This window comes from Oryctolagus cuniculus, chromosome Y (genome assembly GCF_051225735.1).
Source record: "Oryctolagus cuniculus isolate XC-2025 breed Fujian yellow rabbit chromosome Y, ASM5122573v1, whole genome shotgun sequence".
Classification (NCBI taxonomy): Eukaryota; Metazoa; Chordata; class Mammalia; order Lagomorpha; family Leporidae; genus Oryctolagus; species Oryctolagus cuniculus.
Window position 1 is genome coordinate 5,870,765 of NC_142889.1, and position 53,571 is coordinate 5,924,335.

The following is a 53,571-nucleotide window of genomic DNA, read 5'->3' on the forward strand; positions in this document are numbered from 1 at the left end:
ATAAATGCAGAGAAAGCACTTGATAAAATTCAACACCCTTTCATTTGAAAACTCCAGGCAAATTAAGTATAGAAGGAACATTCCTCAAAAAAAAAAAAGATAATTGAAAATGAATTTTGGCCGGCCCCATGGCTCAATAGGCTAATCCTCCGCCTGCGGCACCAGCACACTGGGTTCTAGTCCCGGTTGGGGCGCCAGATTCTGTCCCTGTTGCCCCTCTTCTAGTCCAGCTCTCTGCTGCAGCCCAAGAGGGCAGTGGAGGATGGCCCAAGTGCTTGGGCCCTGCACCCACATGGGAGACCAAGAGAGGCACCTGTCTCCTGGCTTCGGATCAGTGCGGTGTGCCGGCTGCAGTGGCCATTGGAGGGTGAACCAACGGCAAAGGAAGACCTTTCTCTCTGTCTCTCTCTCTCACTGTCCACTCTGCCTGTCAAAAAAAGGGAAAGGAAAATGAATCTTGCTGAAGAATGGGATGGGAGAGGGAGCAGGAGATGGGATGGTTGGGGTGGGAGGGTGGTTTTGGGGGGGGGGAAGCCACTATAATCCAAACGTTGTACTTTTGAAATTTATAATTATTACATAAAAGTTAAACCACAATGAGGTTTCACCTCACCCCAGTTAGAGTGGCCCTCATACCGAAATCAACAAACAACTAATGCTGGAGAGGGTGTGTGGAAAAGGGCACCCTAACCCATTGTTGGTGGGAATGTAAACTGGTAAAGCCACTGTGGAAAACAGTATGGAAAATCTGAGTATAGACCTACAATATGACCCAGCCATCCTATTCCTAAGAATTTACCCAAGGGAAATGAAATCAGGAAACAGAAGTGATATCTGCACACACCTCCATGTTTATTGCAGCTCAATTCACAATAGGTAAGACATAGAAGCAACCATAATGAAGTATAAGATGGGATAGGGAGAGGGATGTGGGGTTTGAGTATGGGTGTGAGGGAAAGAACCACTATATTCCTAAACTTTTACCTATGAAAAATGCATTCATTAAATAAAAACTTTAAGAAAATAAAAAAAAAACTTGGAAGGAAAGATCCCCTTCAGACCAGCTACTGCTGAAATGGAAGGGTCGCTATCAAGTGCTACTGAGCAAACCTACTTCAGTGAAATTACAGGTCATCTCAAGCTGGTACATTTGTCAAAGAATAAATTTCTACCTCTTGAGTCTTAGCAGGTGAACTCAAAAGGTATGTCTGCCTACTCCTCTGAGCCAGTCAAAGGTCTTAAATACCTCCTAAAAAAATAAGTAAAGCTCTTGCTTTTGTCACACCAAGACTGTTGCACTTTAAGGCAGACATGTTGTACCTACTTCTTCTTTTGATTCTTCTGGGAGCGGTTATTGGCAGGAAAACTCCTAAGTGAGTTCTACTATATTACTTGAAGATCCTGGTGAGCCACACAAAGCTGATTTTTTTTAACTTTTATTTAATAAATATAAATTTCAAAAGCACAACTTTTGGGTCAATGCCGCGGCTCAATAGGCTAATCCTCTGCCTAGCGGCGCTGGCACACCGGGTTCTAGTCCCAGTTGGGGCGCCGGATTCTGTCCCGAAATCCAGTCATTTGCAACAAAATGGAGGAATCTGGAACACATCATGCTGAGTGAAATAAGCCAGTCCCAAAGGGACAAATACCATATGTTCTCCCTGATCGGTGACAACTGACTGAACACCAAAAAGGAAACCTCCTGAAGTGAAATGGACACTATGAGAAATGGTGTCTTGATCAGCATAGCCCTGACTGCTAATGGACAACTTAATACATTATCCCTCTTAGTATTTTTTTGTCTGTTCTACTTAATATTACTGGTTTAATTCTGTAATTATCACACAGTTATTCTTAAGTGTTGAAAATTAACTGAAATGTGATCCCTGTTAAACATAAAAGTGGGAATAAGAGAGGGAAGAGATGTATAATTTGGGGCATGCTCGGGCTGACTTGCCCCAATTGGTAGAGTTGGAAACATACTAGGGGATTCCAATTCAATCCCATCAAGGTGGCATGTGCCAATGCCATCTCACTACTCCAAGTGATCAATTTCAGTTCACAATTGATCATAATGAAAGGACTAAGAGTCAAAGGGAGCACATAAACAAGTCTAGTATCTGCTAACACCAACCGATAGAATAAATAAAGGGGAGAGTGATCCAACATGGGAAGTGAGATACTCAGCAGATTCATAGAATGGCGGATGTCCTAAATAGCACTCTGGCCTCAGAATCAGCCCTAAAGGCACTCGGATCTGGCTGAAAAGCCCATGAGAGTATTTCAGGCATGGAAAGCCAAGACACTCTGGCAAAAAGATCTCTGTGAGTGAGATCCCAGTGGAAAGAACAGGTCTTCAAAGAGGGAGGTGCCTTTCTCTGAAGGGAGGAGAGAACCTCCACTTTGACTATGACCGTGTCTAAACAAGATAAGAGTCGGAGAACTCAAGGGGCTTCCATAGCCTTGGAAACTCATGACTGGTGCATAGGGAGATTACTGATGCCATAAACAGGAGTGTCAATTTGTAAAGTCAACAACAGGAGTCACTGTGCACTTACTCCTCATGTAGGATCTCTGTCCTTAATGTGCTGTACACTGAGGCTTAATGCTATAACGAGTACTCAAACAATATGTTTCACTTTGTGTTTTTATGGGGGTGCAAACGATTGAAATCTTTACTTAATGTACACTAAACTGATCTTCTGTAAAAAAAAAAAAAAGAAATTATCAATTCCCAGCTTGACTCTCCCTGGGATTAAACATGACAATAGGTCTGATCTGATTTCATCATCATTTAAAAAAATCATCTATTATTTTTCACTTTATGTTTCTGTGTGGGAGCAAACTGTTGAAATCCTTACTTAAGGTACACTAAGCTGATCTTCTGTATATTAAGATAATCGAAAATGAATCTTGATGTGAATGGAAGGGGAGAGGGAGTGGGAAAGGGGAGGGTTGTGGGTGGGAGGGACGGTATGGGGGGGGAAGCCATTGTAACCCATGAGTCGTACTTTGGAAATTTATATTCATTAAATAAAAGATAAAAAAAAATATCAACAACAGGAGTCACTGTGCACTTACTCCCCATGTAGAACCTCTATCTTTAATGGGTTGCACTATGAGGATTAATGGTAAAACTAGTCTTCAAACAACACTTTATACTATGTGTCTGCAAACTGTTGAAACCTTTATTCAGTATAGAGTTGATCTCCTGTATATAAAGTAAATTTAAAAAGAATCTTAATGAAGAATGGGATGGGAGAGGGAGTAGTAGATGGGATGGTTTGTGAGTGAGAGGATGGTTATGGGGAAGAACCGCTGTAATCGAAAAGTTGTATTTTTGAAATTTATATTTTCTATATAAAATTTTCTATTTAAAAAATCCCTATGCTCAGGCTAAATGGTTTTATAGTCTGCATAAGGAGCCTATCTCCACATACTATCTGGGAGTCTATGAAATGTATTATTTCCATCTTAAAGTGCACTCTAGTTGCTACTTGCTTTCTTTTAGCTTTCTGAGAGTAATGATGATAATGTGGGAGACGCAGCCATTGGCAGTGTCTGAGATCATGAAATGAACTCTTTAGAAGAGATTTCCACTCCCAGGATAGGCAGGGCCTGCATCCATGATCAACAGGAGTAGATACAGAAGATATGATGAGTCTATGCTCTTTAGCATCCCCATAAGATTAAGGCTCATGAATCTCTGAGAGGGAAATTATATGGGAGTGGGCAGGGAGAAAAGATTAGGCTCACAAGCCACACCCCTTACCCCTCATGTACTCTCCCCTATAGCCACCCACTTGTCAACCAGACTATGTAACCACTCCCCTATTGGAAGTGAAGAAGAGCCCTGGTGAGCATGTGCCCAGCCCTCTCCTGCCGGCCCCATGTTCCATGTTTCTCTTTTCTGCCCTCTCGCTTGCACTCTCTCGCCTGCATGCCCTCTCACTTGCAGACTCTGGTCTGACCCCTGGAAACAACTGATATGGAAATCTCTATTTACCCTTTCTGGCCCACTCCCCCTTTATAAAGACCTCATGTTCCTGTGTATTCTTCTCACTTTACGGATACATCCTAAACCTCACCACGCTGCATGTCTTGCTTGAGCCAGTGCTTGGAATTCATCTCTAAGTAAATGGCAAGAACCTGAAACGTTAAATTTTGGTTAACAGCCCATAACACTTCTGTGGTCTGCTTAATAGAGACCAAGAGGAAGAGGGGTGATCTAGACAGCAGGATCAATGTAGGGTTAGGTGGCAGGCCAATTAATAACTGCTTTACACAGTGATCTCCCATCAAGGAAACCCAACAAGGGCCAGTCAATGTGGAAAGCCCAGGATTTGGACAGTAGGCAGTCCAAACAAAAACCAGCATCTAAAGAGGCCTTTTGGCTCTACCAGGAGCTGGGCCACTGAAAACGGAACTGCCCCTAGGATTGAAGGAATCCGGGATTGCTGCAGACCCTGTTGGCCCTCCCTAAGCTGACAAAGCCCTTCTCTCTGCCCAGCCTTCAAAGTAACCACTGCCATCAGGGAAGGCAGCCTGAGGTTAGTAACATTACATGCAAAACTGACAATTTCCTTTTAGAGATCCTGCTTATTCTATACTGACCTATTCAGGACAGCTCTGTTCCCAGGCCAGCTAGAAAATCAGAATCAACAGAGTGCCTTCCCTGAAAAGGGTCACACTTCCTTTATGATGTGACTTCCAGGACTGCAGGTGAACACCTTTAGCCAACTCTACACCTTCCTCCCAGTCCTCCGGGAAGATCTCTAGATGACACCACTCCAAAGCTCATTTGATTACCTCTAACAACAGGTCATCATCAATCTCTAGCTCTGAAGAGTGTTCATCTGCTTCACTCCAGACCAGACTGACTTCTTCACTCTCACTTTATATCCCAAACTTCGACCAAAAACAGGAGAGTCATCGGTACTAGACTCCACCAGTCTACCTCTGATCTCATCACAGGTTGCTGACTCTGGAGTGATGTATGAAACCTCACACCCACACAGATACCCTTTTTAACTTTCTGTTTGTACTCCATTTTGTAATGCATTGTCACCTCTTGCTAGTGTCTGCGTAGTCCTGGCTCTAATCTTCACCAACCCATACTGGCTGCACTTGTGGTGAAAACTTTCTTAACACTTGTATCTCTTTTGGGCAGGATGCTTTTCTGCTGTCTCCCATGGGAAGTGGGCATGGTTAGCTCCTCTTACCAGGTCTGTCACAGTCATCCCTATAGCCCTGCTATTCACACCATGCCTATTTAATTTGTTCCAAAGTTTCTTACAGAATCACATCAAAGCCATCTCTCAAGATCAGGTTAAGACCATGATGCTAGTCCACCACCTTCTCTCAAAACCCAAAGAGAATTCCAGGAGAGGTGCTAGAGGAAAAACCCCATGGCTCTTCTCAGCAGTAAGTAGCCAGATAGAATCAATGTTCCTCTTCCCTTTTTTACCTTGAGGGTCTGGGATAAAGGACAATAAGGCTCACAAGAATGTCACCCTTCCCTAGTCCCCTTCACGGGAAATCTACTTTCAGTCTCTCTCTCTCTCTGCCCACCCAGAAAATGCCTGGCAAAACTAGATATGCCAAAGGCCTCCAATGCTTCTGGAGAGCCCCTCAGCAACCAGACCAGATAAAAGCTTGGCCCTACATGCACGCTATACATCGTCTCTTCAGAAACCTTCATCACCTCTTTGCTTCAATAAAGCAAGCTGTCTCTGTTGAAGTCAATCTCATTTCTGGGCACACAAAAGCCAGAATCCCAAGTTTTTAAACCTATTAGGTGGCACAGCAAGTTAAACCAGGATCCCATTTAAGTGCAGGGTTGAATCCTCTTTTCATGCTCCTGACCCGTCTCCCCGCCAATACATCCAGGAAAGCAGTGGAAACTGGTCAAAGTCCTCGGGCCCCTGCCACCCACATAGGAGAGCTGGATGCATGCAGTTCCTGGCTCCTTCTGGCTCATCTCTTGCAGTTGTGTCTCATGTGCTGGCATTTAATTTTTTAAGGTTTTCTATTCTTTACCAAATAAGTGCTCCCTTCATGCATATCAGCCTCAATGTCATTGCTGTTCACATGTGAAAAACTTGCCAGCAACAAGTTAGGTGCTTTCTCCTTTCTACAGGAATATAGATCAACTCTGTGAGGTAGTGCCTGAGTATCCCAGAGATAGTTCTCATCCCAGAGGCTGTAAGCCCATGAAGGCTGGGGGCAGAGCAGTGCTTCCAGTGCTCCCCAACCCGTGAGTCTTCAGGAGAGAGGCTGAGAGGAAGGCCTCCTATCCCTGCTCACTTGGGTTTTCTGAACTCTAGTCAGGAATAAGCCGTCCAAGATAGCTACATTGTCATCATCCCATGATGAAGCTTGGCTCATCTTCTTCTTTCTCATCTTTTGTTCCAGAAGCCTCCTCACACAACTAGACTGCGGCTTCTGGGCCCGACTAGCTCATTCTTTTAGATTTTTTCTGCTAAATTTTCATCTTCTTTGCCAATAATTTCTTACTCTTTTAACTTCTGGAGCTTTGTCCAATGCTTTGTTATCTGCTCCGTGGCAGCAATGATATCCTCTTCCATGCTCGCCTGAAACTGCATCTAGTAGTCTTTGCTTCTCAGCCATGGCATCCATGTAGTCGTGTTATTGGTACTCTCTCTAGCATAGATACCTGTACACATAGAACTCTCCACTTCTGGCCTCAGCACTTGGACCCATTACATCTCAGACAAATTCTGGGGAAGGTCGAGGCAATCATTCACTGTTTTTTCTGGAAAGGGGACTGTTCTATTCAGGTTCTGCATGAACTGTTCCAGCCTGAGCTTCTGCTCTTCTGTCACATTCCTGGTGACATCTGGGGCTCTTTCTTGGGCCTTGGTGATCACAGCAAGTAGGCAATTTAGCTCTTCATGACAGCTTTTCCACATGACCCTGAATAAATAAATCTCAAACAAAAATAAAGAACAATTCAAGGCATTTAGTACACCAGGCATGCCATGTAACTGTCCCTTCTGTCTGGTTACAGAGAACTCTCGACCTCCCCAAAAAGGGATTCCACTGCCATGGGAAGTCACCTTCTTTTCCCCAGTCCCTGCCAATCACTAGCCCTGTCTTTGTAGATTTACCTGTTCTGGACATTTCCTATCAAAGGGATCACACAGTAAGGGACCTTTTGTGTCTGACATCTTTCACTGAACATCATGTTTTCAAATATGCCCACACAGTAGTGTGTCGGTGTATACTATTTCACTGCAGGGATGGAACACATTGCGCTTACATATTCATACCTGCATGCTTTGGTTGTTCTGTATCTTAGATATTACAAATAAAGCTTTTCATGTCTTAACACTCAATTCTAGAAAACCCTCCATGAAGCTGAAGATTGAAGTAGTATTCCTTTTGGTCTTCATTGCTGTTGAACTCGCAGAAGTCAAATGAGGACAAGACACCAAGCAGCAGCAGTTGTATCCTGGCAACTGAAATTGGTTGATGATCATGGTCTTCTCACAACAAGCCACATTCTGTGGGTCCTGAGTTATGTCCTGGGAGCTGCCACATAGCTGGGTAATGAGAAGGACCCAGGAGGCAGGAGCCAGCCCTTGTCTCCTAGGCTGGTTTCCTGGGATTTGGATTACCCTGTTACTGGCATGCTGTTATGTGTGTCCAGGGTACACCAAGTGTCACTGTGGTAGAGATGAGCTGGGAGAAGGAACTTGGAGAGATGATGGTTTTGGTTATGTTGAGGCAAAACATCTGCGCTCTGGAGCATCTTTAAAGGGGAACTGGGCCCAGCCATACATTTCTCACACTCGGGTGGCTAATGTCCCCCAGAAGTTATTCAGGGACTCAGCATGACTGGCTGAGCTGAATGGAGCTCACAGCCAATTCAAGAAGCCCTGGGCAACTGCATGATATGGGCCAGAGGACTGTGCTGCTCCCAGCTAAGGGTGGGGCCTGGGTCCACCTTTCTTGACCCTCAGTTTCCTCATCTGCCATATTAGGGCATCAGTTGTCTCAGGTTTCTCTCCTACCGCAGGATCCAGAAGATCTTTGGTGATTCTTCCAGTGCCTGGTGGTTTCAGGCATCCTTTGCTCATGACTTCATCACTCCAGTCTCTGACTTACTTCATGTGGGTTCTCCTCTGTGTCCATGTCTCCTTTCTCTTAGGACACTATCATGGGTCTTAAGGACCACCCAAACCCTGGATGACCTCATATAAAGATTATCCAGTCAATTAAGTCTTCAAAGAAGCTGTTTGCAAATAAGTTGCCTTGCATATACACTAAGGATTAGGACATCGAAATCTCCTTTGTGGAATATATCAGTCACTTCAGTTGTCAAAGAGAATATTCCTAAGAGATCTTTAGAGAGATTTCCAGATCCTTCATCTTCAACATCTAGTTGGGAGAACTGTCTTAGATGTAAGCATGCATCACGGCTGGATCTTCCTCAGATTCCCCTTACCTACCCACCAGCATGATAGGGAACTCCCAAGACCTTCCTTCTGATCAACTAATGTTGTCCCTTAATGCACCTGAGGGTGAGGTGTCCAGTGTCAGCTCTGGGCCCACCAGTTTTAAGTGACATTTCTGGGGACACTTGTCCTATGATAGCCAGAAGAAGCATGAACATCCTTACATAATTATACCAGGCATTCTGGACAAGTGCAACTGAGTCTGGAACCCACAGAAACTGTGATCTCTCTTTTTGTACATGTGTGAGTCCTTCGTTTGCCCATAGATTAAGAGGACAGAGAAGTGCCTGACAGTGCAACCCAACCCAGAAGAGGAAGCTGTGTTTGATTTCCTCACCCACTATGGAAACTCACAAATATAAGAGAAACTCCTCTTGCTGTGGCTGAATTGTGTCTTCTTCAAAACTTGTGCATGCAAAACCTAGCCCCCAATACCTTAGGATAAAAACTTAATTGGAAATAGTATTTTTGCAGATTGATAAGATAGAATGAGATCATTTGGAGTTGGGCCAATCCCTAATACAACTTGTTTGGTCTCCTTATCAGAAGAGGAAATTTGGGTACAGGTGAGAATGCCATGGAAGGATAATAGCAGATGGGAGTGGGTGGATGCTTCTATCAGCCAAAGAATGCTAGTGGTTTCCAGAAAAGAAAAAAAAAACACACACACAAGAAGCTAGAGAGAGATGTGGAAATAGTCCCTCAGAGTCTCCAGATAGTTGCAACCTGAGAACTCCTTGATCTCATTTTTTCGGTCTCCAGAGTTGTGAGGGAACACATTTCTACTGCACAAGCCAGCTAGGGTGGGTAAACATTTGTCATGACAGTCCCACAGAGTAAAAGCACCAGAAAATGAAGGAAAAATTTCACCAGTGGAACACATAAAGAGGATGAGATTAGAGAAACCATGGGTGTGCTACAACAAAGGTAAGAAGAACCTGGCAGACAAGATGCAACATTCAGAAGATGATATTGTGATAGAAAGAGATGAGGAATTGGCCAATGGGTTCATAAACTCAGTGGGAGAGAGGGAGGGAGGGAGGGAGGGAGGGAGGGAGGGAGGGAGAGAGAGAGAGATACAGATGCTCTGCAATTTATGATGGGGTTACACCCTGGTTAAAGCCATTATTAGTTGAAAATATAGGAAGTTGAAGCTTCATTGGATACATTTCACCTACAAAAAATCCCAGTTTGGCCTCCCTTAAATGTGCTCAGAACATAACCTTGTGGTTGGGTAACAACACTGCATGCAGATAGGTATATACATAAGTAGACATCCTATATATGCATCTGTCTATGTACCTATCTGCCTTCCTATCATCTATGAACTACCCACCAATAATTTCCCTACTTACTAATATATTTGCCTATCATCTATGATTTACTCATCTCTATCCACTATTTACCTAGCTGACAATCACACATCTCCTATCATCTATTAATTATTTATCAATCATCTGTCTCTTTACTACTTGTCAATCATCTATCATTAGTTAATTAACAATAAGTTTTCTAATTATTTTACCACCTATTCATCCCTCCATCCCTTTCTACCAATTACCCATCAATCATCTCTCTATCTGCCATTTACCTGTCATTCAACTCTTTATCATCTGATATACCAATCATCTCTCTCCACAATCTACTTATCATTTTTCATCAGTCTACCAACAAATTATGTAGTTATCTATCTTTGATATTTCTATCCATACAATGGGTTTCAAACTTAGATATTCTACCCACTGGGAACACTTGGGAATCCCTGGAAACATTTTTGGTGTCATGCTAGATGAAGGGAAACTTCCAATATCTGGTAGGTGGAGCCCAGGATGGTTGCTTAACACCCTATGCTGCCCAGGATGGTCCCACTACAGAGACACATTTTGTCCTAAATGTCAGCGTTGATGACCTAGAACAACTTTTGGCAAGGACAGCCTTCATTGAACACAAGGAGCTCAGGATTTCATTCAACGAGAGTACATGAAAAGTTCTTGGGGAGAAAATATCACAAGAGAGAAAGATATTCATTGCAAGGAATGGTGATTGTGTAAAAGCAAGTAGTTGTCATTTTCATGGGATGTTGAACAACTCAGGCTGAAAAACATTTTCTTAAAATCACCTGTGCATCCCCCATTGCTTTTTCTCATTGGCTTCTCACCCATGTGACAGATAGGGGGACCTGTCATGGAGGTGGAGATTTTGTCTTGAAGAAGGCTGAGTGAGACATAAGCAGTGACATCCCTAGGGGTCCTGGGCTGAGGTGAAGACAGGGGTCAGATTCAAAGCTAAGGATAGAAGCAAGGACCAGAAGAACTTCCTGATTCATCTAGAACTCTCCTGCTGGTGTCTTCTATTTCTAATCTTATAGATCTCACCAATGGGTTTGGCAATGATCCTTTTGGTAGGACACCCAAGATACCACACCTAAGCTCCATTTCATTCAAATTAACCACTCCAATTCTACCAGAGAAATTGTTGAAGAAATGAGAACACAAGCCACAGACTTGGAAAAGGCATTTGCAAAACACATTTGGATGAAGGTTGTATGCAAAATATACAAAGAGCTCTTGGAATTTACCACCAAAATGAAAGAGCTCAATGCAAAAATGGGTCAAGCACCTCACTAGAAAAGAGATGGGAAAATAAGCATGTGAAATCACATCCTACGCCATACGTCACCACAGAGTTGCTATTCCAGGCCACAGCAGAAAGCTGGATTGGAAGAGGAGCAGCCTGGGCTAGAACCGGCACCCACGGGGGATGCCACGCTTCAGGCCAGGGCGTTAACCCGCTGTGCCACAGTGCCAGCTTGAGCCTGTATCTTTTTAACTGGTGAGTTGAGGCCATTTACATTAAGGTGACTGGATTAGTAACACCTTGGCCCTGTCCTTTTCCTATAAAGATTCCTATTGCTTACTTTTATTTCTTTTGTAATTTTAGGAGGATTTTCTTTCTTTACTTTCTTTCATAATGATGACTCTCTGTGTCTGTGTATAGCGCATACTTAAGCATCTTTGAAGACTGGACAAGTGGTGACAAATTCTTTTAATTTCTATTTGTTCTGGAAGGTCTTTATTTCATTTTCACTCATAAATGAGAGCTTTGCAGGATACAGTTGACAGTTTTTTTTTTCTCTTAAGACTTGCATTATGTCTTGCCAGTCTCTTTTAGCCTGTAGGGATTCTGATGAGAAGTCAGCTATGAGTCTAATTGCAGACTCTCTGAAAGTAATCTGGCATTTCTCTTTTTCACATTCTCTAATTCATGAATTGAAATTTCATTCCGATTGGGAACTCTTGAGATGATTGAAATGTAATCCAACTGTGGTATGTAGACATGGGATCTTTGGGAGGTGAGTGGGATTAAACAAGGTCACCATGTTAGAGGCCCCACAGTTGAATTCTGGTAACTTATGAAGAAAAGGAACCGAAATCAGAAGACACACTCCCTTGCTGAATCTCTACCAGAAGAGTCATTCAGTTTCACTGGGAAAATATTAAATTGAGGGTCAGAGTAGCAGCTGATTCCAAGGTTAGGCCAGGAACTACTATGAATTTGGGACTTCTTGCTGGGCTACAATATAAAGATTATGGTTGGGGGCAGGAAATAGGGACACAGGAGCCAATTTCAAGAGCCTCTGTGGGAATAATATGGGCAATACAGGCTCCAGAGTGATTTAACAAGCCACAGATGATAAAGTATAAGGATATTTACTTGCATATGAATAACCATAGAGGCATCAGTAAGTGGTAGAAATTGAAGGGCTCTTGCTTGTAATAGAATGCAGAGTACCATTTGGTCACAAGGGATTTACAATGCTCCAGGGTTAAAGAGAAGTAGTCAGTATGTGTACCAGTCTCCAAGGGATGCCTTAAATAATTGCTCCAACTTGAGTGACAAAAAGCAAAAGAAATAAATTCCCTCTCCTGCTCAGGAGAGCAGAACTATGAGGTCAAGATGTGTTCAGGGATATAGTCCCTCGGGAGGGTCCATGGGAAGATCCTTTCTGCTCTTGGATTTTTCAGCTCTTGGTGGCTCCAGGAATCCTTCACTTGTGGCCGGGTGACTAGTCTCCACATTTATCTCATATGACATCTCGTCTGTTTTATGTCTCCTCTTTGTCTTTTTTAACGGCACTGCCACTAGGTTTAGGGCTACCCTAATCCATGATGGCCTCATTTGAAGACCCTAACGCATTTGAGTAATCACTCTATCTAAACTTTGAATAAATCAGAGCTCAGTGCCCAAATGGCTGCCACAATTGCAATTTCCATCTCTTCATGGGCTGCAAGTGACTGTTTTCCTCTGCAGCCTTTCAATGATCAAGGGAGTTGACTGAGTGCTTCCCGGGACTCAGATTAAATGTCTCAGTCCTGGATTTTCAAAATGGATGAAGGACACAAATCTTACCTGATTCCATCAAATTACTAGAGGAGAACATTGGGAAAACTCTGCAAGATGTTGGCATAGGTAAAGACTTTTTGGACAATACCCTAGAAACACAAGCAATCAAAAGAAAAATAGGGTAAGTAGAGTATATCAAGCTAAGAATCTTCTATACTACAAAGGAAACACTCAACAAAGTGCAGAGGCAACTGAAAAATGAGAGAAATTGCAAACTGATAAGCAATTAATATACAGAATCTATAAAAAATTCAAGAAATTCAACAACAATAAAGCAAACAATCCAGTGAGAAATGAGCAAAGAACATGAATTGGCATTTTCCAAAGGATACAATTCACATGCCAAGCAGAAACACAAACACAGAAATGCTCAGGATTACTAGATATCAGCAAAATGCAAATAAAACCAGACTCCAGTTAGAATGACAAAGACAAATAAATGCTGGCTGGGCTGTGAGGAAAAAGGTTTGCTAATCCACTGCCAGTAGGAATAAAAACTAGTACTACCTTTGTCTAAGACAGTATGGAGACTCCCCAGAAAGCTGAAAATAGTTCTACTATATGACGAAGCCATCCCTGTTAGGTCTGGAACAGTTTGGGGTTCTGACCTTTCATACCCCCAGAAAGGAGAGAAGGAAAAAGGAGTGGGAGACTGACCTCAACGGAGACAGTTTGCTTTATTGGAAGCAAAGAGGTTGGTGACAGTCTGTTCTTGTGAAGAGACTGCACCCTGGGCATATTTGGAACTCGGGTTTTATTGGGTTAGCAGAGAATTTGCCACAGAGTGGGGTGTGTGAAGAAGGCAGCTGGTGGAAGAGAAGGGGCTGTTGAAAGTTTCCAAGAATTTCTCCCTTATCAGTTTCATAGCTGCCCTGTGAAGCTTATCTGTTTTTTCATTTGCATTGCAAGGGGTTGAGAAGGGTCTGGTTAGGCATAAAGAATCTCGATAAAACAGAGGAAGTGGGGTGGAGAGGTGAGGAGGAAGAAAGGGAGGAAGGGAAAGGTGCAATAAGTTCTTTATTCCAGCCCCAAGAGGCAAAAAGGAAAAGGGACTTTGATTCCATATGGCTACTTGCTGCTGAGCAGGGGCATTGCGAGTGCTGGGGTTTGCCTCTAGAGCCTGGAATTCTCCTCAAGTGTTGAGGCAAGGGGCTGGCATCCATGAGTGAGGTGGTGGAGTAGCATCATGGTCTTAACTTTGTTTCTAGAGGCAGCTTTGATGTGGTTTTGTAAGAAATTTTGGAACAGGTTAAATAGGTATGGTCTGAATAGCAGAGCCTGTGGGGCCTGGTTAATATGTTGCCATAGAGATGATCTGGGACCTGAAAGGAAGGGAGAGGCAAGTTGGAGGCAAGGGGGGAGGTGAGATCTCGAGCCCCAGAATGGCACTGGTTCTTCCAAACATGACTTCAAGGAGACTGAATTGTAGGGGTTTCTGTGGCAGAGCTCTAAGCTTTACGAGGGCTAAGAGTAGTTTTGTCCAATCTAAACTGAGTTTGATGGAAAGTTTGATGAGAGTTTGTTTTAAAGATGATTGAGGCCTATAAGGGAATACGAAATTTCTAAGGGATATTGTAAACCCCCAATGACTTGTGAACCTGGGGGTGGGGGTGAATTTGGGGCCATTATGTGACTGGGGGGATGTGCCAGTTACCATGGAGAGCTGGATGCTCAATGGCCACTTCATGGTCCCCACCCCAGTTGCCACAAAAAGAAGGAAAGTAGGGAGGGGGAGGTTAAGACACACAAAGACCCATTCTCTGTATGGGCCACCAAATGTTAGGAGGTATGGAATAGCTCGGGGTTCTGGCCTTTCATGCCTCCAGAAAGGAGAGATGAAAAAAGGAATTGGAGACTGACCTCAACAGCGACAGGTTTCTTTATTAGAAGCAAAGAGGTTGGGGACAATCTGTTCTTGTGAAAAGACTGTTCTCTGGGTGCATTTGGAACACAGGTTTTACCTGGTTAGCAGGGAATTTGCCACAGGGTGCAGGGTGTGTAGGAGGCAGCTGGCAGAAGGGTAGGGGGCTCTTTGTAGTCTCCAAGAATTACTGCTTATCAGTTTCATAGCTGCCCTGTGAGGCTTATCTGTTTTTCCGTTTGCATTGCAAGGGGTTGAGAAGGGTCTGTTTAGGCACCAAGGACCTCAATAAACCAGACGAAGTGTGTGGTGGGGGGAGCAGAGGAAGAAAAAGAGGAAGGGAAAGGTGTGACAAATCCTTTAGTCCCACTCCTGGGAATCTACCAAAATAGGGTGATATCAGCATATAGAAAGGTTATCTGTACTCCCAACTTTATTGCAGCTTAATTCACAATAGCTAAGAGATGGAATCAACCCAGATGCCCATTACCTGATGACTTAAAAAGAAAATGTGGTATATATACACTATGGACTACTACTCAGCCATAAAAAAAGAATGGAATACTTGAATAGTCTCCGGGAAGAGTTATGGAAAAAATGGCAGAGGAAACTTCCATAATTAGCAGGACATGAAGGACCTACGAGGAGGGAGTGAATGCTCACAGCTTGGGGCTTGAATAGCCGAGAGCCTGAACACCAGCACAGGAAGGAGAGGTGAGATGAGACTGCAGTTGCCCAAGACTCTGGTGGAAAAGCAGTAGGAAGAGCCAGAAGAAATGAGGCGTGAAGCCCCATGGGGGAAAGCGCACTAGCCTAAATAGAGGAGAGAGAAAATATAAAAGGGCCAGTACAGACCCCATTCTCTCTCCAATCACCTTACAAAGATGTACAAGCTGATAGAGCAGGTGCCATTTTGGACATACATAACAGCTGCACCAGCATGGGGCTGCACCTGGCAATCAGCCAGAGAGAAAAACCTGACTCTGGTGGGGAATAATAACAGGAGACTAAAAGCAGTGAATGTGGAGAGTGTATGAAATGGGACTGTGAAAAAAAACAGGATGTGTGGGAGAACTCACATTATGGCTGAAATGCGAATAGTCTTGGCAGGAGACACCACAAGCTTGGGTGGCTTCGGCTACCTGGTGAGAGACACTGCAGGGGAATCTGAACTTACACTGAGGACTGCACAGATCCTTTCTGTGGTCCTTGAGACAGAGCAGACGAATATTATACCACTGGGGCTAGCACTCAGGCACTCATTGCCAAAGGAGAGAGAGAGAGAGAGAGAGAGAGAGAGAGAGAGGAATTTACCATGCCAAACCTGGGTGTGTCACCTTAGGCACACCCTTAAACCTGGAAAACTGAACAGAGATCTCTGGCCTCACCCACCACAAGCCTCTAGAGATTCACGGTAAGCAGACAGACCACTTATCTACAGAGTCATAATACAATGAAAAAAGCAGCAATAGCAGAAAAAAGGAAGAAACCAATGAGCATCTCCATAAATGCCAAACAACGAAAGAAATGACCCAAGAAACAAGAATAAGGAAGCAACATGATGGTCCCAAAAGAACATGACACTTCAATTAAGGATTATGAAGATGATGAGATTGAAGAAATGCAAGAAATGGAACTCAGATATTGATGATAAGAATACTTAGAAGTAATCAGAAGCAAACACACGAACTACTGAAATCCATGCATGACATGAAAAAATTCTCTCATGAAAATGAAATCTTAAGTAGGAACAAAATGAAATGCAGAATTCAATAGAATATGAAATTGAGATATTGAAGAGAAATTGAAAGGAAAAGAAGAATTCAATAGAACAAATAAAAATGCAGTTGAGATTCTTAAAAACAGAATCAGTGAGGCAGAAGACAGAATATCAGACTTAGAAGACAGAGCACAGGAAAGTATACAGTCAAACCAAAGAAAAGAAGAGGAAATTAGAAATCTAAAAAATAATGTTGAGATTCTATAGGGTACTATTTTTTTTTTGAACTATAGCACAGTTTTATTTCTATAAAGTTTCTTACTGTATTTTATATATAAAACACTTTTCTTCAAGTTGTCTTTTCTATTTGTCCCCCATGAGAAGATATTTTGATCCTCTTAATACATATTAATTTTGAGGTAATAAATGTGAGACTGTTTTGCAAGTGTAACTTTCAGGAAAGGTACAATTGTGTTTCCTACTGCTGTATTCTCTGAACACAAATTGTAGCACCGTGAAATATTCATAGACCTCTGTGTATTAGTGGATGATTTTCCCCCTTCAGGATATAGAACAGGTATATCAAAATTTGCAAGATCTTCCCAACTCCAACCTTAACATATTCAAGTTTAATATTTTAAATGATAAAACATCCCATATTTTAAAAATATTCAGTAGGGACCCAGGAATTAACATTTCATTTGTTTACATATTTTAAAATATTACAGATGGGTATAAAAATCATAGAGTACAGACAGTTAAGACACTGCTTGAGACACCTGCATCCCATGTCACAGTCTGGACTATTAAAAACCATGTCATAGTCTGGACTATTAAAAACCCAACATTTGAGTTCTAGGATTTCCTGAAGGCATGGGAGAGAGAAAGAGTTAGAAGGCCTTTTTAGTGAGATACTAGCAGAGAACTTCCCAGGTTTGGAGAAAGACACGTCCAAGTACAGGAAGCTCCAGAACTCCAAATAGACATGACCAGAAATGATCCTTGCCAGGACACACTGTAATCAAACTCACCACAGTGAAACATAAAGAAAAAGTTTCTAAAATGAGCAAGAATGAAATACCAGATAACTCTCAGAAGATCTTTAATTGGACTCATAGAAACCCTACAGCCTAGGAGGGAGTAGTGAAATACAGCCCACGTCCTAAGAGAAAAAACCTGCCATCCCAGAATATTATACCCTGCAAAGCTCTGATTTGTGAATGAAGGTGAAATAAAAACCTTTCATAGCAAACAGAAATTGAAAGAATTTGTTACCACTCATCCAGTTGGGCAAAAGATGCTTAAAGATGTATGACACACAGAAACACAGAAACACGGCCATCAGTACGAAAGAATGTAAAGGAAGAAAGTCTCTCAGTAAAAGATCACAGTAAGTTCAATGCATGTATTAGAAATATCTTTGGAAAAAATGCAGGGCAAAGACACTACTTATCAATAGTGACTTTGAATGAAATTTGCCTCATGTCTCCAGTTAAAAGACACAGACTGGCTGAATTCATTAAAAAATAAAACCCATTATTTGCTGCTTATAAGAAACACATCTTTCTAACAAAGGTGATTGCAGACTGGAAGTGAAAGGTTTTAAAAAGATGTTCCATGCCAATAGAAACCAAAAAAGAGCTGGTTTAGCCATCTTAATATCAAAAAATCAGACTTTAAGACAAAAACTGTTAAGAGAGACAAAGAGCGTACTATATAGTGATTAAGGGATCAATTCAACAGGAAGATGCAACTATTATAAATGTATATGTACCTAATTACAGGTCACTGGGCTATATAAAAGACATCTTAAGGGGCTTACAGCAAGACTAGACTCTAATACAATAGTATTGGGGGACATCAATACTCCACTATCAGCAATGGGCAGATCAACTGGACTGAAAATCAACAAGGAAACAGCAGATTTAATCAACACTATAGCCCAAATGGATCTAATAGATATCCATAGAACTTTTCATCCTACAGAGAATACACATTCTTCTCAGCAGTACATAAAACTTTCTGTTGGATTGACCATAATGGGATTGACCATCTCTAGGACTGACATACTAGGTCATTAAGAAAGTCTCATCAACTTCAAAAGAATCAAAATCGTAGCATGCATCTTTTCACACCACAATGGGTGAAGCTGGAAATCAACAACTCAGGAATCTCTAGAGCATATGCAGACACATTGAGACTGAACAACATGCTCCTGAATGAACTGTGGGTCATAGAAGAAACCAAAAGAGAAATAAAAAACTTTCTCGAGGCAAATGATGGTAAGAACACAACATATCAAAACTTATGGGATACAGCAAAAGCAGTGTTACAGAGAAAGTAAATAGCAAAAGGTGCCTTAGAGATGGGGCCAGCACCATGGTGCAGTAGCTTAATCCTTGACCTGTGGCACCAGCATGCCATATGGGTGCTGGTTGTAGTCCTGGATGCTTCTCTTCCAATCCAGCTCTCTGCTATGGCATGGGAAAGTAGGAGAAGAAGGCCCAAGTCCTTGGGCTCTGCACCCACATGGGAGACTGGGAAGAAGCACCTGGCTCTTGGCTTCAGATTCGGATAAGTGCAGCTCCAGCCATTGTGGCCACTTGGGGAGTGAATCAACAGAAGGAAGACCTTTCTCTCTGTCTCTCCCACTCACTGTCTGTAATTCTACATCTCAAATAAATAAACAAAATCTTTTCAAAAATTAGAGATGAAAGCGGGAATGTAACAAGAGACACCACTGAAACAAATAGCCATCAGAAACTATTAGGAAGAGTTGTTGCCAACAAACTGGGAAATATAGCAGAAATGGATAGATTGCTGGGTGCATACAACCTACCTAAACTGAACCATGAATAAACAGAAAACATAAACAGACCATTAAACAAGTAAGAAATTGAATCAGTAATAATGGCCCTCCCAACAAAAAAAGCCCAGGAGCGGATGGATTCACTGCTGAAATCTACCAGACATTTAAAGAAGAACTAACTCAAAATCTTCTCCAACTATTCAAAACAATTGAAAGAGACGCTATCCTCCCAAATTCGTTCTATCCCAATTCCTGAACATAAAAAAGATGCAGCAGAGAAAGAGAATTATAGACCAATGTCTCTGATGAACATAGACCCAAAAATCCTCAGAAATTTCTGGCCAACACATTTAACAACAAATCCAGAAAGATCATCCACCAGATGAAATGGGATTCATCCATGGTGTGCATGGATAGTTCAACATTCACGAATCATATTTCTGATACACCACATTAACAGACTGCAGAATAAAAACTATTTGATTATCTCAACAGATGAAGAGAACGCATTTGATAAAATACAACACCCGTTCATGATGAAAACTCTAAGCAAATTGGGTTTATAAGGAATATTCCTCAACACAATCAAGGCAATTTATGATAAACTCACGTCCAGCATCGTATTGAATAGGAAAATGTTGGAAGCATTTCCACTGAGATCTGGTACAGACAGGAATGTCTTCTTTCACCATTGCTATTCAATATAGTTCTGGAAGTTTTGGCCAGAGCCATTAGGCAAGAAAAGGAAATTAAAGGGATACAAACTGGGAAGGAAGAAGTCAAACTATCCCTCTTTGCAGGTGATATGATTCTTTACTTAGGGGATCCAAAGAATTCCACTAGGAGAATATTGGAACTCATAGAAAAATTTGGCAAAGTAGTAGGACACAAAATCAATGCACAAAAAACCAACAGTCTTTGTATGCACAGCACTGGTTTATTAAAAGAAATATTAAGGGACTCAAAGGGGGACTTAGATGCCAACACAATAGTACTCGGGGACTTCAACACTCCACTCTCAGAAATAGACAGATCAACAAGACAGAAGATCAACAAGGAAACACCAGATTTAATCGAACAATAGCCCAAATGCATCTTACAGAAATCTATAGAACTTTCAATCGTACTTTTAAAGAATTTACATTCTTCTCAGCAGTGCATGGAACCTATTTTAGGATTGACCACATACTAGGCCATAAAGCAAGTCGCAGCAAAGTCAAAAGAATTAGTATCATACCATGCAGTTTCTCAGACCACAGTGGAATGAAGGTGGAAATTAGAAACTCAGGAATCCCTAGAGAGTATGCAAACACATGAAGACTGAACAACATGCTCCTGAATGAACACTGGGTCATAGAAAAAATCAAAAGAGAATTCCAAAAGTTTCTGGAAGTAAATGAGGATAACAACACAACATATCAAAACTTGTGGGACACAGTGAAAGCAGTGTTGAGAGGAAAGTTTATAGCAATAGGTGCCTACATCAAGAAATTGGAAAATTGGAAAGGCACCAAGTAAATGAGCTTTCAACGGATCTCAAGGATCTGCAAAAACAGCAGCAAAACAGACCCAAATGCAGCAGAAGAGGAATAATTAAAACCAGAGAAGAAATCCACAGGATTGAATCCAAGAAAAATTACAAAAGATCAGCCAGACGAGGAGCTGGTTTTTTGAAAAAATACACAAAATTGACACCCCATTGGCCCAACTAACTAAAAAAAGAAGAGAAAAGACCCAAATCAATAAAATCAGAGATGAAAAAGGAAACATAAAAACAGACACCACAGAAATAAAAAGAATCATCAGAAATTACTACAAGGACTTGTATGCCAGCAAACACGGAAACCTATCAGAAATGGATAGATTCCTGGACACATGCAACCTACCTACATTGAACCATGAGGACATCGAAAACCTAAACAGACCCATACCTGAGACAGAAATTGCAACAGTAATAAAGGACATCCCAACAAAGAAAAGTCCAGGACCAGACGGATTCACTGCTGAATTCTACCAGACATTTAAAGAAGAACTAACTCCAATTCTTCTCAAGCTATTCAGAACACTCGAAAAAGAGGGAGTCCTCCCAAATTCTTTCTATGAAGCCAGCATCTCCTTAATCCGTAAGCCGGACAAAGCTGCAGCATCGAAAGAGAATTACAGACCAATATCCCTGATGAACATAGATGCAAAAATCCTCAATAAAATTCTCGCCAATAGAATGCAACAACACATCAGATAGATCATCCACCCAGACCAAGTGGGATTTATCCCTGGAATGCAGGGATGGTTTAATGTGCGCAAAACAATCAATGTGACACACCACATTAACAGACTGCAGAAGAAAAACCATATGACTATCTCAATAGATGCCAAGAAAGCATTTGATAAAATGCAACACCCGTTCATGATGAAAACTCTAAGCAGACTGGGTAGGGAAGGAACATTCCTCAAGACAATCATAGCAATTTATGAAAAACCCACAGCCAGCATCCTATTTAATGTGGAATAGTTGGAAGCATTTCCACTGTGATGTGGTACCAGACAGGGATGCCCACTCCCACCACCGCTATTCAATATAATTCTGGATGTTTTTTCCAGTGCCATTAGGCAAGAAAAAGAAATTAAAGGGATACAAATTGGGAAGGAAGAACTCAAACTATCCCTCTTTGCAGATGATATGATTCTTTATTTAGGGGATCCACAGAAATCTACTAAGAGACTATTGGAACTCATCGAAGAGTTTGGCAAAGTAGCAGGGTATGAAATCAATGCACAAAAATCAACAGCCTTTGTATACACAAGGAATGCCACAGCTGAGAAAGAACTGCTAAGATCAATCCCATTCACAATAGCTACAAAAACAATCAAATACCTTGGAATAAACTTAACCAAGGACGTTAAAGATCTCTACTATGAGAATTAGAATATCTTAAAGGAATAGAAGAGGAAACCAAGAAATGGAAAAATCTTCCATGCTCATGGATTGGAAGAATCAATATCATCAAAATGTCCATTCTCCCAAAAGTAATTTGTAGATTCATTGCCATACCAAACAAAATACCAAAGACATATTTCTCAGATCTGGATAAAATGATGGCGAAATTCACATTGAGGCACAGGAGACCTCAAATAACTAAAGCAATCCTGTACAATAAAAACAGATCAGGAGGGCCGGCGCCGCGGCTCACTAGGCTAATCCTCCGCCTTGTGGCGCTGGTACACCGGGTTCTAGTCCCGGTCGGGGCACCGGATTCTGTCCCGGTTGCCCCTCTTCCAGGCCAGCTCTCTGCTGTGGCCAGGGAGTGCAGTGGAGGATGGCCCAGGTGCTTGGGCCCTGCACCCCACGGGAGACCAGGAAAAAAGCACCTGGCTCCTGGCTCCTGCCATCGGATCAGCGCGGTGCACCGGCCGCAGCGTGCCGGCCGTGGCGGCCATTGGAGGGTGAACCAACGGCAAAAGGAAGACCTTTCTCTCTGTCTCTCTCTCACACTGTCCACTCTGCCTGTCAAAAAAAAAAATAGATTAGGAGGCATCACCATACCACATTTCAAATCTTACTACAGGGCAGTATAATGGTACTGGTACAAAAACAGCAGGGATAGACCAAGGGAACAGGATAGAAACATGAGAAATCAATAAACATCTACAACCAACTTATATTTGATCAAGCAGCTAAAACCAATGCCTGGAGCAATGACAGTTTATTCAACAAATTGTGCTGGGAAAACTGGATTTCCACATGCAGTCATATGAAGCAAGACCCCTACCTTACACTTTACACACACACACACACACACACACACACACACACACACACACACACCAGTCAACATGGATTAAAGATCTAAAGCTATGACCTGACACCATTAATTTATTAGAGAACATCAGAGAGACCCTGCAAGATACAGGCATAGGCAAATATTACTTGGAAATGTCCACAGAGGGACTGGCAGTCAAAGCCAAAATTAACAACGGGGATTACTTCAAATTGAGAAGTTTCTGTACTGCAAAACAAACTGTCAGTATAGTGCAGGGGTAACATACAGTATGAGAAAAAAGCTTGCAAATTATACAAGTGATAAAGGATTAATAACCAGAATCTACAAAGAGATTAAGAAACTCCTTAACAACAAAACAAACAACCCACTTACGAGATGGGCCAAGGACCTAAATACACATTTTTCTTTTCTTTTCTTTTCTTTTTTTTTTTTTTTTTTTTTTTTTTTTTTTTTTTGACAGGCAGAGTGGACAGTGAGAGAGAGAGACAGAGAGAAAGGTCTTCCTTTGCCGTTGGTTCACCCTCCAATGGCCGCCGCGGCCGGCGCACCGCGCTGATCCGATGGCAGGAGCCAGGAGCCAGGTGCTTTTCCTGGTCTCCCATGGGGTGCAGGGCCCAAGCACCTGGGCCATCCTCCACTGCACTCCCGGGCCACAGCAGAGGGCTGGCCTGGAAGAGGGGCAACCGGGACAGAATCCGGCGCCCCGACCGGGACTAGAACCCGGTGTGCCGGCGCCGCTAGGCGGAGGATTAGCCTAGTGAGCCACGGCGCCGGCCAAAATACACATTTTTCAAAAGAGGAAATCTAAATGGCCAATAGACACATGAAAGAATGCTCAGGATCAGTAGCCATCACGGAAATGCAAATCAAAACCACCATGAGGTTTCACCTCACCCTGGTTAGAATGGCTCACATTCAGAAATCTACCAACAGCAGATGCTGGTGAGGATGTGGGGAAAAAGGGACACCTACCCACTGTTGGTAGGAATGCAAACTGGTTAAGCCATTGTGGAATTCAGATTGGAGATTCCTCAGAAACCTGAATACAGTCCTACCACTGACTGAGAAATCCCATTTTTCAGAGTTTACCCAAAAGAACTTAAGTTGGCAAATAAAATAGCTATCTGTACCCTAATGTTTATTGCAGTCCAATTCACAATAGCTAAGACATGGAATCAACCTAAATGCCTATCAAAGAAGAGTGGATAAAGAAATTATGGGATATGTACTCAATAGAATACTATACAGCGGTAATGAAAAAAATTAAAACCGGGCATTTGCAACAATATGAGTGAATCTGGAAAACATCATGCTGAGTGAAATAAGCCAGTCCCAAAGGGACAAATATATGTTCTCCCTGATCTGTGACAACTGAGCACTAAAAGGAAACTTGTAGAAGTGAAACTGACACTATGAGACACAATTACTTGATCAACTCTTGTCCTGACTGTTGAGGACTTCTTACTATTTTATTCTTTTTAGTATTTTCTCTTCTATTTAATACCATTGTTTGATTCTTTAATTAGCACACAATTATTCTTAGGAGCTTTACTCTAACTGAAAATTAAATCCTGTTAAAAATAAATATGGAGAAGAGAGGAAAGAAATGTAGAGTTCAGCACATGCTCACTCAGACTTACCGCTAATGATAGAGCTACAAACATGCCATTGGACTCCACATCCCATTAAGTTGGCATGTACCAATGCCATCTCACTAGATAAACTGATCATTTTAAATTCTTTTTTTTTAACAGGCAGAGTGGACAGTGAGAGAGAGAGACAGAGAGAAAGGTCTTCCTTTGCTGTTGGTTCACCCTCCAATGGCTGCCGCGGCCAGCACGCTGTGACTGGCACACCTTCTGATCGATGGCAGGAGCCAGGTATTTATCCTGGTCTCCCATGGGGTGCAGGACCCAAGGACTTGGGCCATCCTCCACTGCACTCCCTGGCCACAGCAAAGAGCTGGCCTGAAAGAGGGGAACCGGGACAGAATCTGGCGCCCCGACTGGGACTAGAACCCGGTGTGCCAGCACCGCACGGCGGAGGATTAGCCTAGTGAGCTGCGGCGCTGGCCTTAAATTCTTAATTGATCATAAAGATAGGATTAAGTATCAAAGGGATTACATAAATAACACCAGTGTCTGCTAATATTAATTGATAGAATTAAAAAGGAGAGAATGATCCAACATAGGAAGCGGGATACCCAGCAGACTCATAGGATGGCAAATGCCCTAAACAGCACACTGGACTCAGAATCAGCCCTTAAGGCATTCAGATCTGGAAAGAGCCCATGAGAGTTTCTCAGGCATGGAAAGCCAAGACACTCTGGCAAAAAAAGTGACCTCAATGAAAGATCTGAGTGAGGTCCCAGCAGAAAGAATGGGCCATCAAAGAAGGAGGTACCTTTCTCTGAAGGGAGGAGAGAACTTCCACTTTGATTATGACCTTGTCTAAATAAGGTCAGAGTTGGTGAACTCAAGGGGCTTCCATAGCCTTGGCAGCTCATGACAAGAGCCTCGGGTGATTACTGACATCACAAATAAGATTGTCAATTGTTAAATCAACAACAGTTTACACTGTGCATTTATTCCCAATGTAGAATCTCCATATTTGATGTGTCCTACTATGATAATTAATGGTAAAACTAGTATTCAAACAGTACTGTATACTTTGTGTATCTGTGTGGGTGCAATCTGTTGAAATCTTTACTTAGTATACAGTAAGTTGATCTTCTGTATATAAAGATAGTTAAAAATGAATCCAAATAAGAATGGGATGGGTGAGGTTGTAGGAGAAGGAGTGGTTTTGAGTGGGAAGGTAGTTAAGGGGGGAAAATCTGATATAATCCAAAAGTTATACTTTTGAAACTTATTTTTATTAAATAAAAGTTCCTCTCCAAAAAAAATAAAGAAATTCAAAACACACACAAATACACTTATTCTGTGAAGTACTAAGCCTTTTTGCAGTAATGGAAATTTAAAATATATTATGTCAAAAACTAAAAAAAAAAAAAAAAAACAGAAAGAAAGAGAGAAGGAAGGATGGTGGGAGATAGAGTATAAGGGAGGATTTATTTTCATAGACTTTTATCTCAAACTCATTTTGAATCTCATAAAAATCAATTATTAAAATTTAAAAAGGGATTGAAGCGGCAAGATGTCCGAATAGGAAGGGAGCACACTGATAGTCCGGGGAGAGACAGTTTAATAAAAGTGGAGATACTGCAGGTTCAAGGAAGAGTAGGGGAAGAAAAAGCAGAAGAAACTCTTCCAGAACGAGTGATTCACAGTGGACCTGCATGGAGAGCGTGGGAGCCCACAGTTCGGGACACCAGCGGCAGACTCAACACACCAGTGCTGGAACATGAGGTGAGCCAAACCTCAATAGCCCGAGACACCGGCAGGCAAGTGGAAAGAGGAGACTAGAGGGAACAACCCCGGGGGGAAAGTTCACCAGGCTAACTAGAAGAGAGAGAGAGAGAGAAAGAGAGAGAGAGAGAGAGAGAGAGAAAAGTGACTGATACGGACACGGGTTTCTCTCTCTCTGCTCACCTCTCAAAGGCGAGCAAGACAAAGAGCAGGCGACATCTTGGACATACGTCATAGGCAGAGTGACCTCAGGTCTGCACTGGCCCTGAGCCTGGCAGAAAAACCTGACTCTGGGCGGGGTGAATTAACAGATCAGGACCTAGTGAATGTGTGGTGCTACTGAACTGAGACAGTGAAAAAAGAGACTGTGGGGGAGAGAACTCACGGAATTCACGTGAGTACTCTCCAGAGATGCTGCAATTCCGTAACTTTGGCAACCCAGTGGGAGACTGAAGGAGAATTTGAGCCCACTCTGAGGGCAGAACAGATTCCCTGTGTGGTCCTTGGGAAAGAGCTTCCAATCTCTGGCTCCTGTGGGTATATCATTTGCCTGCTAACTACCTCCAACTTCGTTCAGCTCTGTGGAATTATTTCCCTTTTGAATCAAAAAAAGAAAGAAAGAAAGAGAGAGAGAACTACCATGCCTAACCTGGGAGTGTCACCTTTAGCAAACCAGAGCTCTCAGGCCACACCCATCTCAAGCCTCTAAGGCTCTATCAAAAACAGTCCACTTAATCTAGAGTCATAGTATAACAAGAAAAAGCACCACAGTGAAGAAACCAAATATCTCCAATATGCCAAATAACAAATGCAAAAACCAAGGTAATAAAAACAAGGAAGTCACTATGACGTCACCAAATGAAAAAGACACCCCAATTCAAGATTATGAAGATGATGACATAGAAGAAATGCAAGAAGCAGATCTCAAAAAATTGATAAGAACATTAAGAAGTTCTCAAAAACAAATTCTTGAACTACAGAAATCCTTAATGGACAAGATAGAAAATCTCTCTCATGAAAATGAAATATTAAGGAGGAATCAAAATGAAACGAAACAACTAGTACAACAGGAAACTGTGATAGTGATGAGAAATCATAATGAAATGAAGAATTCAATAGATCAAATGACAAACACATTAGAGAGTCTTAAAAACAGAATGGGTGAAGCAGAAAAATGTCAGACTTAGAAGACAGAGCACAGGAAAGGATACAGTCAGACCAAAGAAAAGAAGAGGAAATTAGAAATCTAAAACATATTGTCGGGAATTTTCAGGATACTATTAAAAAACCCAACATTCGGGTTCTAGGAGTTCCTGAAGGCATGGAGAGAGAGAAAGGATTAGACGGCCTTTTTAGTGAGATACTTGCAGAGAACTTCCCGGGTTTGGAGAAGGACAGAGACACCTGAGTACAGGAAGCTCATAGAACCCCTAGTAAACATGACCAAAAGAGATCCTCACCACGACATATTGTAATTAAACTCACCACAGTGAAACATAAAGAAAAGAACCTAAAATGTGCAAGAGAGAAATGTCAGATTACTCTCAGAGGATCTACAATCAGACTAAAAAAAAAAAAAGAAATATCCAATATCCCTGATGAACATAGATGCAAAAATCCTCAATAAAATTCTGGCCAATAGAATGCAACAACACATCAGAAAGATCATCCACCCAGACCAAGTGGGATTTATCCTTGGAATGCAGGGATGGTTTAATGTGCGCAAAACAATCAATGTGACACACCACATTAACAGATTGCAGAAGAAAAACCATATGATTATCTCTAATGACGCAGAGAAAGCATTTGATAAAATACAACACCCTTTCATGATGAAAACTCTAAGCTAACTAGGTATGGAAAGAACATTCCTCAAGACAATCAAAGCAATCTAAGAAAAACCCACAGCCAGCATCATATTCAATGGGGAAAAGTTGGAAGCATTTTCCACTGTGATCTGGCACCAGAAAGGGATGCCCACTCTCACCCCCTGCTATTCAATATAGTTCTGGAATTTCTAGCCAGAGCTATTAGGCAAGAAAAAGAAATTAAAGGGATACAAATTGGGAAGGAAGAACTCAAACCATCCCTCTTTGCAGATGATATGATTCTTTATTTAGGGGACCCAAGGGACTCTACTAAGAGACTATTGGAACTCATAGATGATTTGGCAAAGTAGCAGGGTATAAAATCAATGCACAAAAATCAACAGCTTTTGTATACACTGGCAATGCCACAGCTGAGGAAGAACTTCTAAGATCAATCCCATTCACAATAGCTACAAAAACAATCAAATACCTTGGAATAATTTTCACCAAGGACATTAAAGATCTCTACGATGAAAATTACACAACGTTAAAGAAAGAAATAGAAGAGGATACTAAAAAATGGAAAAATTTTTCCATGCTCATGGATTGGAAGAATCAATATCATCAAAATGACCCTTCTCCCAAAAGCAATTTATAGATTCAATGCAATACCAATCAAGATACCAAAGACCTTCTTCTCAGATCTGGAAAAAATGATGCTGAAATTCATATGGAGACACAGGAGACCTCGAATAGCTAAAGCAATCTTGTACAACAAAAACAAAGCCGGAGGCATCACAATACCAGATTTCAGGACATACTACAGGGCAGTTGTAATCAAAACAGCATGGTACTGGTACAGAAACAGATCAATAGAACAATGGAACAGAATAGAAAATCCAGAAATCAATCCAAACATCTACAGCCAACTTATATTTGATCAACGATCTAAAACCAATTCCTGGAGCAAGGACAGTCTATTCAATAAATGGTGCTGGGAAATCTGGATTTCCACATGCAGAATCATGAAGCAAGACCCTTACCTTTCACCTTACACAAAAATTCACTCAACATGGATTAAAGACTTAAATCTAAAATATACGACCTGACACCATCAAATTATTAGAGAGCCTTGAAAAAACCCTGCAAGATATAGGTACCGACAATGACTTCTTTGAAAACACCCCAGAAGCACAGGCAGTCAAAGCCAAAATTAACATTTGGGATTGCATCAAATTGAGAAGTTTCTGTACGGCAAAAGAAACAGTCAGGAAAGTGAAGAGGCGGGGAGACTTGGGACGCTCCACACATCGGCGCTGGAAGGGGAGGTGAGCTCAATAACCCGAGACATTGGTGGGGAAACGGGGGTCAGAATCTAGAGGGGGGCCGGAAAGTGCAGCAAACTCACTACCTGAAAGAAGAAAAAAAAAAAAGCTTCGGGGTTTCTCTTCCCCCTAACCTTGCAAAGGTTACAAGGCTGGAAGGCTAGAATTCCCAAGAGACAAAGAGCAGGCCTGCGCTCTGGATTTACATATCAATGGGGGAGAGCTAAGGAACTGAGTCACTACAATTCAGTAGCCTAGGCAACCCAGTGGGAGTCCAGAGGAGCCAAAGACTGGAAGCTAAATACCATCAATTCTGCACAGCCTTGCCCTGCGGTGTTACTTACCCCCTGAATAAATAAAATAAATAAATAAATAAAAAGAGAGAGATTTACCACGCATAACCTGAGGGTGTCACCTTTGCACACCCTTAACCTGGAAGAACCAGGCAGAGCTCTCAGGCCACACCCATCTCAAGCCTCCAAGGCTCCTCCAACAGCAGGCAGTCCACTTAACACGGACACAGTATAAATAAAAAAAAAAAGAAAAGAAAAAAAAACGCACAGTGACGCAAGAAGAATTAACTATGCCGAGTAACAAACACAGAAATAGAGGGAGCAAGATCAACGATGACACTATGATGCCTCCAAATAAGCAAAACACCCCAAGCCAAGAGTATGAAGATGATGAGATAGAAGAAATGCAAGATACGGATTTCAAAAAATTTATGATAAGAACATTTAGAAGTTTTCAAAAGCAAATCCTTGAACTACAGAAATCCTTAATGGACAAGATTGAAAATCTCTCTCGTGAAAACGAAATTTTAAGGAAGAGTCAAAATGAAACTCAGAAACTAGTAGAACAGGAAAGTGTTATAGTGAAGAGAAATCAAAATGAAATGAAGAGCTCAATAGATCAAATGACAAACACATTAGAAAGCCTTAAAAACAGAATGGGTGAAGCAGAAGAGAGAATATCGGACTTAGAAGATAGAGCACAGGAAAACATACAGTCAAACCAAAGAAAAGAAGAGGAAATTAGAAACCTAAAAAATATTGTTGGGAATCTACAGGATACTATCAAAAAAACCAACATCCGAGTTCTAGGAGTTCCTGAAGGCATGGAGAGAGAGAAAGGATTGGAAGGCCTTTTTAGTGAGATACTAGCAGAGAACTTTCCAGGTTTGGAGAAGGACAGAGATATCCTAGTACAGGAAGCTCATAGAACCCCCAATAAACATGACCAAAAGAGATCCTCACCACGACACGTGGTAATTAAACTTACCACAGTGAAACATAAAGAAAAGATCCTAAAATGTGCAAGAGAGAAACGTCAGATTACTCTCAGAGGATCTCCAATCAGACTCACAGCTGACTTCTCATCAGAAACCCTACAAGCTAGGAGGGAATGGCGAGACATAGCACAGGTGCTAAGAGAGAAAAATTGCCAGCCCAGAATATTATATCCTGCCAAGCTCTCATTTGTGAATGAAGGTGAAATAAAGACCTTTCATAGCAAACAGAAATTGAAAGACTTTGTGGCCACTCGTCCGGCCCTGCAAAAGATACTTAAAGATGTGCTACACTCAGAAACACAGAAACACGGCCATCAATATGAAAGAAGGGAAGGGAAGAACACCTACCAGTAAAAGAGCATGGGAAACTCAAAGCATATACTAGAAAATATTTCCGGGAAAATGGCAGGGCAAAGTCACTACGTATCAATAGTCACATTGAACATTAATGGTCTGAATTCTTCAGTTAAAAGACACCGTTTAGCTGACTGGCTCACAGAACACAACCCAACTATTTGTTGCCTACAAGAAACACATCTCTCTAACAAAGAGGCATGCAGACTGAAAGTGAAAGGTTGGAAAAAGATATTCCATGCCAACAGAAACCAAAAAAAAGCAGGTGTAGCCATATTAATATCAGACAAAATAAACTTTAATACAAAAACTGTTAAGAGAGACAAAGAGGGACACTATATAATGATTAAGGGTTCAATTCAACAGGAAGTTGTAACTATTATAAATGTATATGCACCTAATTACAGGGCACCGGTCTATTTAAAAGATATGTTAAGGGACTTAAAGGGAGATTTAGATTCCAATACAATAGTACTGGGGGACTTCAATACTCCACTCTCAGAAATAGACAGATCATCCGGACAGAAGATCAACAAGGAAACAGCAGATTTAATTGACACTATTGCCCAAATGGATCTAACAGATATATACAGAACTTTCAACCCTACATCTACAGACTTCACATTCTTCTCAGCAGCGCATGGAACCTTCTCTAGGATTGATCACATACTAGGACATAAAGCAAATCTCAGCAAATTTAAAAGAATTAGAATCATACCATGCAGCTTCTCAGACCACAGCGGAATGAAGCTGGAAATTAGCAACTCAGGAAACCCCAGAAAGTATGCAAACACATGGAGACTGAACAACATGCTCCTGAATGAACACTGGGTCATTCAAGAAATCAAAAGAGAAATCAAAAACTTTCTGGAAGTAAATGAAGACAACAACACAACATATCAAAACTTATGGGATACAGCAAAAGCAGTATTGAGAGGCAAATTTATAGCAATAGGTGCCTATACCAAGAAATTGGAAAGGTACCAAATAAATGAGCTTTCAGCGCACCTCAAGGACCTAGAAAAACTGCAGCAAACCAAACCCAAATCTAGTAGGAGAAGAGAAATAATTAAAACCAGAGAAGAAATTAACAGGATTGAATCCAAAAAAACATTACAAAAAATCAGCCAAGCGAGAAGCTGGTTTTTTGAAAAAATAAACAAAATTGACACCCCATTGGCCCAACTAACTAAAAAAAGAAGAGAAAAGACCCAAATCAATAAAATCAGAGATGAAAAAGGAAACGTAACAACAGACACCACAGAAATAAAAAGAATCATCAGAAATTACTACAAGGACCTGTACGCCAGCAAACAGGAAAACCTATCAGAAATGGATAGATTCCTGGACACATGCAACCTACCAAAATTGAACCATGAAGACATCGAAAACCTAAATAGACCCATAACTGAAACAGAAATTGAAACAGTAATAAAGGCCCTCCCAACAAAGAAAAGCCCAGGACCAGATGGATTCACCGCTGAATTCTACCAGACATTTAAAGAAGAACTAATCCCATTTCTTCTCAAACTATTCAGAACAATCGAAAAAGAGGGAATCCTCCCAAATTCTTTCTATGAAGCCAGCATCACCTTAATCCCTAAGCCAGAGAAAGATGCAGCACTGAAAGAAAATTACAGACCAATATCCCTGATGAACATAGACGCAAAAATCCTCAATAAAATTCTGGCCAATAGAATACAACAACACATCAGGAAAATCATCCACCCAGACCAAGTGGGATTCATCCCTGGTATGCAGGGATGGTTCAACATTCGCAAATCAATCAATGTGATTCACCACATTAACAGACTGCAGAAGAAAAACCATATGATTATCTCAATTGATGCAGAGAAAGCATTTGATAAAATTCAACACCCTTTTATGATGAAAACTCTAAGCAAATTGGGTATAGAAGGAACATTCCTCAATATAATCAAAGCAATTTATAAAAAACCCACAGCCAGCATCCTATTGAATGGGGAAAAGTTGGAAGCATTTCCACTGAAATCTGGCACCAGGCAGGGATGCCCACTCTCACCACTGCTATTTAACATAGTTCTGGAAGTTTTAGCCAGAGCCATCAGACAAGAAAAAGAAATCAAAGGAATACAAATCAAGAAGGAAGAAGTCAAACTATCCCTCTTTGCAGATGATATGATTCTGTACTTAGAGGATCCAAAGAACTCTACTAAGAGACTATTGGAACTCATAGAGGAGTTTGGCAAAGTGGCAGGATATAAAATCAACAGCCTTTGTATACACAAGCAATGCCATGACTGAGAAAGAGCTGCTAAGGTCAATCCCATTCACAATAGCTACAAAAACAATCAAATACCTTGGAATAAACTTAACCAAGGACGTTAAAGATCTCTACGATGAAAATTACAAAACCTTAAAGAAAGAAATAGAAGAGGATACCAAAAAATGGAAAAATCTTCCATGCTCATGGATTGGAAGAATCAACATCATCAAAATGTCCATTCTCCCAAAAGCAATTTATAGATTCAATGCAATCCCAATCAAGATACCAAAGACATTCTTCGCAGATCTAGAAAAAATGATGCTGAAATTCATATGGAGGCACAAGAGACCTCGAATAGCTAAAGCAATCTTGTACAACAAAAACAAAGCCGGAGGCATCACAATACCAGACTTCGGGACATACTACAGGGCAGTTGTAATCAAAACAGCATGGTACTGGTACAGAAACAGATGGATAGACCAATGGAACAGAATTGAAACACCAGAAATCAACCCAAACATCTACAGCCAACTTATATTTGATCAAGGATCTAAAACTAATTCCTGGAGCAAGGACAGTCTATTCAATAAATGGTGCTGGGAAAACTGGATTTCCACGTGCAGAAGCATGAAGCAAGACCCCTACCTTACACCTTACACAAAAATCCACTCAACGTGGATTAAAGACCTAAATCTACGTCCTGACACCATTAAGTTATTAGAGAACATTGGAGAAACCCTTCAAGATATTGGCACAGGCAAAGAATTTCTGGAAAAGACCCGGGAGGCACAGACAGTCAAAGCCAAAATCAACTATTGGGATTGCATCAAATTGAGAAGTTTCTGTACTGCAAAAGAAACAGTCAGGAGAGTGAAGAGACAACCGACAGAATGGGAAAAACTATTTGCAAACTATGCAACAGATAAAGGGTTAATAACCAGAATCTACAAAGAGATCAAGAAACTCCACAAAAACAAAACCAACAACCCACTTAAGAGATGGGCCAAGGACTTCAATAGACATTTTTCAAAAGAGGAAATCCAAATGGCCAACAGGCACATGAAAAAATGTTCAAGGTCACTAGCAATCAGGGAAATGCAAATCAAAACCACAATGAGGTTTCACCTCACCCCGGTTAGAATGGCTCACATACAGAAATCTACCAACAACAGATGCTGGCGAGGATGTGGGGAAAAAGGGACACTAACCCACTGTTGGTGGGAATGCAAACTGGTCAAGCCACTATGGAAATCAGTCTGGAGATTCCTCAGAAACCTGAATATAACCCTACCGTTCGACCCAGCCATCCCACTCCTTGGAATTTACCCAAAGAAGTTTAAATTGATAAACAAAAAAGCGGTCTGCACCCTAATGTTTATTGCAGCACAATTCACAATAGCCAAGACCTGGAACCAACCTAAATGCCCATCAACGGTAGACTGGATAAAGAAATTATGGGATATGTATTCTTTAGAGTACTATACCGCAGTAAGAAACAACGAAATCCAGTCATTTGCAACAAAATGGAGGAATCTGGAACACATCATGCTGAGTGAAGTAAGCCAGTCCCAAAGGGACAAATACCATATGTTCTCCCTGATCGGTGACAACTGACTCAACACCAAAAAGGAAACCTCCTGAAGTGAAATGGACACTATGAGAAATGGTGACTTGATCAGCATAGCTCTGACTGCTAATGGACAACTTAATACATTATCCCTCATAGTATTTTTTTTTGTCTGTTCTACTTAATATGACTGGTTTAATTCTGTAATTATCACACAGTTATTCTTAAGTGTTGAAAATTAACTGAAATGTGATCCCTGTTAAACATAAGAGTGGGAATAAGAGAGGGAAGAGATGTATAATTTGGGACATGCTCGGGCTGACTTGCCCCAATTGGTAGAGTTGGAAACATACCAGGGGATTCCAATTCAATCCCATCAAGGTGGCATGTGCCAATGCCATCTCACTACTCCAAGTGATCAATTTCAGTTCACAATTGATCATAATGAAAGGACTAAGAGTCAAAGGGAGCACATAAACAAGTCTAGTATCTGCTAACACCAACCGATAGAATAAATAAAGGGGAGAGTGATCCAACATGGGAAGTGAGATACTCAGCAGACTCATAGAATGGCGGATGTCCTAAATAGCACTCTGGCCTCAGAATCAGCCCTAAAGGCACTCAGATCTGGCTGAAAAGCCCATGAGAGTATTTCAGGCATGGAAAGCCAAGACACTCTGGCAAAAAGATCTCTGTGAGTGAGATCCCAGTGGAAAGAACAGGTCTTCAAAGAGGGAGGTGCCTTTCTCTGAAGGGAGGAGAGAACCTCCACTTTGACTATGACCGTGTCTAAACAAGATAAGAGTCGGAGAACTCAAGGGGCTTCCATAGCCTTGGAAACTCATAACTGGTGCATAGGGAGATTACTGATGCCATAAACAGGAGTGTCAATTGGTAAAGTCAACAACAGGAGTCACTGTGCACTTACTCCTCATGTAGGATCTCTGTCCTTAACGTGCTGTACACTGAGGCTTAATGCTATAACGAGTACTCAAACAGTATATTTCACTTTGTGTTTCTATGGGGGTGCAAACTGTTGAAATCTTTACTTAATGTACACTAAACGGATCTTCTGTAAAAAAAAAAAAAAAAAAAAAAAAGAAAGAAATTTTCAATTCCCAACTTGACTCTCACTGGGATTAAACATGACAATAGGTCTGATCTGATTTCATCATCATTTTAAAAAAATCATCTATTATTTTTCACTTTATGTTTCTGTGTGGGAGCAAACTGTTGAAATACTTACTTAAGGTATACTAAGCTGATCTTCTGTATATTAAGATAATCGAAAATGAATCTTGATGTGAATGGAAGGGGAGAGGGAGTGGGAAAGGGGAGGGTTGTTGGTGGGAGGGACGGTATGGGGGGGGAAGCCATTGTAACCCATGAGTCGTACTTTGGAAATTTATATTCATTAAATAAAAGATAAAAAAAAATAAAAAAAAATAAAATAAAAATGCTTGTGCCATCAAAAAAAAAAAAAAAGAATACTATACAACAGTCAAAAACAACAAAACCTGGTCATTTGCAACAAGATGGAGGAATCTGGAAAACATCATGCTGAGTGAATTGAGCCAGTCCCAAAGGGACAAATATCATATGTTCTCCCTGGTCGGCGACAACTAACTGAGCACCAAAGAGGAAACGTGTTGAAGTGAAATGGACACTATGAGAAACAGTGACTTGATTAGCTCTTGTCCTGACGGTTGATGTACAATGTAATACTTTATCCATTTTAGTATTTTTTTGTTCTAGTACCATTGGTTGAACTCTGTAATTAACACACAATTATTCTTAGGTGTTTAAATTTTAACTGAAAAGTGATCTCTGTTAGGAATTTGGAAAGCATTAAGCTGAGTGAAATAAGCCAGTCCCAAAGGGCAAAATCCCATATGTTCTCCCTGATTGGTGACAACTGACTGTACACCAAAAAGGAAACCTGTTAAAGTGAAACAAACACTATGAGAAACAGTGACTTGATCAGCATAGCCCTGACTGTTGATGAACAACTTAATACGTTATCCCTCTTAGATTTTTTTTGTTCTACTTAATACTTTTGGTTGAATACTGTAATCAATACACAGTTATTCTCAAGTGTTGAAACTTAACTGAAAAGTGATCGCTGTTAAATATAAGAGTGGGAATAAGAAAGGGAGGAGATGTGCAATTTGGGACATGCTCAAACTGACTTACTTCAAACGGTAGAGTTAGAAACATGCCAGGGGATTCCAATTCAATCCCATCAAGGTGGCATGTACCAATGCCATCTCACTAGTCCAAGTGATCAATTTCTGTTCACAATTGATCATAATGAAAGGACTAAGAGCCAAAGGGATCACATAAACAAGAATAGTATCTGTAAATACTAGCTGATAGAATAAAAATGGAGAGAATGATCCAACATGGGAAGCGAGATACACAGCAGACCTATAGAATGGCAGATGTCCTAAACAGCACTCTGGCCTCAGAATCAGCCCTTAAGGCATGTGGGTCCGGCTGAAAAGCCCATGAGAGTATTTCAGGCATGGAAAGCCAAGACACTCTGGGGGAAAAACAAAAACCTAAATGAAAGATCTCCACGAGTGAGATCCCAGGGGAAAGAATGAGTCATCAAAGAAGGAGGGACCTTTCTCTGAAGGGAGGAGAGAACTTCCACTTTGATCAAGGCCTTGTCTAAATATGATCAGAGTCGGTGAACTCAGGGGCTTCCATAGCCTTGGCAGCTCATGACAAGAGCCTAGGGTGATTACTGAGGCCATAAACAAGAGTGTCAATTTGTTAAGTCAACAACAGGAGTCACTGTGCACTTACTCCTCATGTAGGATCTCTGTCCTTAATGTGCTGTACATTGAGATTTAATGCTATAACTAGTACTCAAACAGTATTTTTCACTTTATATTTCTGTGTGGGAGCAAACTGTTGAAATCTTTAATTAATGTATGCTAAACTGATCTGTATATAAAGAGAATCGAAAATGAAACTTGATGTGAATGGAAGGGGAGAGGGAGTGGGAAAGGGGAGGGTGGTGGGTGGGATGGACGTTATGGGGGGGAAGCCATTGTAATCCATAAGCTGTACTTTGGAAATTTATATTCATTAAATAAAAGTTAAAAATAAAAAATAAAAAAATTTAAAAAATAAAAAACATTTAAAAAGCACCCACCAGAGGAGACATGAGATTTATTTTCTCCATGACTCAGGTGGTGGGTGGTACTCAAGTCCCCAAGTATAAGGTGGGACTTGAGAGCCTAGTTCTCCACCACCTAGCCACCTTATCTACCCCATGGTGAGGATACAGAATTGTGTCTCTCATGGTCCTCGTAAGGATTGCCTGACATGGAGGAGGAACATTAGAAATGTCCCATGTGCACAGTAGTTTTGTCCCATACTGGCTATTTATCCCCAGTCTGTTGGAAGAATTGGAAAAGGCTGGAAATGTGCCGGTGCTCGAGAATGTTTACTCAAAGATGGCATCATTCTGTACAGGATTTGTAGCCAGCTCTGTGACCTAGTGAGGGACTCTGGGTGTCTATCAGAACGAGGACTCCAGGACCCACAGATATTGCCTCTTTTGGTTAGTATAAGGACCTTAGTCTTGGGAAAAGTTGGAATGCTCTGGGTTGAATTGTGTCCTTCCCAAAGGACACCTTAAAGTCCTCACTCCCACTGCTTATGAGCAGGGTTTTACTTGGAAATAGGATCTTTGCAGATGGAACTAAAATGCAAGGTTAGGATGATGTAAATCTGGCATACAGTGGGATTCTAATCCAAATACTGATGTCTGGCTAAGAAGAGGAGAGTAGGACACAGACACATAGACACAAAAGAGAAGAGACTACCAGACAAGTAATACCAAAGACTGTGGGCAAACACCAGAAGCTGAAGAGGCGTAAGAGAGGGGCTTTCTCAGACTCTGAGAGAAAGCATAGCTTTGCCAACAGTTTGGTTTCAGCCTCCAGAAATGAGAGAGAATACATTTCTGTTGTTTTAAGCCCTCCTCAGCTCTCTGGAGAAATATTAGGAAACACTTTGACTTTTTGTTTCTTCTGTCCATCAATAAGTCAATGTACTCATCCACCTACCCACCCATTCACCAATCCATCCATTCATTCATCCATCTACTCTCCCCATCGATCTGTACACAGCTCACTTATTCACATGTCCTTTCATTTATTCGCCCATTTTTATTTGTTCATTCTCCTACCCACCAATCCATCCACTCATCCATCCATTTACCCACCCCATCCATCCATCCCTTATTCATTCTTCTATCCATTCATTTATTCACTCACCTTTTCATCCATCCTTCCATCCATCCATTTATTCATCTATCCACATACTCATGTACCCATCCATTTCCATGCAGTTATCCACTTAACTATTCAATTATCTATTCACTAATTTCTTCATTATCCATCCACACACAATCAATTCTCACCCATTCCTTCCATTTATTTGACTGTCCATTTATTTATCCATCCAATGATTCATCTATCCAGGCATTATTTATCCATCCACTCAGCCATTCATTTATGAAATTATCTGTTCATTATTTATGTGTATGCATTCATTTCCTAGTCATCTGTCCATGTATTCATTCATCCACCCATTTATTCATCTATCCAGGTATCCATTTATCCATCTATGTATCCTTTCATCCATCCACTCTTTTATTCAATTATCTATTTTTCATTCGTTCATTATTCACCCACACATTTAATTCTTACACAACTAGTCATCCACCTATTTATCTGTCCATTTATCCATCCATCCATTAACCACCCACACATCCATTCATTTATTCCTTATCCAGCCACTCACCCATCCTTCCATCTTCTATTATCCATTCATTCATCCATCCAGCTACTCATTTTCTATGCCAACCACTCATTCACTCATTCATTCATTCATTCATTCATTCATCTATCCCTTTATTATCTCATCCCTGTAATCAGTTACTCATTTATTCATCCATTTAACTCATCTATTCATTCATTAACTATCTATCAATCCATTCATCTATATACCCATCCCTTTATCCACTCATGCACCACTTATTAATTCCTCATTCATTCATTTGTTCATTCACTTATGCATTCATCCATGCAACTAACCATTCAACAAACAGTATGGATCCACAGTAGTTTTTTCTAGTCTCTTACCGACAAAACCACACAAATGTCCTGCCCATTTGTTCTCTATGGCTGTAACTGATGCAAAGAATTTAGCACCTCTCTTATTCTATGTGAATGGTTGCTGATCTGTCCCTGTCCTGGATGAGAGGTGGCCTTTCCCTGTCTCTCTAAGAACCTGTGTGTATTCAGTACCCAGAACCCAATGCCTCCAAGTCCAGTCCAGAAGCATGTTGAAGGGCAATTTGTTGGGGGAGGGTTCCAAGGTGGCAGAGGGGGGAGGAAGCTTACTGATCTAGTCCAGAAGATAGTTTTAAAAAGTGGAGGTAGTGTAGTCTCAGAAAAGAGTTCAGAAAAAAATGGCAAAGGAAACTCTACTTAAATTAGAGGGACACGGTGGACCTACATGGAGGGCATGTGCACCCATGGTTTGGGACTCTGATAGCTGAGAGCCTACACACAAGTGCTAGAAAATGAGGTGAGATGAGACTGCAGTATCCTGAGGCACTGACAAAAAAAGTGTCAGCAAGAGCCTAGAGGGAATAAGGCTCAAAGACCTGTGGGATAAAGTGTACCAGCCTAACTAGAGGAGAGAGAAAAAAATGATGGTATGGACACATTTATCTCTCCCTCTGATCACCTCACAAAGGCATACAAGATGATAGATCACCCACATTTTGTACATATGTTAACAGCTGTGCAAGCCTGTGTCTGTACCTGCAATCAGCTGAGTGGAGACTCCTGACTCTGGTGGGGAGAAATAACATGGGACTAGGAGCTTATGACTGTGAAGCTTCTGAACTGAGACTGTGAAAAAAAGAAAAAAAAAACTGAGGGTGTGTGGGAGAACTTACAGTGCGGCTGAGATTTTGAGCAGTCTTAGTGGGAGGTGCCACAAGCTAGGGAGTCCTGGTTACCTGGTAAGAGACATTGCAAGGGAATCTTAACTTACACTGAAGACTGAACAGATCCTTTCTGTGGTCCTTAGGACAGAGCAGGCACAGCTCCAGCTGTTGTGGCTGGCTAGAGAGTGAACCAGCAGGTGGAAGACCTCTTTTTCTTTCTCTTTCTCTTTCTTTTCTTTCTTTCTTTCTTTCTTTCTTTCTTTCTTTCTTTCTTTCTTTCTTTCTTTCTTTCTTTCTTTCTTTCTTTCTCTCTTTCTCTCTTTCTCTCTCTTTCTCTCTCTCTCTCTCTCTCTCTCTCTCTCTCTCTCTCTCTCTCTCTCTTTTCCTCTCCTTCTATGTGTAACTTTGCCTTTCAAATACATACATAATCTTTAAAAAAACACAGAGCATTGTAATTCATGTACTTCTTCAGTCCTCTCTGTAGAATGCACAGTGAAAAATATCACAGGTTCAAGCCCACATTTAGTTTTTGAGCATATGAGTAGGTGTGGCAGATATGACTTCTACACAAATGGCTGGATTCTGGTTCTCAGAAAGTGGGAAAAAATCCTGGCTATTTTCCTCCCAGACTAGATCTGCAAGAAGACTTTGCATGTGGATGAACTTCACTATGGGTCTGCCATCAGCAGTTGCCTCCCCAAATATAGTCTGGCTTCCACCTGTCCTGCCCATCTTCAATAATCACATCAGAACCCTCCCTGGCTTATATACCCTCTCCTTTGTCTGCAGTGAAGTTCCTGTGCTCACAGAACAAGGCTTGTCCCTGAAGCCATTTGGCTCTGTCCCTCCACCCATGTTTCCTCACAAATCCCACCAATGCCAAGGACTCTATAAACCCTGGCTTCAGGACTGTCATATTTTTTTGACTTTTATTTAATAAATATAAATTTCTAAACTACAGCTTTTGGATAATAGTGGCTTTCTGCTGGGATCTCACTCGCAGCAATATTTCATTTAGGTCTTTTTTATTTTTGCCAGAGTGTCTAGGCTTTCCATGCCTAAAATATTCTCATGGCTCTTCAGCCAGATCCAAATGCCTTAAGGGCTGATTCTGAGGCCAGAGTGCTGTTTAGGACATCTGCCATTCTATGAATCTGCTGGGTATCCCACTTCCCATGCTGGATCATTCTCTCCTTTTTAATTCTATCTGTTAGTATTAGCAGACACTACTCTTGTTTACGTGATCCCTTTGACTCTTAATCCTATCATTATGATCAATTGCGAGCTGAAACTGATCACTTGGACTAGTGAGATGGCACTGGTACATGCCACCTTGATGGGATTGTATTGGAATCCCCTGGCACGTTTCTAACTCTACCACTAGGGGCAAGTCAGATTGAGCATGTCCCACATTGTATACCTCCTGCCTCTCTTATTCCCACTGTTATATTTAACAGGGATCACTTTTCAGTTAAATTTAAACAACTAAGAATAATTGTGTGTTAATTAAAGAGTTCAACCAATAGTATTAAGTAAAATTAAAAAAATACTACAAGGGATAAAGTAGCAAGTTTTCATCAACAGTCAGGGCAAGGGCTAATCAAGTCACTATTCCTCATAGTGTCCCTCTCACTTCAACAGGTTTCCTTTTTTGTGCTTGGTTAGTTGTCATCATTCAGGGAGAACATATGATATTTGTCCCTTTGGGACTGGCTCAATTCACTCAGCATGATGTTTTCCAGATTCCTCCATTTTGTTGCAAATGACCGGGTTCCATTTTTTTTTTACTGCTGTATAGTATTCTATAGAGTACATGCCCCATAATTTCTTTATCCAGTCCACTGGTGATGGGCATTTAGGTTGATTCCAGGTCTTAGCTATTGTGAATTGAACTGCAATAAGCATTGAGGTGCAGACAGCCTTTTTATTTGTCAATATAATTTCCTTTGGGTAAATTCCAAGGAGTGGGATGGCTGGGTTGTATGGTAGGGTTATATTCAGGTTTCTGAAGAATCTCCAGACTGAATTCCATAGAGGCTTAACCAGTTTGCATTCCCACCAACAGTGGGTAGGTGTCCCTTTTTCCCCACATCCTCACCAGCATCTGTTGTTGGTAGATTTCTGAATGTGAGCCATTCTAACCGGGGTGAGGTGAAGCCTCATTGTGGTTCTGATTTGCATTTCCCTGAGTGCTAATGATCCTGAACATTTTTTCATGTGCCTGTTGGGCCATTTGGATTTCCTCTTTTGAAAATGTCTATTGAGGTCCTTGGCCCTTCTCGTAAGTGTGTTGTTTGTTTTATTTTTGTGGAGTTTCTTGATCTCTTTGTAGGTTCTGGTTACTAATCTTTTGTCTGCTGCAGAGTTTGCAAATATTTTTTCCCATTCTGTCAGTTGCCTCTTCACTCGCCTGACTGTTTCTTTTGCAGTACAGAAACTTCTCAATCTGAAGTAATCCAAATAGTTGATTTTGGCTTTGACTGCCTGTGCCTCCAGAGTCTTTTCCAAGAAGTCTTTGCCGGTTCCAATATCTTGCAGGGTTTCTCCAATGTTCTCTAATAATTTGATGGTGTTGGGTCATGGATTTAGGTCTTTAATCCGTGTTGAGTGGATTTTTGTGTAAGGTGAAAGGTAAGGGTCTTGCTTCATGCTTCTGCACGTGGAAATCCAATTTTCCCAGCACCATTTGTTGAATTGACTGTCCTTGCTCCAGGAATTGGTTTTAGCTCCTTGATCAAATATGAGTTGGCTGTAGATGTTTGGGTTGATTTCTGGTGTTTCAATTCTGTTCCATTGGTCTATCCATCTGTTTCTGTACCAGTACCATGCTGTTTTGATTACAACTGCCCTGTAGTATGTCCTGAAATCTGGTATTGTGATGCCTCCGGCTTTGTTTTTGTTGTACAAGATTGTGTTAGCTATTCGAGGTCTCCTGTGTCTCCATATGAATTTCAGCATCATTTTATCCAGATCTGAGAAGAAGGTCTTTGGTATCTTGATTGGTATCGCATTGAATCTATAAATTGCTTTTGGGAGAATGGACATTTTGCAGATATTGATTCTTCCAATACTGGGACTTTTTTTTCCAATTTACTGGGAGGTTTTCTTCCTTTACCTTCTTTTGTATTGATATCCATGTTTCTGTGTTTCTGTGTGCAACACATCTTTAAGCATCTTTTGCAGGGCTGGACGAGTGGCGACAAATTCTTTCAATTTCTGTTTGCTATGAAAGGTCTTTATTTCACCTTCATTCACAAATGAGTGATTTGCAGGATATAATATTCTGGGCTGGCAGTTTTTCTCTCTTTGTACCTGTGCTATGTCTCGCCATTCCCTCCTAGCCTGTAGTGTTTCTGATGAGAAGTCAGCTGTGAGTCTGATTGGAGATCCTCTGAGAGTAATCTGACATTTCTGTCTTGCACATTTTAGAATCTTTTCTTTATGTTTCTCTGTGGTGAGTTTGATTACAATGTGTCATGGTGAGGATCTCTTAGGTCATGTTAACTAGGGGTTCTGTGAGCTTCCTGTACTAGGATGTCTCTGTCCTTCTCCAAACCTGGGAAGTTCTCTGCTGGTAGCTCACTGAAAAGGCCTTCTAATCCTTTCTCTCTCTCTCTCCATGCTCCAGGAATTCCTAGACCCAAATGTTGGGTTTTTTGATTCCAACCATTATTTTTTAGATTTCTACTTTCCTCTTTTTTTCTTTGGTTTGACTCTATACTTTCCTGTGCTGTCTTCTAAGTCCTATATTCTCTCTTCTGCTTCACTCATTCTGTTTCTAAGGCTCTTAAATGTGTTTGTCATCTGTTCCATTGCATTCTTCATTTCATTTTGATTTATCTTCATTGTTTCAATTTCATGTTCTACTAAATCCTGCATTTCATTATGATTCCTCCTTAAGATTTCCTTTCCACGAGAGAGATTTTCTATCCTGTCCAGTATGGATTTCTTTAGCTCATGAATTTGTTTTTGATAACTTCTTAATGTTCTTATTATACATTTTTTGAAATGCGTATCTTGAATTTCTTGCATCCCATCATCTTCATAATCTTGAATTGGAGTGTCATGTTCATTTGGGGGCGTCATAGTGTCTTCCTTGTTCTTGTCTCCTCAGTTTCTGCATTTGTTGCTTGGCCTTGTGGAGATATTCTTTGGTTTCTTTTTTTTTTTTTTTCCTCACTGTGGTGGCTTCTCTCATTATACTGTGACTCCAGATTAAGTGGACTGTCTGCTTTTGGCGGCTCTCTAGAGGCTTGAGCTGGGTGTGGCCAGAGAGCTCTGTTCAGTTCTTCAGGGTTAGGGGTATGCCAAAGGTGACACACCCAGGTTTGGTATGGGAAATTTTCTCTCTCTCTCTCTCTCTCTCTCTCTCTCTCTCTCTCTCTCTCTCTCTCTCTTCAGAAGGGAAGTAATTCTGCCCAGCTGAGCTCTTCTCTTTGATGGCAATCAGTGCCTGAGCACTAGCCCCAGTGGTTACAATATTCATCTGCTCTGTCCCAAGGACCATGCAAAGGATCTGTGCAGTCCTCAGTGTAAGCTCAGATTCCCCTGCAATGTCTCCCACTGGGTTGCCACAGTTATCGATTTTTTGGTGTCTCCCACAGAGAGTACTCACGTCTCAGGCACACTGTGAGTTCTCCCACACACCCTCAGGTTTGTTTGTTTGTTTGTTTTTTTCACAGTCCCAAATCATAAGCTCCACACTTTCACTAGGTCTTAATCTCCTGTTATTTCTCCTCACCACAGTCCGGTTTTTCTGCTTGGCTGAGGGAGGGCACAGCCCTGAGCTGGTGCAGCTATTATGTATGTCCAAAATGGCACCTGCTGTATTATTTTCCCCACTTTTATAAGAGGAGGGAAAGAGAGAATCATGTCTATACCGGTCTCTTATTTTATTTATTTATTTTTCTCTCCTCTAGTTAGCCTGGTGAACTTTCTCCCATGGGGCTTCAAGCTTCGTTCCCTCTAGGCACTTCTTGCTGCTTTTCCATCAGTGTCTCTGGCTACTGCAGTTTCGCCTCACCTCCCTTTTCAGCGCTGGTATGTAGACTCGGCGGCTGGGGTCCTGAGCCATGGGTGCCCATGCCACCCACGTAGGTCCACTGTGTCCCACTAGTTCCAGAAGAGTTTCTTCTGCAGTTTTTCCCTAACTCTTCCCTGAGACTTCACTATCTCCACTTTTACTAAACCATCTTTTCCTGGACTTTCAGTGTGCCCCCTCCCTATTCTGCCATCTTGGAGTACCTTGGACTGTCATATTTTTGCTGGAAACTTCCATGGTTTGTCCAAGTCTGACATGCAGCTACAAATTCCTGAATGAGGCCAGCTATGGATCTATGCATGACAATGTCCTGTCCATCAGGAGCACACACCAATCCTGACCAGTCATCCTTTGGCACTTCATGTGTGGCCTCAGTAGTCTTACTGAGTCTTGGAAGCCTCCACTCCCTGAACTCTTATTGTATAAAGCCTGTGGAGTCATGTCTTATTTTGTTGCTCATTTTTAAAAAGTTTTTCATGTACTTGAGAGGAGAGAGGATGGGTGGGGGGAGAGGGAGGGAGAGAGAGACAGAGAGAGAGACTGAGATGGAGTGAATCTGTATGTCTGTTTAAATCCCCAAATGTCCACAATGGCTGGAAATGTGTCTGGTTAAAGTCTGGAGACAGATTCTCAATCCAAGTTTTCCACATGGGTAACTGGGACCCAGGTACCTCCCAGGGTGCATTAGTAGGAAGCTGGAATCTTCATTCAGGCACTCCAACGTGAGATGCAGGCGTGTCTGTTTTTTGTTGTTTTGTTTTGTTTTTGAAGAAGTATTTTATTTATTTGAAAGACAGAGAGGTAGAGACAGGAAGAGAGCAAGGTCTTCCTTTCCACTGGTTCACTCCCCAAATGACTGCAATGGCCAGAGCTGAGTTGATCTGAAGCCGAGAGCCTGGAGCTTCTTCCAGGTCTCCACACGGGTGCAGGGACCCAAGGACTTGGGCCATCTTCTCCTGCTTTCCCAGGCCATAGCAGAGAGCTGGATCAGAAAAGGAGCAGCAGGGGCTCAAACTGGTTTCCATATGGGATGCTCGTGCTGCAGGCTGAGGCTCTACCCACTATGCCACAGAACTGGCCCAAGATGCAGGTGTTTTACCCAGTGTCTTCCTCATGCAAAACATTTGCCGGCTATGTTATTTTCAATGATGCAAGTAATTGTATATATTTACAGGGGCAATGTGACCCTTTGATACATGTACAAAGGACATTTTAAAAAAATTAATGGAAATGTCTAGGCATGAATTGCAAAAAATGTTTACACCAGAAAACACTTAAGTTTTTTATTACATTTTGCACAAGCTTTGAGAAGTACCCTTTTATGCAGTGTTAAGTAATGATAAAATCACATGCAGAAAGCACTGAGCCATCCCCAGCATCTCCTTCTGAGTTTCCCACATCAGTACATCAGGTGTACAAGGCAGTGACCTTCCTCAAGAGGTCCATCCAGGTTTCCCTATTACTTCAGCAGGTGCACAATGCTCTGAACCATCCCTAGCAGCTTCAACAGCCTCATCTGGATCTCCCAGGCAGGTATAACAGGTGCATAGTAAGAGCCTGTGACATCTGTGCTGGAAACACAGGTGGCGCTCCTGGACACGGGTCAGCTTCCTGTCCTCCTGCTGCACCTCTGTGGAGTCCCCTGTGCAGCTTTGGCGATGGCTCAACGCCTTGTGCATCTGCTACGTACACATATCTTTGAAGCACGAGAGGTAATCAGAAGGCGCACAGCCCATCCCAAGACTTTACCCCATCTCGCATGTTGGACGTAAGAGACAGGCCCCTGACCGGTCGAGGGACCTGCCATTCTCTGCCCCAAACCTGCCTTGCTCAGCCCGTGTCTCCCTCCGAATGAACCTGAGCAGCGCGAGTCTGCGTGCGGGACCCCGCCTGCAGCCAGTTCCTGCCCCGTGATGGACTGGGGACCTGCCGGCCTGCACCCAGAAGCGTCCCCACGGCCCTCCGGCTTTGCCCTGAGTGCTCAGCAGACCTCTCCGTCTGCTCCTAGAGATCGCCCACTTCCAGTCATGAGGCCAGCTGTGCCTTGTTCCCGCCCCCTGCCTGCTCCTGATTAGACAGAGGACCTGACCGTCTGCACCCAGAGGCCCTCCGCTTCCTCGACCGCGGTCCGCCCCTGAGGAGAGGAGGGCACTGGCTGGCTGCGCCCAGAACCCCGCCTCGTACCGTGACCCTCCCTGTCCAAGACCACCTGGGGGAATTGCCCGTCTGCCCCAAGAACTCCCACCACGTCCCCTCTCCTGACTGGACAGACCACCAGCCGGTCGGAGCCCACACCCTGCCTTCTTCCCCACCCTGCTTGTCCCTGACCAGAGGGCAGACCTGTCATAGGCCGGCCAAAGCCCGCCACCTTCTCCCCTGGCAGGGCCCGACTGGACGAGGGTGTGCCAGCAGCGAGCACTCCGAAACCGGCTTCGCTCCCTCCCCTGCCTTCCCTGATTGGGCAGCGTGCGTGTCACTCGGCCACGGGGCCAGTAGTCATTGCCCCTTTCATCCCCACCCCCCGCCTTCGTCACTGAGTGCCCTCAGAGGACAGTGGCCCTGCCAATCTGCTCCCGGGACTTAGGAGTCCTCGGAACCCCCTTCCCAGCACCCTGCGGGAGAGAGAGCTGCCTGACGAGCTTGTCTTCACACGGCACCGCCCTCTTCTGCGTCTCTGCTCGCCCTTGATTGGAAGAGGCCCTGCCAATCTGCGCGAGGTCCAGCCCTCCTCCGTCGGCCCCTCCTCTCAGTGCCCCTGACTGGCTGAGACAGCAGCCAGTCTCGGCGCCTCGAGCCACGCCCCTCGCGGCTCCTGACTGGACGCGGGAAGTGACGTCTGCGCGCACAACGCGGCAGTCGTCCCGCCCATGTCCAGCTCGGAACGGACCGGGCAGCTTCGGGTCTGTGTCCCGCACGTCCCTGGCAGCCCCTGAGCGGGCGCGTACCCTCCTGTCCGTCCGCCAGAACCTCGCCCTGGAGCTTGGCCCTGCCTGCCCTTGTCTGGGAGGAGGAACGCGCAGTAGGAGCCCAGAACCTGTCTTCTGCCACGCTGCCTGCCCGCGCCCAGCACGGGCGGGACAGGCCGGACTGTTCCTCCTCATCCAGCAGAGCCACTCAGGGCCGGGCAGAGGGCGAGGTTCTGAACCTAGACCTGCGCCTCACTCGTCCAGGGAGGCCAGGCAGCCACCGGCGAGGAAGGAGGTGGCGTTCTGCGCGCGCACTGGAAAAAGTCATTAGCGGCAGTGCAGAGGGCGGCAGGAGGCGCACTCGGGCGGCTTCCGGGTCGTGTTAGGGGCAGCAGGAGCGCTGAGGGGCTGGGGTGCTGGCGGGAGACTGACAGATTCTCGGTCCAGTCAGGGGCAGAAGGAGCGCCAAGGGGGTGGGGTTTAGGCGGGAGACTGACAGGTTCCCCGTCCAGTCAGGGGCAGGCAGGGGAGAGAATGAGGTGGGTTTCTTGCAACAGACTGACAGGTTCCCCGTCCAGTCAAGAGCAGGCAGTGGAGCCTAAAGGGGTGGGGTTCTTGCGGCAGACTGACAGTAGGACAGGCAGGGGAAGCAAGGAGGTGGGGTTCTGGCGGGAGACTGACAGGTTCCCGGTCCCGTCAGGGGCAGTCAGGGCAGCCTCAGGGGGTGGGGTTCTAGGCGCAGACAGGCAGGTTCCAGGTCCAGTGAGGGACAGGCAGGGGGTGGACGTTGGGGAGGGGGCGGAAGTTTTGTGGGCTTTATTATCTGGCTGGCATGTTGCCCGTCCACTCACTGGCAGGCATGGGCGGGCCGAGCCCAAACTGGCATCTCCGTCGTCCAATCAAGGGCAGGGAGGGCGGTGAACAGGACAGGACTTCTGGGTCCAGGTTGGCCAGAGCAGCGTCCATTCATGGCGGGCAGGGGAAAAGAGTGGAGGTGTTGTGTGCCAAAATGTGCAGTCAGGGAGACTGCGACTAGGGCCGGGGGAAGAGGGCGGGCTTCATGTTCTGCATGAAAGATCTGTGAGTGAGATCCCAGTGGAAAGAGCAGGTCATCAAAGAAGGAGGTACCTTTCTCTGAAGGGAGGAGAGAACCTCCACTTTGACTACGACCTTGTCTAAATAGGATCAGAGTCGGTGAACTCAAAAGGCTTCCATAGCCTTGGAAACTCATGACAAGAGCCTCGAGTGGTCACTGACGTCAAAAATAAGAGTGTCCGTTTTTAGATCAACAACAGGAATTCACTGTGCAGTTACCCGCATGTTGGACCTCTGTCATTCATGAGGTGTAGTATGAGAATTAACAGTACACCTTCAAACTGCACTTTATGTATTTGTGTGGGTGTAAACAGTTGAAATCTCTACTTAGTATTGAGTTGGTCTTGTGCATATTAAACTCAATTAAAAACTTACCTTAATGAAAAATGGAACCGGAAAAGGTGTAGGAGGTGGGATGGGAGTGGGGTGGAAGGGTGGGAATTGGGGGAAAAACACTATATTCCTAAAAGCTGTACATATGAAATTTGTATTCATTGGAAAAAAAGTCTTCTAAAAAAAAGACAAAAAATATAGCTACGTGAGACTGAATGAGTTAGTGACATTTATGGGCTTCTATGAAGTCATTTACTTAAAATACTGTTGGTTCTGTACCTGAATATTTCAGAGTGTATATTCCAAAGATCGTTTATGCTAATGTTATGGCTTTCAGTGCTTTGCAAAGTATAATTTTGAAAACAGAAATGGAGGCCGGCGCCGCGGCTCACTAGGCTAATCCTCCGCCTTGCAGCACCGGCACACTGGGTTCTAATCCCGGTCTGGGCGCCGGATTCTGTCCCGGTTGCCCCTCTTCCAGGCCAGCTCTCTGCTGTGGCCTGGGAGTGCAGTGGAGGATGGCCCAAGTGCTTGGGCCCTGCACCCCATGGGAGACCAGGAGAAGCACCTGGCTCCTGGCTTTGGATCAGTGTGGTGCACTGTGGCCATTGGAGGGTGAACCAATGGTAAAGGAAGACCTTTCTCTCTCTCTCTCTCTCTCTCACTGTCCACTCTGCCTGTCAAAAAAAAAGAAAAAAAAAAAAAAAGCTGGCGCCGTGGCTCAATAGGCTAATCCTCCACCTTGCGGCGCCGGCACATCGGGTTCTAGTCCCGGTTGGGGCGCCGGATTCTGTCCCGGTTGCCCCTCTTCCAGGCCAGCTCTCTGCTATGGCCAGGGAGTGCAGTGGAGGATGGCCCAGGTGCTTGGGCCCTGCACCCCATGGGAGACCAGGAAAAGCACCTGGCTCCTGGCTCCTGCCATCAGATCAGCGCGGTGCGCCAGCTGCAGCGGCGGCCATTGGAGGGTGAACCAACGGCAAAAGGAAGACCTTTCTCTCTGTCTCTCTCTCACTGTCCACTCTGCCTGTCAAAAATTAAAAAAAAAAAAAAAGAAAAAAAAAAAAAAAGAAAGAAAGAAAACAGAAATGGAAATGCTTGCCTTTTGCACCCTACTTAATTCTTCCAAAACTAAAAAAAAATAAAATAAAAATTTAATTATTTTGGTTTTGTGGCAATGTCATTGTTCACATGACTTCAGTAAAAACATGTTCTACCTGCCTGCACCGTGGCTCACTAGGCTAATCCTCCGCCTGTGGCACCAGCAGCCTGGGTTCTAGTCCTGGTCGGGGTGCCGGATCCTGTCCCGGTTGCTCCTCTGCCAGTCCAGCTCTCTGCTGTGGCCCGGGAGGGCAGTGGAGGATGGCCCAAGTGCTTGGGTCCCTGCACCCACATGGGAGACAGGGAGGAAGTACCCGGCTCCTGGCTCCGGATCGGCACAGCGCAAAGTCAACCAACCAACCGACTATAATATGTTTGCGGTTACATTTTAACTCTTGGTTTTTAAGCTGCAAACTTAATGTTGCATTCTTGTTGGCTTTGTTTTATATTTTCATGTTTGAATTGTGTGCTACAAAGTACAATTTTCCAGAATAATGCTGGTCTGACATTTTGGCATAACTTTTACCTACAGAACACACAAAATTAACAGTACCCTCTAGGAAAACTCACTCTAAGCAACCCTATGTTGTGGGAAAACTGGGAAGATGAGTCCAAATTGGTGTTCTAGTATCAGTGAGATATGAGACCAGACAAAATGTTGAAAAGAGAAGCAAAGTTTGAGTAGAGGACAGAGAATCTCTGAGCAAGTGGAGATGGCTTGCTGTCAGGGGTTAGGGTGAGAACTTCTTTGACTTCTGCAAGCTGAGAAGGGGCAGAGTAAGAACCCATCCTCAAACCAGGGTTCCAGCAAAAGGTGGCGTCTGAATGTGATGTGGAAAACTCAAGATAAATAGCTAATTTGTGGGCAGGAGATCACACTTCCCCCTACCCTAATGTAATGTAATGTAAAAATTTCCTCCTCTTTTCTTCTCATCTTGGGAAGGCCTCTACCACAATTTTAAAGTCAGTTAGAAACAAGTCTAATTAGAACATAAAGGACTCTGCCACAGTCCACATGGGAATTACTCTTTCACATGACAAAGAATTAAGATAATCTCTGTCTGCCACATATTCACCTGTAACACCCTCAATAATAGCGGTTACTCTAAACGCTGTAGAGGTTTTCTATCTGCAACAGTTGGGCTGGGCCAAACCTAAGTCACAAGATAGAAATCCCTTCAGAGTAACTGCTATATTCAAATACTTGAACCTTCTTGCAGCTGCCTCCTATAAGTTGCGTCTAAAGCATAGGCAAGACCAACAGGAAGCAGAATTAAATCCTACTCTGATATGGAATGCTGGCAAAAGGTTAGCTGTTTGTGCCACCATTTTTTGGACAATGATGTAGTTTTGGAGGAGATGAGTGTACTCTCCTTGACAGATAGTAGGTTAAATCTCCACTTACAACACCTGCATCCTATATGGGCACCACTTCACATCCCAGCAGTTCTTCTTCCATCCAGCTGCCTGATTTGGCACAGAAAAGTAGTGGAGGATGTCCCAAGAGTTTAGGCCCCTGCGCCTGCCTGGGGAACCTGGAAAAAGCTCCTGGTTCCTGGTTTTTGGATCAAGCTCAGCTCTGGTCGTCACAACCACTTGGGGAACCAGTGGAAACAAGACTTCACTTGTCTCTCCCTCTGTCTATAGCTCTGCCTCTCAAATGAATAAACACACTTACCACGTATCACCATTCATCAGATTGGCCATAAACTGATCACTCAATAAGGGAGAATTTCTTGTCGAACGGCAATCGTACATCATAGCACTTGTTCCTAGGCCCTTTCATACATTTTAATTATATCATCAGTGCTGGTTCTCTAGCTTGTTCCCTGCCAGCTGCAGGGCTTGATCTTATCTACCTATCTCTCCATACTTATTTCCATATATACGTATGGATCCAACTTTCTAGAGAATCCAGACTAACAGTACATCCCCAGCTCTATCATACCAGCTCAGTGTACTAATGGTCTATAAGATGGCTATGAAATACCATCACAGGTTTCTCTTGGGTCAATCTGATATAAGTGCACGCTCATGTGCAGAAAATACAGAAATAAATCCGTGGTACAGAAAATCTAGCAGTGATAACAGAACATTATTTCAGAGC

General features: G+C 42.7%; 1 pseudogene; it reads right to left on the reverse strand.

Annotated features, from left to right (window-relative positions):
- Positions 1–6,361: 6,361 nt before the first annotated feature.
- LOC149119150 (PRKR-interacting protein 1 pseudogene) lies at positions 6,362–49,908 on the reverse strand (annotated as a pseudogene).
- Between the last annotated feature and the right edge of the window lie 3,663 nt (positions 49,909–53,571).